At 33.3% G+C, this 72,089-nt stretch overlaps 2 protein-coding genes across 2 annotated transcripts; both read left to right on the forward strand.

Annotated features, from left to right (window-relative positions):
- The first annotated feature begins 7,651 nt into the window (after nucleotides 1-7,651).
- LOC141509327 (olfactory receptor 7D4-like) lies at nucleotides 7,652-8,605 on the forward strand. Its single transcript, XM_074218787.1, has one exon. The coding sequence runs from the start codon at nucleotides 7,652-7,654 to the stop codon at nucleotides 8,603-8,605; it is 954 nt and encodes a 317-aa protein (XP_074074888.1).
- A 13,726-nt stretch (nucleotides 8,606-22,331) lies between these two features.
- LOC141492666 (olfactory receptor 7D4-like) lies at nucleotides 22,332-23,270 on the forward strand. The gene has a single exon (XM_074193233.1). It carries the CDS (start codon nucleotides 22,332-22,334, stop codon nucleotides 23,268-23,270), a length of 939 nt encoding a protein of 312 aa, XP_074049334.1.
- The last annotated feature ends 48,819 nt before the right edge of the window (nucleotides 23,271-72,089 follow it).

Raw genomic sequence — 72,089 nt, forward strand, 5'->3', positions numbered from 1 at the left:
AATTTTAGCAAAGTTGCAGGTTATAAAATAAATCCTCATAAGTCCTCAAATTTTCTATGCATGTCTAGCAAGACACAGGAGGAAGAACTAGAAAGAGAAATTCCAATCAAAGTAACCTCAGACAATATAAAATACTGGGGTGTCTCTTTGCCAAGACAGACTCAGAATCTTTTTGAAAACAATTATGAAACACTTCTTACACAAATTAAATCAGATTTAAATAATTGGGTAAATATCAACTGTCATGATTAGGTAGACCTAATATAAAAATGACAATTCTACCCAAACTAAACTATCTGTTTAGTGCCCTACCAATCAAAATTCCAAAAAAATTACTTTAATTAGTTAGAAAAAATTGTAAGTAAATACATATGGAGAAATAAAAAGCCAAGAATTTCCAGGAGCTTAATGAAAAAAGTGCAAAAGAAGGTGGCTTAGCCCTACCTGATCTAAAATTATATTATAAAGCATCAGTCATCAAAACTGTTTAGTATTGGCTATGAAATAGAGTGGTGGACCAGTGGAATAGACTAGGTATAAAAGCAGGAGATGATTATAGTTATCTGCTGTTTGATAAACCCAAAGAGTCTAGCTATTGGGATCAAAATTCCTTCTTTGATAAAAACCTCTGGGATAATTGGAACTTAATATGGAAGAAACTTAGATTAGACCAACACCTAAAACTCTTTACCAAGATAAGATCCAAATGGTCACAGGACTTAGACACAAAAAACAATACTATAAGCAAATTAGAAGATCAAGGACTAGTTTACCTATCAGGTCTATGGAAAGGGGAGCAGTTTATGCCTAAGGAAGGGTTGGAGAAAACTAATTAGATGATTTTGATTACATTAAATTAAAAAGGTTTTGCAGAGATAAAACCACTGTAACCAAGATCAAAACAAATGTAGTATATTGGGAAACAATCTTTAAAACTAATGATTCTGACAAAGGACTCATTTCTAAAATGTACAGAGAACTGAGTCATATTTTTAAAACAAAAAGCCATTCCCCAATTGACAAATGGTCAAAGGATTTGCAAAGGTAATTTACAGACGAGGAGATCAAAGCCATCCATAGCCATATGAAAAAATGCTGTAAATCGTTAATTATTAGAGAAATGCAAATTAAAGCTTCCCTGAGGTACCACCTCAATACCTCTCAGATTGTCCAATATGACCAGAAAGGATAATGATCATTATTGGAAGGGTTGTGGGAAATCTGGGACACTATTACACTGTTGGTGGAGCTGTGAACTCATCCAACCCTTCTGGAGAGCTATTTGGAACTATGCCCAAAATGCAATAAAAATATGAATACATTTTGACCCAACAATACCACCAATGGGTCTATATCCTGAAGAGATGATGAAAAAGGGTAAAAACATCACTTGTACAAAAATATTTATAGCAGCCCTGTTTGTGGTGGCAAAGAATTGGAAACCAAATAAATGTCCTTCAATTGGGGAATGGCTTAGCAAGCTGTAGTATATGTATGGCATGGAATGCTATCGTTCTATTAGAAACCAGGAGTGACAGGATTTCAAGGAAGCCTGGAAGGATTTGCATGAACTGATGCTGAGTGAGATGAGCAGAACCAGAAAAAACACTGTACACCCTAACACCAACATGGTAGTGATGATCAACCTTAAAGGACTTGCTCATTCCATCTGTGCAACAAGGAGGAACACTTTTGGGCTGTCTGCAAAGGAGAGTGCCATCTGTATCCAGATAAGGACATGTGGAGTTTGAACAAAGTTCAAGGATTATTCCCTTTAATTTAGAAAAAACATATATCTTATTGTCTGCTCTTGTTATCTCTTAGATGTCTTGTCTCTTCTTTAAGGATGTAATTTCTTTATCATCTCACTCAATTTGGATCAAGGTACAACATGGAAACAAAGTAAAGACCCACAGATTGCTTTTCCATTGGGGGATGGGGGGGATGGAAGTAAGATTGTGAGGAAATTGTAAAACTCAAATAATATCTTTAATAAAAATAAATTTAAAAAATAATGACAGGGCACTACATTCTTTTAACTAATTACATTTTGAGTTGATAGATTTTATATTTCTTTTCAGTAATTAAAAATAAAAATTTCTACATAAGCAGCATAAACTTTCAAATTAATAAAGAAAATATTCTATTCAGCAAATTTCCTCAGTAAAGTTGATGTTTAATGTTGAGTCAATAACACAATGTTAATGTAACTTTTTGGTTTTGGCAAGGCACTAGGATTAAGTGACTTGCCTAATATCAAATACCTAGTTCTCAGGATTGATTTGAACTCAAGTCCTCCTCATATGAGGGTCAATGTTTTATTCACCATGCCACTTTCTGCTTCCAATGTTGATATAATTTTAAAGGATTTTTAAAAAGGTACAGCAACAAAACAAATCTAATTCGATGAAATTTAATAAGAATAAATATAAGGTTTTACATTAGCTATCAAAAACTGATTTTATATGAAGTGGGGAAAACAATGTATAATGTGAAAAATTAATAGGGACCAATTAAAGCTTGTGGATATGTAGCTCTGGAGAAGAAATATTGAGATTAGATGAAAATTGAATTTATGATTTTGAAATTATCATGTTGTGGAAGATTAATTAGACTTTTTCTACTTGACCCCCCCTAAAAAATGAGAAAGAATAAAATAAAATTAATCTATGAAGAGAATGACGTTGGCTCAGTAGAAACAAATGTTTCCATGAAATTACAGCTCTAGAAAAGCATAATGTGGCCTGACAGGAGGAAAATTCTTTGCTAAAAATAGATAATTCCTATTGGCCTGACAAAACTCTAAGTTCCTTTCTTGCTCAAGGTCCCCAGAGTTTGGCAATTTCTCAGGAAACTTTGGACAGTTCTCACTGTAAGGAAATTTTCTTATAAAATTTCCTGCCCCAAAGGGGATGGGGGCAAGAATTAGAAACATAATTAATTTTGAATGTCTAATGAAGAGTTTGGGGGAATAGAGCTCTTAGGCAATCGAAATTTTAAATATCCTCCTTTTCTTCCCAAGACCAAATCTCGCTTATCTCAAACCAGGAGGGAGTCAGATTGTGATATTCCTCCAACGACCTGAAAATCTCCATTCTTTCTGGGATCCAGAGTTTCTACCTTCCTGTCAGCCTTTGCAATACTTAGATACAGTGAATCAAATCTATTTCCTTGGTGATGTTCAGTAAGTGATTGTAGGTGGGAAGTGCTGGGAAAGAAGTGAGGAACAAAGAAGGAGGGAAATAAGGGAATAGAGAAGGAGAAGGAGACAGTTGTTGCTCAGAAACACAAAGTCGCTCTCCCAAAATCAACAAAGCTCAAATCACAGCAACATCCAGGTGAAAGATAAAGAAAACTTAATTCACTAAAGAGTTTACTTGAAAATTGAGAGTGAAACTGAAATCCAGGAGGAAAAACAAAGGAGAATAGCTTAAAACTTATACTCTGAGTTACATTTAAGTTTCATTTTTTGCCATTATTTAGAATTGTTTTTAATGATATATATTTTAGGGGGCAATGAAACAAAAAATAGAGATTAAAAATTCCCTATAAGCTCCATCATGTTCTTTTGAAAGTCAAATGAGATCATTTCTGTGGGAATTTTGTTGTTCTTAAAATTATTTAAAAGTAATAAATTTTTATTTTGTCATAATACAAGACCTATAAATCTATTCATATCTTATCTAACTAAATCAGGTATAAACCAAACATCTGTGACAATCTTTAACCAGCAGGAACTCTCAGATGCACCAATGGGAATCCTAGTAATGTTAGAGGAGTTATGACCCTACAGCCAGATTCACTTTACTGAGTTCTTAAAAGACCCTTTTTCCTACAACTTGCAGATATCTTCTATATTACCTGTGTCTACAGATCTCTTAATTTTACTGTAGGCTGAGGTTTTGACTGAAGCATGAGTTATCACTGCAATGTCTATTCACATTCCTCAGATTTTCTTAAAATCCTGATGTGTAATCATTTCTTTGATAGACACCAGTTCTTACTATTCTCTACCTGCTATTCTAATGTAAATTCTACTGCTTTTGTCATCTCTACCTGATGCATTGGGTCTGTTTTCCTTTTCTCTTTATGTTTCTGATAGGACAGCAACTAAATGATATGAAATTATAATCCAATTATTTCTCATTTTATTATACTTATCTTCCCTTTTCTGTTCTTCCCTTCCTATTCATCATTTATTTGTAAACCTTTTGTTAAGGGTGTGCATAGTATAGAAATAAAAATTAACAAAACAAATGGAACCAGAAGTTTTGAGTTGAACAGAGATTCAGATCAACCAGGTGTTTTTATATAAACCTATTTAGTAGATTAAAGTGCTACCACAGGTGACAGAGACTGAACAACTGTCAATTAATGACTGTATTTATCTGCTCCAAGAATGTGGAGACAGTTGTGTTTTGGATTTGGGAAAAAGAGAGGAATATTCAAATAATAGGTAGATGAGTTTCAAGGAAGAGGTAAGGTAATAGCACGCCATGTTTAGGGTGTTATAACTGTATTCAGATAGTTTCAGAGTTGTAATGAAAGAGATTAAATGGTTTTTGCTTCAACTCAGAGATCAAGTGTATAGAAAAATGCATGGAAAATACATGGAAAATGCCAAAAAAAATCCATTTTTTTCCTGAATGAAGATAAATGTTCCTAGTAATTACAGTGTAAGGACTTCATAAGAAGCAAGGCAGAAATGACACTAGGCTTAGGAGGAATTTCATGTGGATTCTATGAAAGTAGAAAAAAAGACATGCAGGAAAAAGACTTTCCCAAGCTGCGCAATCCCTTTGTAACAAGTACAGATTTGTTGTTACTTTCACTTGGATATTCTCTGTAAGCAGCATAAGTCACTGCCTTCTGTATTTTTTAGGAAGCATACATTATTTTTATACCAACTGTTTGTATTATGAAAATCAATTGTCTGAGTGTGTCATTGATATCAACTCGAATCCAAGAGAGGAAGCAAAAGAGCAAATTTGGAGAAGTCTATAAATACTAGAAAAAATATGCATTAGAAAAGAAGATGAATGCTAGAAAACCATTACATAACAAGCCATGGCTACATCCTAGAAGTCTGAAGGGAAAATAGTTGTTGAACCCTATACAGCCAACTTACTAGTGTGAGTTTGGTTTAGCAGAATAGCCCCAAAGTATATTCGACACCTATGGGGAAAAGATGAGAATCTTGCTAGAGGATAAACCGACTATGAATCTATACAGACCTCCTTCTACTTTGACCTAATCATCTTTCTAAGGCATTCTACTCTACCAATGACTGTCAATTCCATCCTATCTACTCTGGCTATTGCTCACACCACCACTGCAAAATAAGAAACAAACTCTTTAACTCTCCAAGTTTGCTATTTTGGGAGCTCTAATGTATCTGTTTATAATAGATATGTCCTTTGCTGCTATTTCTTTTGTTTTGGTAGCTATCTTGAAATATTTGAAGGGCTACCAAGAGAAATACACTATCTTCTGAAGCCTGAGAGGATCTTATAAAAAAGACAATTTTAGATTTGTTCCTAGGACACAAAGAAACCAGTAAACTTCTTACAATTAGAGTTTTCCACATGTGGACTTGGTTTTATCAGGAGGTGTTAAGTCCCTTCTCATAGGAGATCTTGAAGGAACAGTTGGAAAAGGATTTCTCATGTGTTAAAGTGTCTTTCATCACCAACCCACTCTTTCTGAGTTTAGAAATTTCAAAGTCATGCAAAAGGACTTGGTGTCTTATCACCATCAGACATCACTCCCCTCACCATTCTCCTTTTCCCCTTGGTGAGTTTCTTCAAGTAATTCCAGATTGTTCACATGAGCTCCAGTATGTCCTTCTTTAATCTCTTCCTGGCTGTGCATCTGAGGCTCTAGGTTATGTCAACTTTGTATTTACGTGGAAATGTCCCCTCCCTTATTTTTAGAATTTGTATTCCTCACTCTAAGAACAATGTGTAGGACATGGGTAATGTTTAATAAATTCTTCCTGGCTGTCTATCCATGTTGGAAGACTTTAGTACATGCTTCCAGTTCTGAGGTTCTGTGCATATGTAATTCTCAGAGGAATGCATCTTCTCAATGTTCTCTTTCATTCAGATCATTGCAGACCTTTCTGTTAATATAAAGAACCCTCCAGATAGTCTTATAATTATTTAATCTTGCTACCTCCATCTGAAAATTTTAGACCAGACTCCATATTCTCAATAAACACCTTCATAGACTGATTAGTCCCATTTTAACCTGAAAACATAATCCATCTACAATTTTGTTAACCTGAGTCAATAATTCACTTTCAATAACTTCATGCATCATAGGGACAAAACTTAAAATATGCATCAGCTGGAATGATTTTAGAATGTATAACATCTATGCTATATGGGACAAGAGAATAGGATTGAGAACTGGAAGGTGTTATTGCGTTGGGATGATAAAACCCTTTTGAGGATGAGGGGGCAGTCTCACAGAGGTACCCTTTCATGTATGGAGCCTTGGGCTATCACAGAGAAGTAAGTATGCTATAGATGGTTACATTAAAAGGAAAGTGAAAAACACAGAAGCCTCACAGAACACCTTCTTCCAAAAAACTATACAAATATTCTTTTGAAAATGATGAAGAGCTTTCCAGTGGACTGCAAGCTCACAACAAATTAGAAAGGATATGGCACAGAAAATAACTTATACACTTATAGTCAACATCGGAAGAATATGTAGCAATAAGGAAATGATCATCGCATTGTCTTTGATCATTGTATGAAATCATCTGAAACTTAGTGTACTACAATTTTAAACATCCATTGATAATTTCTAAATGATGCAAGGCAGAAGTAGGATGTTAAAGGGATTCCTTAGATTTAGCTGAAGCCATTAGAATTACTTGATCTAAACAACAGAAAACATATGCAATATGAACTTACTCTGTTCACATAAGTAAAGAAAACTTATTGGGTAGACAGAAGGGATTTGTTCTCAATATATCAAAAAATAGAATGAGAACATTGGATAAAATTTCAAAAGTCATATTTTAGCCAAACACAAATAGTGAGAGCAAACTTAGAGTGAAATGGTTTCCTAAGAAAGCTAAGGGTTTTTCCTTTCCATGGAACTAATCAAGAAAATTGAAGATGCACACTGGCAAGGTATGTTTTTCTGCTTAGACTTTGTGTGAGATTTAGATTTGCCCATTATGTCCTATACAATCCCTTCTATTTCTATATTATTTTATGAATTCCTTTGAAGTTCATAAGTCCCAAATTCTTCTAGTCAGACCAGAAAACTCTTGTTTCTCTCTCTGCTATTATCTGCAGGAACACTACTACCATGTTCATAGTATGTCTTTTTTTAATCCTTTTTCTCTGTAGTCTTTGATGTTCAAAGTAAATCTGAGATAGCATGTCATGGACTTTCAGAAAAAGAAACAAGCTGAGAGAATATTAGTCCATATCCTTATTCATGCATTGGTTTGGAATGTAGAAAGTGTGATTTTCCAATTTCACAAAGACAATGCTTGGGAAAGACAGGAACAAGAAGTAGAAATCCGGTCAGTCAAATGAGCATTAGAATTTCTCCATATGATACCCAAAGGTAAAGGTATTTTCACCTCATGTTCTTCTCATTTCCCTTTGCTAGCAGAAAGGTCTGTGTCATGGTACCAGAAAACCAAACACAATTCACTGCATTCATCCTCCTGCTATTTTCTGAGAAACCAAATCAGGAAGCACCCCTCTTTGGGCTGTTCTTAAGCATGTATTTGATCACAATGATTAGAAACCTGCTCATCATGTTGGCAATTAGCTCTGACTCTCATCTCCACACGCCTATGTACTTCTTAATCTCCAACTTGTCCTTTGTTGATACCTGTTTGGTGACCTCCACAGTCCCAAGGATGTTGGTGAGCTTCAGGACACAAAACAAGGCCATCCCCTATGCTGACTGTCTTACCCAAATTTTCTTCTTCACACTTTTTGCTGGTTTGGATCATTTCCTCCTTAGTGGAATGGCCTTTGACCATTTTGTGGCTATATGTCACCCTCTACACTATGCAGTAATGATGAGCTCTTGGTTCTGTGGCTTGCTAGTGATACTGTCGTGGACAATTGCATTTCTAGTTGCCATTCTTTTCAGTCTGCTGGTAACACTTCTCTCCTTTTGTACAAACCAGCAGATTCAGCACTTCTTTTGTGATCTTCCTGAGATTATGAAGATTTCTTGTTCTGACACTCTCATCAATTATATCTTGATGTATTTGGTTTCTGTACTGCTGGGTGTTAACCCTGTCATGGGGATCGTTTACTATTATATTCAGATTTGTTTTTCCATTATAAAAATCCCATCTGCTCAGGGTAAGTATAAAGCCTTTTTTACCTGTGGATCTCGTCTCTGTGTTGTTTCTTTATTTTACCGTACAGTGCTTGGGGTATATTTGACTTCTGCATTTACCAACTCTTCCTTGAAGAGCACAGTTGTTTCAGCTATATATGCTATGATCACTCCCATGTTGATCCCTTTTATCTATACACTAAGAAATAAGGATATAAAAGGTGGCCTTTGGAGAATCATTAGCAGAAAAATTTCTCAGTTATGCGGTGATTCCTTTTGAATACAATAACAAACAGGTACTTCGGGGAGAAATATTAGGAAGCAAAATTGTTGGACCCCTCAATCTACTCTCAACTTAAATCAATCCTCTATTTAGTCATTAAAGGGACTTACCTAACAGGTAGGTCTTTATCCTGTCATCATGCCTAATCAATGAATGACAGTGAATCCCATTGGGATGCCAAAATCAAATACAAAATTCTGTTTAACATTCAAATCCCTAGACATCCTAATCCTTTTCTATCTATCCAATCTTTTATTGCATTTCTTTGGATCACACTCTTATCTCCAGCAATCCTACAATTTTTGGTCTTCCATGAATAAGAACTTCCATTTCTTAGCTAATGTTATTTTCTCAGACTATCCCTCAGATCCAGTATCCTCTCTCTATTTAGCTAAAGCTAATTGTTTTTCTTTTAATTAAAGAAATTTCATGTGTACTGGAAGCATTTTACAAATTCTCTTATTTCTTTACCTTAACATTTTTTTTACTAATGTTGTAAATTCTAAATATATAATTATGTTTTCATGCTTCTAAGTATTGTATATATATATATATATGTATATATATATATATATATATATATATATATATATATATATATAGTTATTCATTTGTTTTTTTTTATCATTTCTCCCAGTAGATTGTAAGCTCCTTGATATCACAGACATTTTTTTACACCCTCAATGGTGATATCCAAAATTTAGCAGCATTTCAGTTTGTAGAATCTGGTTAATCAATGTTGATTATTAAAGCTCATTTTCCTTTATTAATGGTTAACTCTTTTTCACTCTTTGATTGGTGTTTAAATAATTTCGACTGATTCAATACTTCCTAGTCATGCAAAAAAATTGAGATTAAAATAGTAATTGAAATAAAGAGAAAAAAACAGAATTTAGGTCTCAATCTGGCACTTAAAGCTTGTATGCCTTTGACCAAGTGATCTACTATCTTTATTCCTCAATTTTATGGTTGTTGAACGGGTAAAAGAAAGATCTGTCCTTCTAAGTGGCATTTTTTCTCACTCTATATAAAGTCAAATATTTTAAATGAAAATATCTCCACAACTGTGAAATATTTTATGACTGCATTAAGGAAAGATGTATTGGAGAAAAATTACTGTATGCTTTCATCATTGGGTACATTAATTGGGTGTATTAATTCTTCAATGTTTTATAAATCATCATTTTGACTTATGATTAAAGAAAATTCTACATATTTGGGCAAAATCTCTCCTGATGTTCCTCTTTATCTTTTGCTTTTATAAATAAAGTCATTTTAGTTTTGTTGTGCCTGACAGAATGGAAATTCTGATAATATAGCCTTTGAGAAACTATTTGCATTTTATTTTGATGATGAGACATTTAAATAGATACATATGTTTAAAGTCTAATTGTCTTTTCTGATCATATTGTAATCATTACCCTCATACATATGTCTGACCATTTCAGGACTGTTTCTAAGATGCTTCACTGACACCATTTTATACATAGAATGACATTTTATCTTCTCAGCCCTATAAAAATACTTCATAATCTTAGTCAAACTTATATTTCTGGTCTGGTTTCATGAACCTGCCCAACAAACTCTACATTTCAATCAAAACCACCTACTGATACTTTCAGAGTCCTCAGAAGTCTTTTTCCTAAGAGGGAAGCCCAAACTTCTTTTTGTATTGTCAGTTCTAAGACCCTTTTATTACTGAGTTAATTTAATTTCCAGAATTCTTAATTTCTTCAGTTATTGCTCTCATCGCCCATCCCACACAATTAACTGCAGAATAGTTACTTATCTGTGTTCAATACATCTTGAATTTACTCTGGCCCCATGGAATTCAAAGTTGTAGAGCAGAAAAGCCATCTCATACTAGTTTAAGTATTCAGTGCACTTAAATCAGTATCTGGGACAATGTAGGTAGTTATTTAATTAATGTTCCATTTTTGAATATGAGTCAAATAATGACTAATGCTCTTTAGCTATGAAATGCCTGTGAAATTAATTGAGCATTTGTGTTTTGCTTGATATAGATGAATTGCGGCCCCCAAATTGTCCATTTTCACCATTTGAATGACTGCTTTATTTGTGAGAAGTGTCTTCATTAGACTGAGTACAAAAGTATTTGCTTTATTGTCTTTTCAAGTATATTAATATCTCCCTCAGTCTATATATAGTAAAATCTAAAATTACGGGGAGGGTGCGACTATATATCTGTGTTGAAATGTCTATCAGCAAGAAAATTGGCACCACGTTGGAACAATAACAATTAAAACACTTAGAATATCTCAGATTTACTCAAGAAAGAATAACAATAATTTCTTCAGATGTCAGTTCAATACTGAAAAACTATGGGTGACCTGCAAGCTGAATGGGAGATACTAATTCAAAAAGACAGATTTGATCTCCAGTGTTGCCACGATAATTGGTAGGATAAAATCCATTACTAAAATATGCTTCTATAAATGATGACCAGAATAAAAAGAAACAGGAATTGTAAAATAGTGTTGGAATATTTTTGCATGTAAAATTAAATTCTGTTAAAACATCAATGTTCCAGAATCAAGATGCCTGGTAGAGTAAAGGGGGGAGCTATGATAGAGAAAAACCTAAAAATTTCTTTATCAAATATACATAAATTGTGGAATGACAGAACTCACAAAAGAACAGATAGGAACATTTTCCCACCAGGTCTATCTCAAATGGAAAAGGTGTGCGTTCAGCCATGCAACTCTTTAGTGGAAGGACTGGAGGTACTTGATGGGGAGGGGAATGAACCAGAGAGATCTGTAGGAGGCATCTGCATTGTGGGGCCCAGGTGTCCTGCCTCAGCAGGACAATAGCAAAGCAGGCCAGTTGGGAAGGCTCCAACAGAGGGACCTCAGACCCCTGTTCATTTGGCATGATTGAGCTGGATATCCCAACACTATGAGCAAGCCTATATAGTTCTTAATATGGAAAGTCTGGCAGTGAATATTTCCTTCAAAACAAGCAGCTTGGAATAGTGCATAGAAAGGAAAATAATAAGGAATAAGAAAAGTCAGAGAGAACTATAGACATCAACTTGGCAATAAGAACAGGTAGAGCCTCATCTTAGAAAAAGAGGGCAGAAATAAGTATTGTATGTCATTCTTCACTGGAGAGTATTACATGGCCTTCAGGGTAAGAAGATCATCTGGAAAGCTTACACATGATTTTTAATATCTAGCAGACACAATTGAAAAAGAAGTAAAAGAAAAATTCAGCATCAAGCAAAAGGAAATCTAAAAATTGAAAGTAATAAAATAAATACTTTGAAAATGCTATTGGTTAAATATAAAATATAATTTATCTCATAGACAAGGATATCTAAAAGCTAAGGTAAGAAAATAATTCCTTTAATAGACTGGTACAGAGGAGACTAATGAACATGAAAATACCTCCTTGGAGGGAAAATATCTGAGCTGAAAAATAGATCCAGGAGAGAAAATTTAAGAAATATTGAGCTGTCTGAATTCCAGGATCAAAAAAGAACATTTTTCAAGGATTTCTGCTCTGAAATGCTAGAAGCAAAGAGTAAAATAGTCATCGAAAAGATTCCCTAATTAGTTTCTGAAATGGATCCCCAAATCAAAATGCTATGGAATATTATAGCCATATCTCAGAACTATCAGATGAAGGAGAAAATCCTTCAGGCTGTTAGAAAGAAGCATTTCAAAGAACAAATAGGCAAGATTACCCAGGATTTGGAAGCACTATCATTAAAAGAATGAATGACCTGTGCCCATCAATTGGGGAATGACTAAACAAGTTATGTATATAAATATAATTGTTCAATAAGAAACCAGAAATGGTAGCACTCTAGGAAAGCATGAAATGACTTATGGGATCTGATGCTAAGTGATGGGAGCAGAACCAAGAAAACAATGTACAATAACAACAAAACTGAGAGATGAGCAATCTTGATGGATGCACCTCCTCCTCTCCGCAGTTCAGGGAACAAGGACAACCATATTAGGTTGGCTATGGACAATGGTATCCACAAGCAGAAGAACATGAACAAAACACACACACACACACACACACACAAAAAAAAAATCGAAACTATATATTTACAATTTCAAGGTGACTGCTTGTCACTGAGGGGAGGGTAGAACGAAATTTTGTAATTTAATGATGTACATGTCCATAATGAATGAAAATAACTTAATTAAAAATATTTTGAAGGACCTGGAATATGATATTCTGGAGCATAAAAGAACTTATATTACAACCAAGAATCAAATTTCAAGCAATACTATGCATGTTCTTTCAGGTGAAAAGATGGAAATGTAATGAAATAGGTAACTTTCTCTCAGTCATCACAAGGCTATCAGAGGGTAGTCTGAACAACAGAGGTTTGAAAAATACAAGAAGATTTATCCCATTCACTAAGTAATTTTGTGTAATTAAAGAAGGAAATAAAAACAAACACAAGCCCCAATCCAGTATAGCTTCTCCCTTAGACAGTACTACTATTCTTTAGAAATGGAAAATCATTTTTAGTCAGTAGGGTATGAGAGACAAAACAACCTAAAGGAAACTAACTATATTAAGAGATAAAAGTTCCAATAAGAGGAAGCTCATTATCCTAGTGCCATAGATAAATTTGTGAAATTTTATGTTTAGTTCTGTGTACCCCAATGTAGAGAGGACATAATTTAGAGAGGATGCAATGCAGAGTATCCATGATAGTGAAGGAACTAGAATTTCTTAACCAATAGGAGAGAAAATACATATAATATGGTGCTAGCTGTCTTAATATATTTGAAGAAATATGAGGGGCAATCAAGGAGGCATGTTAGATATTTCACAGGCCATGGAGTCAGGAGGAGCTGAGTTCAAGTGCAGGTCCAGACACTTGTTAATTACTTAGACATAAGACTTTGGAAAAGTCACTTAACCACTCCCCACATTGCCTGACAAAAAAGAAAACAAAACGTTAGAGAAGATTTTTTTCCTAAATTGAAGGTAAAGTCTTTTGTCTTTGTTCAAACTGCACAATTTTTTTCCTGTGGATATAGATGGTATTCACCTTTGTAGAAGGCCCAAAATTTTCCCTGAATTTTGTACTGATGAAATGAGCAAGTCCATCAAGTTTGATCATCACCCCCATGTTGATGTCAGGTTGTACAATGTTTGTCTTTTTCTGCTCATTTCCCTCAGCATCAGTTCATGCAAATCCTCCCATGCTTCTCTGAATTCCAACCTCTATTGGGTTCTAATCATGTTCCATGATATATACATATAAATATACATATATATGTATATATATATATATATATATATATATATATATATATATATATTTCACATTTTGTTAAGCCATTCCCAAAATGAAGGACATTCAGTTAATTTCCATTTCTTTGCCACCACAAATAGAGTTGATATGAATATTTTTGTACAAGTAATGTTTTTAAACTTTTTCATAATCTCTTCAGGGTATATAACCAGTAGGGGTATGGTATTGCTGGATCAAAGGGTATGTACATTTTTGTTGCACATTGAGTATAATTCTAAAGTACTCTCCAGAAATTTTGGAAAAGTTCACAACTCCCCCAACAATGCATTAGTTTCCCAGAATTCTCACATCCCTTACAATATTGATCATTCTCCTTTCTGATCATATTGGACAGTCTGAGAGGTGTGAGGTGGTACCGCAGAAATGCTTTAATTTGCATTTCTCCAATAAGTAATGATTTGAAGCAATTTTTCATATGAATATGAATTGCATTGATTTCCTCAGATGTAATTTGCCTTTGCATATCCTTTGACCATTTCTCAGTTGGGGAATGATTTGATTTTCTTAAAATTTGACTCAGTTCTCTGAATATTTTAGAAATGAGTTCTTTGTCAGAAATACTAGTTGTGGGGTGGCTAGGTGGAGTAGTGGATAAAGCACCGGCCTTGGAGTCAGGAGTACCTGGGTTCAAATCCAGTCTCAGACACTTAATTACCTAGCTGTGTGGCCTTGGGCAAGCCATTCAACCCCATTTGCGTTGCAAAAAAAACATAAAAAAAAAATACTAGTTGTAAAAATTGTTTCCTAATTTACTACATTTCTTTTCATCTTGGTTACAGTGGTTTTGAATGTGCATAAGCTTTTTAATTTAATGTAATCAAAATTATCTTCTTTGTTTTTAATGATGTTCTCCATCTTTTCCTTAGTCATAACTGCTGCCCTTTCCATAGACCTGTTGCTTGTTCTTCTAGTTTGCTTATAATATTGTTTTTATGTCCAAATATTGTATCCATTTTGATCTTATCTTGATATAGGGTGGAAGGTGTTGCCCCAGTCCAAGTTTCTTCAATACTAACTTCCAATTTTGTCAAAGGGAGAGTTTTTATCCAAATAACTGAACTCTTTGGGTTTATCAAACAGCTGATTACTATAATCATTTCCTGCTTTTGACCTAGTCTATCTCACTGATCCACCCCGCTATTTCTTATCCAATACCATACAGTTTTGAAGACTGATGCTTTATAACATAATTTTAGATCTGGCAAGGCTGAGTCACTTTCTTTTGTTTTTTTTTTCCATTGAATCCTGAGAAATTCTTGACTTTTTATTTCTCTATATAAAGTTACTTACAATTTTTTTCTAATTCATTAAAGTAATTATTTGGAATTTTGATTTGTAGGGCACTATACAGGTAGTTTAGTTTTGGTAGACTTGTCATTTTTATTATATTGGCTCTACCTATCCATGAGCCATTGATGTTTACCCAGTTATTTAAATCTGATTGTACTTGAGTGTGAAGTATTTTGTAATTGTTTTCAAAAAGTTTCTGAGTCTGCCTAGGGAGGTAGACTCACAGGTATTTCATATTGTCTGCAAATCACTTTGAATGGGATTTCTCTTTCTAGCTCTTTCTGCTTTCTGCTGCACCATATATGTATATTTGTGTCTGTTTGTGTGTTGAGTATTTATGAGTGTTGATTTTAAATCCTGTGACTTTACTAAAGTTGTTAATTATTTTTAGTTTTTTTAGATTATTTTGAGGGAGGATTATCTAAGTATCCCATCATGTCATCTACAAAGAATGAGAATTTTGCCTCTTCCTTCCAAATTCTAATTCCTTTAGGTATTTTTTTCTTCTCATTGCTGAAGTTAACATTTCTAATATAATATTGAATAGTAGTGGTGATAATGGGCATCTTTGTTTCACTCCTGATCTCATTTCCAATGCATCTAGCCTAGCATCATTGTATATAATGCTTGTGGATTGTTTTAAGTAGATATTGCTTATTGTTATAATGAAAAATCCATTTATTCTTAGGCTTTTTACTGTTTTCAGTAAGAATGGTTATTATATTTTGTCAAAAGTTTTTTTTCTGCATCTATTGATATAATACTATGACTTCTAATGGATTTCTTGTAGATATTATTAGTTAAATTAACATTTTTCCCAATATTAAACCAACCCTGCATGTCTGGGATAAATCCTACTTGGTCATAATGTATCATCCTACTGATAACTTGTAATCATTTTGCTAAGATTTTATTTAAGATTTTTTTAATTTTTTTATTTATTTTAGGAAATGGCTCAAGGTCACACAGCTACACAATTATTAAGTTTCTGAGACAGGTTTTGAACTAAATTCCTGACCCCAGGGTTGTTTCTCTATCCACTGTGCCATCTATCCACCCCTATGTAATATTTTTGCATCTATATTCATCAGGGAGATAGGTCTGTAATTTTCTTTCTTTGTTTTAACTCTTCCTGATTTAGGTATCAGCACCATATTGTCGTCATAGAAAGAGTTAGGCAGATTTCCATCATCACCTATTTTTCCAAAGAGTTTATTTAGAGTTAGAAACAAATGTTCCTTAAATGTTTGATAAAATTCGTTTCTGAATCCATCTGACCCTGGAGATTTTTTCTTAGGGAGTTCACTAATGATTTGTTCAATTTATTTTTCTGCAATAAAGTTATTTATGTATTTGATTCCCTCTCCAGTTAAACTGGGTAACTTATATTTTAGTAAATATTCATCCATTTCACTTATTGTCATAGGATTGTGCAAAATTTTTCAGAACTGTTACTTTTATTTCCTCCTCATTGCTGGTGAGTTCACTTTTTTCATTTATGATACTAGGAATTTGGTTTACTTGTTTTCATTTTTAAATGAAATTAACCAGAGGTTAATAAATTTTATTGTTTTTTCATAAAACCAACTCCTGGTTTTAATTATTATATCTATAGTTTTCTTGGTTTTGAATTTATTAATTTCTCTTATCCACTATGCCAACTAAGCGCTCCACCACAAAACTTTCAAATAAATAAATAAGAGAATCAATTCAGCAAATTTCATTAGTTGATTTTAGGATTAATGCTGTCATTAACAAAATATTGATGCAATTTTTGGGGGGTTGCAAGGCAGTGAATTAAATGACTTGCCCTAGGTCATATAGCTAGGTCTGAGTATATATATTGGAACTCAGGTCCTCCTGATTCCAGGGCTGTTGCTCTATTCACTGCACCACCTGCAGGCTACAATATTAATATAATTTTAAAGGACCTTTAAAAGCTATATTAATGAAACAAATCTAATTGAATGAAATTTAATAACAATAAATGCCAGGTTTTAGATTAGGTTCAAAAATTAATTTTACATGTACAATATTGACAAGACAATACATAATATGCTAACAAATGAGGACCAACTAAAGGATGTGGAGATAATGCACTAGAGAAGATATGCCTTAATGAAAACTGACTTCATGAGCTTGAAATTATTTCCTGTGGAAGACTGATTAGACTCATTCTACTGAACCTAAAAAGAGAGTAAGAATAAAATAAAGCTAATCTATGAAAAGAATGACTGTGGTTCCATAGAAGCAAACTTTTCCTTGCAATTTCAACACTAGAAGAGCACAATGTGATGACCTGAGAGGAAGTGAATTCTTTGTGGTAAAGAAAATAGATGATTCATATTGGCCTTAAAAACATCTTTCTTGCTCAAGTTCCCCAGAGTTCGGTAACTTCTCAGGAATGTTGTATAACTCTCACTGTTAGGAAATGTTCTGCCAAAGTTTCCTGCCCCATAGGGGACAGATGCCATTTATTGGAAATTAATGTTGAATGGCTAATGAAGAGTTTGGGGATAGAGCTGTTAGGCAATAGAAATTTTAAATATTTTCCTTTCCTCCCAAAGTCCATATCTCAGTTTTCTCAGACCAGCAAGGTGTCAGATTGTGCCTCCCACAGATATAGTCCAACAACCTGAAAATCTCCACTCTTTCTGGGATCCTAAATTTCTGCCTTCCTGTACTCCTTTCCAATACTCAGATAGAGTGAACTAAGCCTGCGTACGTCCCTGGTGATGTTCAGTAAGTGATTGAAGGTGGGAAATGCTGGGAAAGTAGTCAGGAAAAGACAAGAAGGGACATAAAGAAAAAGAGGAGTCAGTTACTGCCAGAAATTTAAGGAAACTCTTCGAAATGCAACAAAGGTTTATTCACAGCAACATCTAGGGGCAAGATCAAGAGCATTTAAATCACTAAACGATTTACTTGAAAATGCAGAGTTCATCTGAGGTCCAAGTGTGAAGGGAAAAAAAAAGGAAAATAGAATAAGCCTTATATTCTGAGTCAGGTTCAAGTTTCCTTTTTGCAATCAGTAAGAATTTTTTAAATGTTATATATTTTGGAGGTCAATGAATTACAAAGTAGACAATAAAAATTCCCTATTGAAATCCTGACACTCTTTTGAAAATCAAATGAGGTCATTTTAATTAGATAAATATTTAGTTTTGTCATAATAGAAGAGCTATGAATGTACTCATGTCCAATCTAGTTACACCAAGTATAAACCAAACAATTGGCTTGATATTTAAACAGATGTAACTCTCAGATACACCAATGGGAATCCTAGTACTGTTAGAGGGGTTATATCCCTACTTCCAGATTCATATTATTGGGTTCTAATAAGACTCGTTTCATACAAATTTTATATGTTTTATATACTACCTGTATCTACAGATCTCTGATTATCACTGTAGACTGAATTTTGGCTGAAGTATGAGCTATTACTGCAATCTTTAAGCATATTCTTCAGATTTACTTAATATCTCATGGGCAGGTATTTCATTAATTGTCATCACTTCTTACTATTCTCTACCTACCTACTATCCTTAGGCAAGTAATATTATTTTTATCATCTCTTTCTCACCTGATGCATTTGGTCTGTTTTCCTTTCCTCTTTCTGTTTCTGATAGGGGATAGACTAGATGATATGAAATTGTAATCCCATTTTTCCCATTCTATTATATTTATATTCACTTTTTTGATCTTTCTTTCCTTTTCATCATTTATTCCTTTCCGAGCTCCTCTTCATTCTTAGACTTTTGCTGATGGTGCTTATGAAAGATATAAAAATTAACGAAGCAAAAGTACTCAGCATTTTTTGAATTGTACAGTGTTTCAGATGAAGCAGGTGTTTTGTATCAGGTTACTTAGTGGTTTAATGTGCAACCATACTGTGAGCTAGAGAGTCATCAATTGTCTATTAATGATTTTATTTCTCTCCTCCAAGAAGGTGGAGACAGTTGAACTTTGTTGAGGGCGGAAAAGAGACGATTGTGTAAAAACAATGACAGTTTTAAGGAACAGCTAAGATGGGATTTGCAATATCATGGTGTGTGAAGGGTGTTCCAACTCCCTTCAGGTAGTTGAAGGGTTGTAATGAAAAAGATTAAATGGTTTTTGCTTGAACTCAGAAAGCAAGTGTAAAGAAAACACAAGGAAATTGTAAAAAACATAGGTATAAATGAAAGAAGGAAACGTTTCCTAATAATGACAGTGTAATGATTTTATAAGAAGCAGGGCAGAAATGGCACTATGTTTAGGAAGAATTTAATGAGGGTTCTATGAAAGGAGGAAAAAAAAAACTTGTAAGAAAAGGACTTTGACAAGCTGTGATACTCTTTTGTAACAAGTACAAATTGGATGCTACTTTCACCTGCATGTTCTCTGTAGGGATCATATGTCACTACCTATTTTTATTTTTAGGAGGTATGCATTATATTTTCCAAACTATTAGTGTTATGGAAATCAATTGTCTGTCTGATTGAAATTAACTCAAAATAAAAAAAAAAGAATCACAAAGATCAGGTCCTGGAATTAGGAGGACTTGAGTTCAAATTCATTCGGAATTAGGAGGACTTGAGTTCAAATTCATTCTCAGACATATAATAATTACCAACTCTGTGACCTTGGGCAAATCACTTAATGCCACTGGCTTGTAAAACCTTAAAAAAGGTATATGAATTACAAAAGAATATGAATATTTGAAAACCATTCCCTAACATGTCATGGCTACATCCTAGAAGGTTGAAGGGAAAATAGTTGTCAAACTATATACATAATTTTCTGGTGTACATGTAGGTTAGCAGAATAGCCCCAGAGTATATACACATGGGGAAAACAGATTAGGATCTTACTAGAGGGTAAGCTAAGTATGAATCAGTATATGCTTGCTTCTGTTTGGACTTGATAATATTTCTAGTGCATTCTTCTCTCCTACTGGCCTTCAATTCTATCATGTCTACTCTGGCTACTATGAACATCACCACCCCAAAGTGAGGATGAAGTCTTTTTCTTTAACTGTCCAAGTATGCTCTCTTTTGGGTTTTAATGTATCTGCTTATAATAGATATGTCTTATGCCCCTACGTATTCTTTTTTTGGTAGCTATCTTCAAATGTTTGAAGGGTTAGCTAGAGAAATGACACCATTTTTTTAGCCTAGAGAGGACAAATTTAGATTTGTTTCTAGGGCACAAAGAAACCTGTAAACTTCTTAGAATTAGAGTTTTCAAAATGTGGAATGAGTATTATTAAGGGATGGTGAGTTCCTTTCATCACCTATCTTCTCTTTCTGACTATGAATTTCAGCCTTGACAAAGGGCCTGAGGCTTAATCACCATCTGACATCATTCCCCACACCATTCTCATTTTCCCTTTGGTCAGGTACTTCACAGAATTCCAAGTTTTAGACAAGAGCTCCAGTGTGTCACTCTTTATTTTCTTCCTGGCTGGAAATCTGAGCTTCTAGGCTATGTCACCATTGCCTTAAATTGGAACCTTCCCCTCCTAATCTTTAGAATTTGTATGGCGCATGGCAAATGTTTAATAAATACTTACAGGCTATGTAGCCATGTTGGAAAAGGTCAGCATTTGCTTTTATTTCAGAGGCTCAGTGCTTATGGAATTCTCAGAGGAATGCATCTTCCAGAAATTCTGTCTCTTTCACTCAGATCATTTCTATCTTGTCTTTTAATATAAAGAACCATCCAGAGAGCCCTGAAATTATGTGAAGTTGCTACCTCCACCTGAAAATTTTACACCAGACTCCATTCTCTCTCTATAAACACCTTCATACACTGAATAGTCCCATTTCATCCTGAACACATATCCCATCTTCATTTTCGTTTACTAGGGTCAATAATTCCCATTGAATAACTTCATGCATCACAGGGATGGAACTTAAAACATACTGTCAGTTGGAATGGGTGTAGAATGTTAAAACTCTTTGAAATGTGTGGCAAGAAATTAGGATTGAGAACTGGAAGATATTATTACTTTAAGTTCCTAAAACCCTTTTGAGGATTTTGGAGCATCAAACCATGATTTAAAACCATTTATTAAAAATATAGCCTTAAACTATCACAGAGTAGCCTTAGGAAGTTAGGATTACCAAATTATGGAATGTTAATCCTTACTACTAGATATGTAGAGTTTATTTATATGAGAAAGTGAAAAGGACAGAAGCCTCACAGGATGCCTTTTCCCAAACAACAATCCCAATACCTTTTGAAAATGATGAAGAGATTTCTAGTGGATTGCCAGCTCTGTACAAGGCAGGAGGCATATGGCAGACAAAATAGCTTTAAAGAATGTGTAACCTACAATGAAAGAACTTTAGCTATGAATAAGGAGATGATCATTACATTGTCTTTGATCATAATCTGACCTCATCTGAAATTCTGTTGATGACAATATAGAAAAAACTATTGAACATTTATAAAGAATGCAAGACAGAAGAAGTAGTATGGTAAAGGGCCTAATTAGGATCAGCTGAAGCAATTCGAATTACTTGAACTAAATGAGGAAGAATATATGCAATATACACTTACTCTCTTCACATTTTAAAAAAAATCTTATGGGGGAGAGAAAAGGAATTTGTTCTTAATATCTCAAAAAGTAGAATGAAAGTATAAGACAGAACTTAAAAAGTCATATTTTAGACCAACATGAAAGGTGAGTCCAATCGAAGAAATAAATGGGTTACCTAAGAAAGATAAATTCCTTTCCATGGAACTATTCAAAAAAAGGTAAGATGTTCACTAGCTAGCTATATTTTTCTGCCTAGACTTCTTGTGCAATTCAATTTTTCTCTATGTGACCTAAAAAATCCCTGCTCCTTCTACATGATGTTATGATTTCAGTTGAATGGGATGTGCCCCAAATACTCCATTCAAACTGGATGACTGTCCTCCCTCTCTGCTATCATCTGTGGGAATATTCCTGCCATGTCCATGATATCTCTTTTTTTAATCCCTCTGCTTTATAGTCATTCAGAGACAGGGACAAGAAGTAGAAATACTTCCTGTCAATCGAGAGTTAGAGTTTCTCTATTGGATGTACACAGATAAGTGTATTTTCATCTCACGTTCCTCTCATTTCTCATTCCCAGCAGAAAGGTCAGCCCCATGGTACAGGAAAACCAAACACAATTCACTGACTTCATCCTCCTGTTATTTTCAGAGAAACCAAATCAGGAAGGACTGCTCTTTGGACTGTTCTTGAGCATGTACTTGGTCACAATGTTTGGAAATCTGCTCATCATGTTTGTGGTTGGCTCTGACTCTCATCTCCACACCCCCATGTATTTCTTACTTTCCAATTTGTCCTTTGTGGATACCTGTGTGGTGACCACCACAGTGCCGAAAATATTGGCGAGCTTCAGGACACAAAACAAGTACATCTCCTATGCGGAATGTGTAACCCAGATGTTCTTCTTCTTATTTTTTGCCAGTATAGATAATTTCCTCCTCGCTTCAATGGCCTATGACCGTTTTGTGGCCATATGTCACCCTCTACGTTATGCAGAAATGATGAGCTCTTGGTTTTGTGGCTTGCTAGTGATACTGTCCTGGTCATTGGCATTTCTAAACTCCTTTCTTCTCAGTGTAATGGTAACACATCTCTCCTTTTGTACAAACCAGCAGATTCAGCACTTCTTTTGTGATCTTCCTGAGATTTTGAAGCTTTCTTGTTCTGACACTCTCATCAATTATATCCTGCTGTATTTTCTTGCTGGATTACTGGGTGTTACCTCTGCCATGGGTATCCTTTACTCTTATATTCAGATTGCTTCTTCAATTATAAAAATCCCATCTACACAGGGTAAGTATAAAGCCTTTTCTACCTGTGGATCTCACCTCTGTGTTGTTTCCTTATTTTATTGCACAATATTTGGAGTATATTTGACCTCCTCATTTACCAACACTTCATGGAAGAGCACAGTTGTTTCAGCAATATATGCTGTGGTCACCCCCATGTTGAACCCCTTTATCTATGCACTAAGAAATAAGGACATAAAAGCTGCCATTAGGAGACTCATGAGCAGAAAAACCTCTTCTCAGTGATGGGGATGACTACTGGTATTACAATAAGAAACAGGTACTTCTGGCAGAAATAATAGGAGGCAAAAGTTTTGGACCACTCAATCTGCTCCTCTTTAATTCTATCCTTGATTTAGTCATTAAAATGAATTAACTAAAGTCCTCTTCTTATTCCTGTAATCATGCCTAATCAATGAATGAGAGAGATTTCTTTTTGACTGCAAAATAAAATATGAAATTCCATTGGACATTCAAATCCCTTCTAACCCTAATCCTTTTCTCCTTATCCAATGTTCTAAAACATTTCTCTACATTACATACTTTTAGCTCCAGTCGCATTATATTCTTGGGTCTTCCGTTAATGAGAATGAGAACCTCAATTTCTTGGCTATTGTCATTTTCTCAAATTGTCACTCTGAGATCTAGAATCCTCTCTTTATTTAGCTACAACCAATGACTTCTTTGTTTTTTTTTAAGATTAAAAGAAAACAAAATGTCATTTATGCTTGAAGCCTTTTACAAATTCTCTTATTTCTAGTTCCCTTGTTCTCTTAATTTTTCTATTTGTTTGATATTCTACATATGTGTATATATGTATTATACATATATGTATACATATATGTATATGTGCCTATATATGTGTGTGTGTGTATATATATATATATATATATATATATATATATATATATATATATATATATATATATATATATATCTTTTCATTGTCTCTTCCAGTAGATTGTAAGCTCCTTGATATCAGGGACCAGTTTGTTGGTTTAATTTTGGATACATAAACATTAAGCAACATCCCTGGCACATAGTGAGTACTTAATAAATGTTGGGTGATGATCATGTTCCCTTAATTTCTAGTTTACTCTTTTCTTATTGACCATAAAATCTTCACTCTATTATTAGTGTTTGAACCTTCATTATATCTATTTTAATACCTCCTACTTACACAAAAATTTTTCAGGTGAACAAAGTCAGAGAAATCAAGAGACAAAATTTTGTTCTCAATCTGACATTTAAAAGCTGTGCCTTTGAAAAAGTGATCTAATATCTTTATTACTCAATTTTATAATTTCTGTGCTTGGAAATGGAACATCTGTCCTTATTGCCTGAATTTTTTTCTCTGACTGTAAAAAATATTTTAAATGAAAATATCTCCTAAACTGTAAAATATTTCATGACTGCAGTAAGGAAAGAAAAGTTAGAGAAAATTTGTTATGGGATTTCATCATTGGGTGTCCTGATTCTTCCAACTTTTATAAATCTTAGTTTTTTATTAATATGTTTCAAGAAAATTTGATACAATAGGGCAAAGTCTCTCCTAATGGGCTTCTTTATTTTTACCTTTATAAATACAGTCTTTTTAGTTTTGGGGGGGCTGTTAGAGCTGACGTTCTGAGACCATAGCCTTTGAGAAACTATGTGCATCTTCTTTTGATGATAAGACATATAGATAGGTATATATCTTCAAATCCAATTGTTTTTTGTGATCATATTGTAATCATTAACCTCATACATGGGTCTGACCATTTAACTACTTTTTCTAATTAAGATGTTTAATTGACTCCATATTATATGTAGAATGATATTTTATCTTATGAGCCCTCTAAAACACTTCATAATCTTAGTAGGACATATATTTCTGGTCCTATTTCATGAAACTGCCCAACAATTGTAACATTCCAGTCAAAACCACCTACATACATTGATACTCTCTGAGACCTTAAAAGTCTTCCTCCTTAGCATGGAAGTGAGGGGAGTCTTTTCTTCTCTCTATATCATCAATTCCAAGACCAATTTCTTACTGAGTTAATGTATTAACTTAAAAATTTCATAATTTCCTCGATTATTATTGTCATTGCCCATTCCCACAAAATTAACTGCATAATATTTACTTCTCTGTGCACAATACATCTTGTGTTTTCACTGGCCTCATATAATTAAAGTCTTAGAGCAGAAAGACTGTCTCATACTAGCTTATGTATTCGATGCATTTAACTCAATACTTGGGACAATGTAGGTATTTAATGAATGATTGATTGTTTAATATGAATTGACTAATTATTAGTAATTTTCATTAGATCTAAAATGTCTTTGAAATTTATTGATCTTTTATCTTTTGCTTCATACAGAGAAATTGTGGCCCCCAAATTGGCCATTATTGCTATTTCACTGAGTGCTTTAGTTGTGAGAAGTATCTTCATTAGACTCAATGGAAAAACTACTTGATGTAATGTCTATTCATTATACTAATATTGCCTTAAGATGATCTGTAGGTCAAGCCAAATGTAAGGGGAGGGTTTAGCTATAAATCTTTCCAGAAGAAAAAAATCAGCAAGGAAATTGTCACAAAAATGGGAACAATTACAATTAAAACACTCGGAATTTCACAGGCTTTCAAAAGAATGAGAATAATTTTTTCAGATGTCAGTTCAAAAATGTAAAACTTGGTGACATGAAAGACAAATGAGATATATTATTTCAAATAGATAAATTTGATCTCTAGTGTTTTCATGATAGTGGTAGGATAAAATCCATGCTAAAAATATGCTTCTAAAGATGATGACCAGTTTTTTTTCAGAAAAGCGGCATTTGAAAAATATAGTGTTGGAATATTGTTGCATATAACAATATCCTGTGGTAAAAAAAAAAAAAATCAAGGTGCCAGAATTAAGAAGCATGGTAGATAAAACAGTGGAGCCAGAATAAAGGAGAGGAACCAGAAACTTTCTTTATCAAAACTCTAACTGAATTCTGGAGTGACATAACTCACAAAAGACCAGATTGGAGCATTTTCATCCAGGTCTGTCTCCATTGGAGAGGGAGTGTGCCCACGCCAGGCAACTGTAGTCAGTGCATGGGCAGAATTTGAAGGGAAACAAACCAGAGATCTGTAGGAGATATCTGCAGTGCAGTTCCCTGGAGTGATGAGTCAGCAGCACAATAGCAAAGCAGGTCATTTAGGAGGGCTCCAACATAGGTACCTCAGACCCCTGTTCATTTGCTGTGATTGAGTTGGATGGCCCAACCCAAGGAAAAAGCCTATAATGTTTTCAGTGTGGAAGGTCTGTGAATGAATCATTCCTTCAAAATAAGCAGCTTGGAAAAGTTCTCAGAACCAAAAATAATAATGAATAAGCAAAGTCAGGACTATAGACATTAACTTGGAGATAATAACAGGCAAAACCTCTCTTTAGAAGAGGAAGGCAGAAAGAAGTTTTGCATGCGATTTTGTAGAGGAGAGTATGAATTGGTCTTCTAGACAAAAAGACCTCCTGGTAGAGCTTATAAATGATTTTTTTAAACCTTGTTTAAAAATGAGAAAAGAAAAATACAAGAGGATTTCATCGTCATGCAAAAGGAAGCATAAAAATTGACTATGAGAAAATAAATTTTTTTAAAAATGCTATGGGGCAAATGTAAAAAAGATAAAGGCTCGTTTAAAATAGAATTGATAGGGGTAGCTATGTGGCGTAGTGGATAAAGCACCATCCCTGGAGTCAGGAGTACCTGGGTTCAAATCTGGTCTCAGATACTTAATAATTACCTAGCTGTGTGGCCTTGGGCAAGCCACTTAACCCCATTTGCCTTGCAAAAACCTGAAAAAAAAACAAAACCAAAAAATATAGAATTGATGTAATAGAAAAGAAGATCTAAAAAGCTAACAGAAGAAAATAAATAATTCCTTGAAGAATAGACTAGAACAGTGGAGACTAATGATTATATATGATATCAAACATCAATCAATTTATCTTTTTTTAGAAAGATTTTATTGATTTTGAGTTTTATAATTTTACCCCTATTCTTGCTTCCCTCCCCCACCCTCCACAGTCTGTTAGTCTTTACATTGTTTCCATGTTATGCAATGATCTCAGTTGAATGTGATGAGAAAGAAATCATATCCTTAAGTAAGAAAAATAAATTATAAGAAAGAGAAAAAATATACAATAAGATAATGTTTGTTTTTTTTTCTAAATTAAATGTAATGGTCTTTGGACTTTGTTCAAACTAAACAATTGTTTCTCTGGATAGAGATGGTATTTTCCATTGCAGACAACCCATAATTGTCCCTGTTTGTTGTACTGATGGAATGAGTAAATCTATCAAGTTTGATCATCACCCCCATTTTGCTGTTTGAGTGTACAATGTTTTTCTGGTTCTGCTCATCATATCTACCATCAGTTCATGCAAATCCTTCCAAAAGATCAGTCAATTTAAATTAAAAAAGTGAATAAAATGAGAAACACCTCATTGAAAATTAAACAACATCAGATCTGAACAATAGAACAAGGAGAGAAAATTTAAGAATTATTGACCTACCTGAATGCTTGAATCAAGAAATAAAAACGTACCTTGATAACATCTTTAAAGACATTGTCAAGGAAACTGCCCTGAAATTCTAGAAGCAGAGATAAAATTGTCATTGCAATGATTCACTGATTACTTCCTGAAAGGGATCCTAAAATGAAAATGCAAAGAAATATTATAGCCGAATTCTAGAATTATCACATCAAGGAGAAGAATCTTCAGCTAGTCACAAAGAAGCAACTCAAGCATCAATTAGCCATAGACTGATTACACAGAATTGGAAGATTCAACTTTAAAAGATCAAAGGACCTGTGCCCATCAATTGGGGAATGGCTAAACAAGTTATGGTACATGAATACTATGGAATATTATTGTTGTATAAGAAATCATAAATTGTTGAACTCTAGAGCAGCATAAAATTACTTACTAGGATCTGATGCTGAGTGAAACAAATAGAACCAAGAGAACAATGTACATATTAACAGCAACACTGAGAGAGGATCAACCTTGATGGAAGCAGCTTCTCTCAGCAGTTCAAAGAGGTAGGACAACCATATTAGACTTGCTATGGATAATGCTATTCCCATCAAGAAGAAGAAAAACAAAACAAAACATCTACATAGATAAAGAGTAAGCAACCATTCACAATCTGATGAATGCTACAAAAATTATCTCTTACGTATCTCTTTCCCTTAATCCTTATTCCCCATACCAAAAATGACTAATACGTAAACATATTTATTCAAAATATGAATGTAAAATGCTATTTGTCACTGAGGGGAAGGGAATGGGATGAAAATTTGTATCTTAAAACTATACATGTGCATTTGGATGAAAATGAATAAATTAACTAAAAAAATAGATTGAAGGTGCTGGAATTTGATATTCTGGAGGACAAGCTTAGATTATAACCTAGAATCAACTAGCCATCAAAACTGAGCATGCTGTTTCAGCTTAAAAGATGAACTTTTAATTGAAATAGGTGATTTTCATACAATCAACCCAATAATCACTAGGGAGTCTGAATAACATAGACTTATCAAATACAAGAATATTGATCATATTCATTAAGTAGTTTTGTGTAATTAAAAAAGGAACTAAAAAGACACACCATATCCCCCCCCCCCAGATCATCTCCCAAAAGAGAGGACTGTTATTTTTGAGAAAATGAACTGGATGTTTCCAGTGCACTGTAAAATCATTTTGAGTCAGGAGGGTATGACAGACAAAATAACCTAAAGGAAACTTTAACTTCACTGAAAGAGATGAACAAGTCCATAAAGGTTGATCATCACCCCCATGTTGCTGTTAGGGTGTACAATAAGGGGAAGATGATCATCCTAATGCCATAGACAAATTTCTAACATTTAGTGTTCAGTTTTGTGTAGCACAATATGGATAGAATATGGGTAATCTGGAAAGAATGAAATGGAGAGCATGCAGGTTAGTGAAGGGCCTAATTAAATCAGGTGAAGGAACTGGAGTTTCCTGACCTAGAAGATAGAAAATACATACTATATCATCTAGCTGTCTCCACATATGTGAAGAAATGTGAGAGGTCAGCTAGGAGGCACAGTGGTTAGGGCACCAGCCATGGAATTAGTAGGACCTGAGTTCAAGTACAGACTTAGACACTTAATAATTACTTATAAATAAGACTTTGAAAGTCATTTAACACCCCCCACCCAATTGCCTGACAAAAAAACAAAACAAAATGTGAGAGAAAAGGAATATTTTCTGCAAAGATGCAAATAATAGAATTAGAATACTGAAGGACTTGACAATGCCCAGATTTTTTATTCATATTTTATTTTCCAAAATACATTAAATGATAGTAGTTTCAACATTCTTCAATATGTATATGTATATTTTAAGTTACAAAATTGTCTTCCACTCACCCTTACTACTTCCCTCAGAGGTGAAGTCAGATTAACTTTGTATATAAATATTTTTGATAAAAAATGTTTACAGATTAGTGATTTTAGGTATGAGGAATTAGAATTAAGTGAAAAAGATATATGAGAAAATTTTCATAAAATGATCAGCAGATTCTGAAAGGTTTTTTTTTTCTTCTGGATGGGAATAACTGTGTCCATAGCTGATCTGATACAATTGTCCTTGCTCTCTGAACTGCTGAGAGGATCTGCATCAATCAAGGTAGATCATCACTTAATATTGTTGCTAATATGTACATTGTTCTCTTGGTTCTGCTCCACTCACTCAGCAGCATATCCCGTAAGTCAGTCCATGCTTCTCCAAAGTCCAACCATTTATGGTTTCCTATAGAAGAACAATATTCCACAGCATTCATGTAACATAACTTGTTTACCCATTCTACAACTGAAGGGCAAATTTCAATTCCCAATTCTTTGCCACTCCATAAAAAGTTGCTATGAATATTTTGGAACATGTAAGACTTTTCCTATTTTTCATCATTTCTTCTTAATGTAGGCCTAGATTTAGAATTTCTTGGTCAAAGAGAATGAGAATGTATTCATGATAGGCCTTTGGATAAAGTTCAATGGGGAATAGAAAGGAATATAGATTTTTTCCTACAGTACATGCCACTTACACAAAAATTGACCTTGTACTCTGCCATAAAACCCTAAAATCAAATGAAGAAAGGCAGAAATAGTTAACACATCCTTCTCAATTTATAATGCAATTAAAATATATGTCATAATGGGTCAGGGATAAATAGATCTAAAACTAATTGGAAACTAAATTCATTTTAAAGAATGAGTGATCAAACAACAAATTATAGAAAGAATCAATGATTTCATCCTAGACAAGTATAATAATGAGACAACATATCAGAACTAATGGGATACAGTCAAGGCAATTGACAGAGGATGTATTATAATTTTAAATCCTGACATCAATAAATTGTAGAAAGGGGAAATCAATGAACTAAGCATGCAACTAAAAAGGGAAAAAATTAACCCCCAAATAAATACCAAATTATAAATTCTAAATATTAAAGGAGAAATTAATCAAATGAAAAGCAAGAATACTATATAATTAATAAATAAAAACAGGAGTTGGTTTTATGGAAAAAGCAACAAAATTAATAAACATCTGTTTAATTTTATTAAAAATAAGAAAGTAGAAAGCCAAATTACCATATCAGAATTGAAAAAGCTGTACTCATCATCAATGAGGAGGAAATTAAAGTAATAATGCATAATAATTTTGCTGAAGTGCTTGCTAATAAATTTTATACTCTAAGTGAAATAGTTGAATATTTACAAAAATATAAGTTGCCCAGATTAAATGAAGAGGAAATTAAATATTTAAAGAAACCAATCTAAGAAAAAAAGAAATTCAAGAAACCATTACTGAACTCCCTATGGGCCATTAGGGCCAGATGGATTCACAAATGAATCTATCAAACATTTAAGGAACAATTGATTTCAATTCTAAATAAACTCTTTGAAAAAATAGGGGAAGCTGGAACTCTGCCTAACTCTTTCCAATATTGTTCTGATACCCAATCCAGAGAGGGTCAAAACAGAGAAAGAAAATTATAGACCTATCTCTCTAACTAATATAGATGCAAAAATCTTAAATAAAATCTTAGCAAAGAAAATAAAGCCAATTATTACCAAGATAACAAACTATGACCATGCAGAATTTATCCCAGCAATGCAAGGTTGGTTCAATATTATGAAAACTGTTAGTTTAATTAACTATATCAATAACAAACCTATCAGAAATCATATGATTATTTTAGTAGAAGCTGAATAAGCCTATAACAAAATACAACACCTGTTCACATTAAAAACACTAGAGAGCATAGGAAAAAATGGATTGTTCCTTAGAATGAAAAGCATTATATATCTGAAACCATCACCTAGCATTGTATGCATTGGGTATAAGTTAGAAGCATCCCAGATAAGATCAGGGATGAAAAAAGGATGCCCACTATCACTACTCCTATTCAATGTTGTTTTAGAAATATTAGCTTCAGCAATGAGAAGAAAAAGAAACTGAAGGAATTAGAATTGGGAAGGAAGAAACAAAACTCTCGCTCTTTGCAGATGACCTGATAGTATACCTAGAGTCCTAAAAGATCATCTAAAAATCTACTGGAAACAATTAGTAACTTTAGCAAAGTCACAGGATATAAAATAAACCCTCATAAATCCTCAGCATTTCTAAATATTAATAACAAGATAGAGCAGAAATAGCTAGAAAGAGAAATTACTTTCAAAATAACTGGACAATATAAATTACTTGGGGGTCTACCTGACAAGTCAGACTCAGAAACTCTATAAAAAGAAATACAAAACACTTCTCTCACAAATAAAATACGATTTAAGAAACTGGAAAAATATCAACTGCTCATGGATAGGTCAAGCTAATATACTAAAAAGTCCATTCTACTTAAATTAAACTACTTATTTAGGGTCCTACCAATATCCCCCCAAAACTCCTGTATTGAGTTAGAAAAAATTATAAGTATATTCTTATGGAAAATAAGAAGTCAAAAATGTCTAGGGATTTAATGAAAAAAGTCCAAAAGAGCGTAGATTAACCCTACCACATATAAAATTAGATTAAAAGCAACAGTCTTCAAAACTGTCTGGTATTGGCTAAGAAATAGAATGGTGGATAAGTGGAATAGACTAATTGCAATAGCATGAAATGATTATAATAATCTGTTGTCTGATAAACTCAAAGATTCCAGCTTTTGGGATGAAATCTTTCTATTTGAAAAAACCTGTAGGGAAAATTGGAAGTTAGTATAGCAGAAACCTGGATTAAACCAACACCTCACATCTTATAACAGATAAGGTAAAAATGGATCCAAGATTTAGACATAAAAGGCAATATTATATGAAAACTAGGAGATCAAGGATCTGTCAGATCTGTGGAAAGGAAATCAGTTTATATCCAAGGAAGAGATGGAGAAACACTAAAAACAATCTAGATAATTTTGATTACATTAAATTAAAAATTAAATTTTTGCACAGACAAACCCCTGTAACCAAGATCAAAAGAAATGTAGTAAATTGGGAAACAATTTTTACAACTAGACTTTCTGACAAATAATTCATTTATAAAATATTTAGAGAACTGAATCAAATTTATAAAAAAAATCTCATTTTTCATAAATGGTCAAAGGATATACAGAGGCAATTACAAAAGAAATTAAAGCTATCCATAGTCTTATGAAAAATTGATCTACATCATTAGTTATTAGAGAAACAAAATTAAAACTTCTCTGAGGTACACCTCACACCTCTGAGACTAGACAATGAGTCTAGAAAAGGCAATGATCAGTGTTGGAAGGGATGTGGAAAATCTGGGACACTAATACATTGCTGGTGGACCTGTGAACTCATCCAAACTTTCTGAAGAGCAATTTGGAATTATGCCCAAAGGCAGTAAAAATGTTTATAGCCTCTGATCCAACAAGACCACTCCTGGGTCTATAACCTAAAGACATTAAGAAAGTGTAAAAACATCAATTGTACAAAAATATTCATAGCAGCCCTGTATGAGGTGGCAAAGAATTGAAAATTGAATGAAGGTCCATCAATTGGAGAATAGTTTAACAAATTGTGGTATATACATGCTATGGGACACTATTGTTCTATTAGAAACCAGGAGGGATGGGAATTCAGGGAAGCCTGGAAGGATTTACATGATTTGATGCTTAGAGAGTTTAGCAGAACCAGAAGAACATTGTATCCCAAAACAGCAACATGGGTTTGATGATCAAACTTAATGGACTTGCTCAGTTCATAATTAAAACAATGGACAGTTCTGGCATATCTGCAATGGGGAATACCACCTGCTTCCAAGAAAAAGAATTGTGGAGTTTGAGCAAAGATCAGTGATTGTTACATTTAATTAAAAAAATTATTTTAATATGTATTCTTGCTATCTCTTTTTTTTTTTCTTAAGGACATGATTTCTCTCCCAATGCATTCAATTTAAATCAATGTATGGCACAGAAACAATGGAAAGCCTAACTTCTCTGGGGTGGGGGGAGGGAAGTGAGACTTGGAATAAATTATAAAATTCAAAAATAAATACATAAATTTATTTTTAAATAAATTGACTGAAATTTTCAAAGCAATAAAGCATGAAGATGTTATCATTCAAGACGTCAAAGATGCTTCCAGTGTTCATCTTTCTAAAGAAAAAGGGAATATAATGTCCTGTTACAATCACCGGGATATTTCTCTTGTAGTCATTGCTTGTAAAATTTTTGCCAGAATCCTTCTCATTAGACTGATCCTGCACCTGGAAAATAGTCACCTACCTGACAGCCAGTGTGGCTTTCTGTTGACAGTAATGTAGATCTAACCAAATCCTGTGATACTTTCAGTCATGCGTGTTTATGAAAAATTATGTCAAAATTTGATTCTCCTTTAAAATTCATCAGTATTATACCTCATCTCCATAATGGAATGCCTTCCTAGGTTCTGGAAAGTGGGTAATTCTCTTGAGGTTTCCTGATCAACAATCTAGTGAAATAAGGATGTATTCTCACTTCCATGCTTTTTAGCATTATGCTTTCAACCATATTAGCAAATACCTTCCTGGACAGTGAACACCACCGAGGTTAACAACCAACTAGTGGTAAATTCTTGAGCTTGAAAAGGCTGCAAGTTAATATGAAAGTGGAGGAAGTGTTGATGCATGATTGGTTTATAGATGATTGTGCTCTAAATAATGTGTCTGAAACCCTTCGACATTTACTACTAGGGGCTGAAAAGTCTGTATTCCCTTCTAGCCTATCGTATTTTCTTTCTACATTTATTTCTACTTTCCCTTTATTCCTCCCCTTCAGCGTTGTCCTTTTGTCTGCTATCTCCCTTGATTCTCGGCAACTTGTGTTCATTTTGGCCTAACAGTTAACACCGAGAAAGCACATGTGTTCCGTTAGCCAGCATGGTACTGCAAATGGAAAGTTTTGAGTACTGTGGATAACTTCACTTAACTTGTCAGTGTTCTTTCCAGGAAGGTACACACTGACAATAAATTTGACACACAGCTTGACAGTTAGCTCAGTATTTGGGATCCTCTGAAAAAAAGTATAGGAGAGAAGAGGCATTAGACTATTAGACTGACTATGGAGCCATTGTACAGACTTCACTGCTATATGCCTGGGAGATCTGAAGTTTACCAAGGTCATGTCGGGAAACCTAATTACTTCCATTTAAATTGGCTTATGAAGATTCTGAGGATCAGCTGGCAGGAAAAGTTAGCAGACACTGAGGTTCTTTCTTTAGCTAAACTGCCTAGCATTCCAACATGACTACACAGAGGAAAAATGTGTACATCTAGGAAAATGAAGTATTCTGAAAATGTAGAGAGGTGAGAATACTGAAGAACAATGTGGGAAGAGATCTTAAGAGGAGTATGTAAATTGGGATTTAGGAGAGTGGGGGACAGCATGGTGGAAGGAATTTTGTATGGGATGTGGATTGAGACCTTAAGGTCTAATTCAAGTGGGTTGAGTTAGAAACTTGGAGGGGTGGATGGGATGAGAAATTAGAGAGTGAGGGAAAAGATAAGGTAACAGGGTGGGATAAATATATTGAGAAGGAAAAGTAAGAGAAAATAAAATGAAAGGAAATTCAAAAATAGTAATTAAGGCTCTGAAAGTGTATGAAGTCACTTTTCCACATGGCTGAACGCATCTATAATTTCTTCACTTGAAAATTGCCTTTTCAGATCCTTTGACCATTTATCATTTGAAGAATGAATTGAGTTCTTGTAAACTTGTGTCGTAGGAAAGGCAGAAAGCTGGTGAACCATTTTCACAGATAGTGTTTTGTGGTAAAGCATTCATTTCTAAAATATATAGAGAAAATATATATGGAGAAATGAGTGAAGTTTATAGGAACAGAAGTCATTCTCCAATTTATAAATGGTCAAAGAATTTGGACAGGTTTTTTCTGTAACTATTTATTCATTTCCCTTAGATTTTCAAATTTATTGGCATACAGTTGGATAAAATAGCTCTGAATTATTACTTGGTTTTTTAGATTTTGCAAGGCAAATGTGGTTAAGTGGCTTGCCCAAGGCCACACAGCTAGGTGATTATTAAGTGTCTGAGATCAGATTGAATTATTAAACTGTCTTCTTATTGATGATAAATTTATCTATTTCATCTCTTAAAACTAGTAATTTAGTTTTATGCTTTCTTTTCTCTTTTTATATTAATCAAATGTGTGTCTATATTGTTTTTCTTTCATAAAATCAATTTAGTTTTATTTGTTAGTACAATAGTTTCTTTCTATTTTAATAATTTTACCTTTGATTTTCACAACTTCTGATTTGTATTTAATTGGGGATTTGTCTTTTTTTAGCTTTATTAATAGCATACCCAATTCATTGATCTCCTCTTCTTCTATTTTATTCATCTCAAATTTCCTGGAATGACTGTTTTTGGAAGTATTTCACAAGTTTTGGTATTTTGTCTCATTATTGTCATTGTCTTTCATGTATAACTTTGAGTTATTTCTATGATTTGTTGTTTTTGTTATTGTTAGAATACGGTTATTTAATTTACAATTAATTTTAGGTCTATCTTTCCCTTAGCCTTTGTTTCATGTGATTTTTAAAAATTTCACCATGATCAGAAAAGAATTTAAAACTCCTGTCTTTCTGCATTAGATTATGAAAGTTATTAATGTTTTTATGCCCTAATACATGATCAACTTTTATATTGTTGTCATGTATCACCAAGAAGAATTTAATTTTCTCTACAACTCTTTCATGTTTAAATTTTCTAACATTTTGCTCACCTCTTTAATTTCCTTCCTGTTGATTTGTGGTTAAAATTATCCAATTCTGAGAGAAAGAGGTTAAGGTCCCCCTTCAGCATAGTTTTGCTGTTTCTTCCTGTAACTCATTTAGTTTCCCTTCTAAGTAACTGGGTGTTATACCATGTAATGCATCCATATTAATGATTGAAATTATTTCACTGTCCATTGTAACTTTTAGGAGGCTAAATATTGCTTCCTTATTCCTTTTAGTGACATTTCTTTTTGTGATTGGTTTGTTTGAGATATGAACTGCTACCCTGCTGTTTTCACTTCAGTTTTACTCTGTGTGTATCTCTCTGTTTCCAATGTATTTCTTGTATACAACTTGCTAAAAGATTCAGGTTTTTAATCCATTTAACTATTCATTTCCATTTTATGGAGGAGATGTTTCCCTCCACTTTCACATTAAAATGACTATTATCCTCCATCTGATCTCTCATCTGCCCTTTGTTCCTCCTCCTTTCATCCTATCCCTTCTCACTAGAATTTTGATTCTGAATATAACTCCCTCAACCTGTGCCCAATTCAATAGCCATCCTCTCTTTTCTTATCCTTTGTCCCTTTCCCCTTCTTCCTTTCCTCCCTTTTATCAATAACTCCTTCCCTTCCTCTTCCTTTTCCCTTCTATTATGTGAAGAGTAAGATAAATTTATAAACACAATTAAGTGTGCTTGTTAATCCCTCTTTGAGCCAAATCTGATGAGAGGAAGATTCAAGCAGTTTTCACCCTTTTCTTCTTTGCTTCCACTGTAATAGATACTTTGTGCCTCTTCATGTGATGCAATTTACCTCATTCTGGCTCTTCCTTGCACCCATCTCAGGATAATCCTCACCTTTAGAAAAGGTTCCAATTTTTAAAAAATTATACAGTCAGGTCAAATCAAGTCCATACCTGCGGTCAAAGTATACTCCCTGTAATGGATTTATGCTTCTCAAGAGTTATGAGTATCTTCCGATTTAGGCAAAATCCTATTGACTTGCAGTCCAGTTTATTTTTTCATGTATCCCTTGAATCTCTAGGTTGAAGATCCCATTGTCTGTTCAGTTCTGGCCTTTCCATCAAGAAAGTTAGAAAGTCACCTTTTAAAAAAAAATGCCCATCTTTTCTTTTGAATGAGTATATTCCATTTCACTATTTGGTTCTTAGCAGTGAAACAACCTCTCTTGTCCCCTGGACTATCATAAGCCAAACCTTTCAATGTTTTAAAGTTGATGTAGTCAGATCTTGTAACTCTTAAATATATGGACTGCTTCTTTCTAGTGGCTTACAGGGTTTTCTCCCTTGATTTGATCATTTGGAAGTTGGCTACATTTTCCCTTTGTGTTTTACATTTGGGATCACTTTCAGAAATGAATTTTTTCAATAACTGTTTTGCCTTTCTTGAGAGGAAAATAAATATTTTATTAAGTCTTGGGAGGTATGTCTTTTTCATTCTTTGGTTGTCTTTGTTTGAAGAAAGAATTATTATGAAGAAGCATCATTCCTTACAGTGGGCCATGAAAAAGAATCTTAATGGTGTACTTTACTTTTAGAAATAGACTTGCCTTTGTCACCTATGAAAAGCAAGGAGTTCCTAGACTATGTGGAGACAGAATGTAGCTAAAGAAATCTTCTAATGAAGAAACTAATCTTCAGGTTATTCCTAATGAAAAAAGTCTGTGAAATATAATGAATGGGGAAAAGACTTACTGTATGCCAGTGAATTCACACTGGAGTTAAACAATTTAGTCAGGGAGTGTGGGAAATCTTTCAATCACAAATCAAACCTCGCAATACATCTGAGAATTTGTACTGGAGAAAAACCTTTCGAATGTAAGGAATATGGAAAATCACTCAACCAAAACTCATATTTGACCTTTCATTGAATGTCTCAGGCATTTGATATTTACTAGCTATGTGACCCTGGACAAGTCACTTAACCTTGAGTGTTTTCATATACTGGGTCAACACCAGTCATCTTTACCCATACCTGGGCACTAGACTCAGATGACACTGGAAGAGAAATTGAGACTGATGACTTTGCATAGCCTCTCCTCACTCAAGTCCAGTTCACATGCTTGTCATCCTATGTCATGGACTTTATCAAGAGCAAAGAAAAGAACAACAGCAACTGAAGAAAAGCTTTTCAAATGTAATGAATGTTAGAAATCATACACTTATAGTTCTGAACTTTTCTGATGACAGAGGATTCACACTCCTGAGATGCCTTATACATATACTATATATGAAAGAATCTTAATCAAATCTTAAGCCTTATTTAATACCAGAGGATACAAATTGGAGAATGTAATGCATGCATATGTGAATTGAATTTGGAGGAACCCTTCATCCAAAACTCAAATATATATGTATCACAGAATTCATAAAGACAAGATATCTTCTGATTTAAATGTAATATAATGAATATGGAAAAAATTAATCAAATCTGAAAACCTATAAAATGCCACAGGATTCACATTAGGGGGAAGACTTATAAATATAAGGAATATAGAAAAGCCTTCATTCAAACCTCAATGATGCATGCACTTCAGCTGTCTTATATGTCTTATATTTATATTTTCCCTTTTATAAACTCTTCACTGTTATGTGGGAAGGCTCTTTGAGGTAGAAGAAATACAAGGGAAATTCCTAATTAAATTCCCTAGCAATGGCAATACAATGAATGAAAATATAAATTAAGAAAACCAAATTTTACATGAAAAGAATTTGAATATATAAGTAACATTCCAGGATTTCTGTCTTCTCCAAAGATTAAAAATTTCTTCATCTCCCCTTATTTGCTAAATAATTACAGCAATTGATCAGTGGGTTAGGATAAGTTCAAAACAAAAGTAAATTAACAGTAATGTAAGGAAATCTTCTATAAGAAACCACAAATAAACAGTAAAGTAACCTATTATTTGACATAACCAAAGGTAAGTGTTTTTAGGATAACTGGAAAATAGTAAAGCAATACATAGACACAGAACTATATCTCACACCCCAAAGTAAAATAAGGTCAAAATGGCCAAAGGTTTAGACATAAAATACAACACCATTCGTAAATTAATAGATCAACAAATATTCTGTTTATCAGATCTATGGAAAGGGAAGATATTTATGACCAAGGAAGAAATAGAACATACTATAAATTGTAAAATGAATGATTTTGGTTATGTTAAATTAAAAATGTTTTCACACTAAAAATCAAAATGAGAAGGAAAACAGAGTTCATAAATAATCTTTAAAGTTACAGGTTCTGTTAAAGGTCTCATTTCTAAAATATAAAGAGAATTGCATCAAATTTATAAGGTTACTAGTTATACACTAATTGCTAAATGAGAAAAGATCATGAATAGACAGTTTTCCAATGATGAAATTAAAGCAATATATAATCATATGAAAAAATTCTCCATATCATTATTGATTAGAGAAATGCAAATTAAAACATCTTTGAGGTATCACCTCACACTTATCACATTGGCTAAGGTGACAAAAAGGAATAAATGATTAATGCTGGAGAAACTGTGGGAGGCTTGGAACTTTACCACCTTGCTGGAGTTGTGAAATGGTCCAACCATTTAAGAGAGCAATATGGAATTATTCACAAAGAGCATTAAAACTGATCATACCTTGTGAGTCAGCATTTCCAATAGTAAGTCTATACCCAGAAGAAGTGATAAAAAATAGGAAAAGTCCCACATATTTTAAAATATTCATCACAGTTCTTCTTGTAGGGGCAAAGAATTGGAAAGTGAGTGGATGCCCATCAAATGGAGAATGACTGAACATCATGTTATTTGAATATTATTTAATACTATAGTTCTATAAGAAACCATTGGACTCTAGAGAGGTATGGAGTGAATTACAATATCTGATGCTGAACTAATGGAGTAGATTCAAGAGAATATTCTGCATATTAACAATAACACTGTGAGTTGCTCAAGCTTAATTGGTGCAACTCCTCCCAGCAGTCCAAAGAGCCAGGGCAAGCCTATTAGACTGGCTATCAACAATGTATCACAAGTCAGAAAAAGAAAACCAAAAGAAACAAACAAATAAAATGCTTCAGAATCCGAACACAACATTCACTTGTGACAAAAGATTTCTTATGTATTACTTTTCATTAATTTTAATTCCTTATACCAAAAATGACAAATGTCAATGTACAAGAATCACCTGATATTTTTTACCACTAAGAATATGGGTTGGGAATGGAGAGGAAATTATGTAACTTAATAATATACATACACATATACATATGGATGAATGTTGAAAATCTTTCATAACATATTTTTGAAAAATAAAATATCAATTTAAACAAAAAATGAAGAGAACATATGAGATTAATAAACCCAACTGGCAAAAATGGAATTATTAAAAAATATGTTCTAAGTAGATATGCAATTGAATGTAATTAAAAACCAAAAGAATAATTAATAGTTGTGATACATTCATTTAATAAAGAGAAAGACAAGCATAAAATAATCATTTAACTTCTTTTATATTTACAAGGTAAAAAATGTAGATATATGTTTATTTTAGATATTGCTTTATGGTCCAGGATATCTTTTATTAAATGAAGTTTCCCTCCTCCTCTCTTTAAACTAGCACTATTTTAATTTTTACATTTATGCAGAATCAGAATAGCTACCCCACTTTTTCTTCTTCTGCTGAAGCATAATAGATTTTGCTTCATGTCCTAACACTGTATCTGTGTATTTTTATCCAAATCAAGTATGTCTCTCATAAGCAATACAATAAGAATAAGACAAAAGATAACAATAAAGCCCAAGATGTATATATAGATATGATCCTTATAAAATCTACTTAATGTATGATTTTCTATAAATATTTTTAAAACTCAGACATTGAGAACCTCATAGACTGATGTGCACAGCAATACAAAATTAGTATTTAAAGAAAAGAAAATTCAAACCAAAATTCTTATTAAAAACCAAATACCCTTTCCTGTACACAATACTCTTTCCAGAGAGAACATCAAATTACTAAAATATTAACAATTCTTGATCTATTGAAATAAATTTATTTTTAGGGAGTTAAAATTGGCACATAAACAATCTTTGTTAAGAATAATATGGCATTGGGTGGCTAGGTGGCACAGTGGATAAAGCACCAGCCCTGGAGTCAGGAGTACCTGGGTTCAAATCAGCTCTCATACACTTAATAATTACATAGATGTGTGGCCTTGGGCAAGCCACATAACCCCATCTGCCTTGCAAAAATGTAAAAAAATGATATGGCACTATGTTCTTTTAACTAATTATATATACCCTTTGAGTTTGAATGAATTTATTTTTCTTTTCAGTTATTAAAAATACAAATTTCTAAATAAGCAGCACAAAACTTTCAAATAGATAATCTATTCAGCAAATTTCCTTAGTACAGTGGAAGCTTAATTTTGAGTCATCAACAAAATATTAATGCAAATTTTTGGTTTTTGCAAGCACTGGGATTAAGTGACTTGCCCAATATTAAATACCTAGTTCTGAGGATGGATTTGAACTCAGTTCCTCCTGAAACCAGGGTCAGTGCTTTATTCATTATGCCACCTTCAACCTCCAATGTTGATATAATTTTAAAGGTCTTTTTGGAGGCCTAGCAGTAAAACAAATATAATTTGATGAAATTTAATAACAATAAATATCAGGTTTTTCTTTAGTTTTTGCAAATTAAGTTTATATGTATGAAATGGAGAAAGGAATGAATATTATGGCAAAATAAATGAGGACTAATTAAAGCTTGTGGAGATATAGCTCTGGATAAGAAATATTGAGATGAGATGAAAACTGAATTCATGAGTTGGAAATGATCATGTTGGGGAAGAGTAATTAGACGTTTTCTACTTGACCCCCCACCAAAAAAAACAAAGAGAGAGTAAGAATAAAATAAAGGTAATCTATGAAAAGAATGGCTTTGGCTCAGGAGAACCAAACTTCTCCGTGAAAGTAAAACACTAGAAGAGTATAATGTGCTGTGATAGGAGATAAATTCCTTGTTGAAAATAAATAATTGATGTTGGTTTGATGAATGTCTAATTTCCTTTCTTGCTTGAGGTCCCCAGCGTTTGGTAACTGCTCAGGAAATGTTGGAAAAGTGAGGAAATATTCTGCCAAAATTTCCTGCCCCAAAGGGAATGGGGACAAGAATTAGAAATACAATTAATATTGAATGTTTAATGAAGAGTTTGGGGTATAGAGCTCTTAGGCCATAGAAATTTTAAATATCTTCCTTTCCTTCCCAAGAATAAATCTCAGTTATCTCAGACCAGAATGGAGTCAGATTGTGACTCCCAGAGATATTAGTCCAACCACCTGAAAATCTCTATTCTTTCTGGGATCCAGAGTTTGTACCTTCCTGTCACCCTTTCCAATACTTAGATACAGTGAACCAAGCCTATTTCCTGGATGATGTTCAATAAGTGATTGGAGGTGGGAAGTGCTGGGAAAGCAGTGAGGAACAAAGAAGGAGGGAAATAAGGGAAAAGAGGAGAGAGTTGTTGCTCAGAAACACAGTCAATCTCCCAAAACCAACAAAGCTCAAATCACAGCAACATCCAGGTGAAAGATCAAGAAAACAATTCACTAAAGGGTTTACTTGAAAATCCAGAGTGCACCTGAGATCAATGAGGAAAGACAAAGGATAATAGAAAAGAACTTATACACTGAGGTTTAAGTTTCATTTATGCCATATTTACAATTGTTTTTAATGATATATATTGTGGGGGGCAATGAGCCACAAAATTGAGATTAAAAATTCCTTATTAACTTCATTATGTTCTTTTGCAAGTCAAATGACATAATTTTTGTGGAAATTTTGTTGACCTTAAAATTATTTTAAAGAGATAAATTTTTATTTTTGTAATAATAGAAGAGCTATGAATCGATTCTTGTCTAATCTAGCTAAATCAAGTATCAAACAAACTCCTGTGACAATCTTTAACCAGCAGTAACTCTCAGATGCACCAATGGGAATCCTAGTAAAGTTAGAGGAGTTATGTCCCTACAGCCCAATACAGAATACTGGGTTCTAAAAAGACCCTTTTCCTACAACTTGCAGATATCTTCTATATTACCTGTATCTACAGATCTCTTAATATTACTGTAGGTTGAGGTTTTGACTGAAGTATGAGTTATCACTGCAATGTCTATGCATATTCCTCAGATTTTCTTAAAATCCTTATGTGTAATCATTTCTTTGATAGATATCAATTCTTACTAATTCTCTACCTGCTATCCTAATTTAAGTTCTACTGCTTTTGTCATCTCTTATCCACCTGATGTATTGGGTCTATTTTACTTTTCTTTTTCTGTTTCTGATAGGGCAGCAACTAAATTATATGAAATTCTAATCCCATCATTTCTTATTCTATTATATTTATCTTTCCTTCCTTTTTATCATTTATTCATAAACCTATTCCTCTACATTCTTAGACTTTTGTTAAAAGTACTTATAACACAAAGAAAAGTTAACTAAACAAAAGTAACCAGTACTTTTAACTTGTACAGAGATTCAGGTATTTTGTATCAAATTATTTAGTTGTTTAGAGTGCAACCACAGGTGACATAGAGATTGAGTAATTGTTAATTAAGGACTGTAATTTTCTGCTCCAAGAAGGTGGAGACAGTTGAGTTATGGAGAGAAGGAAAAGAGAGAGAGAGATTCTCAAACAAAAGCTAGACTGCTTTTAAGGAAGAGGTAAGATTGGATATGTAATAGCATGCTGTGTTTTGGGTGTTGTAACTGCATTCAGGTATTTTCAGAGTTGTAATGAAAGAGATTAGATGGTTATGGCTTGAATTCAGAGATGAAATGTAGAGAAAATGTATGGAAAATGGAAAAAAAATCCTTTTATTCCTGAATGAAAATAAAGCTTCTTGGTAATTACAGTGTAAGGACTTCATAAGAAGCCAGGCAGAAATGACACTAGGCTTAGGAGGAATTTCATGTGGGTTCTATGAAAAGAGAGGGAAAAAAGTCATATTGGAAAAGGACTTTCCCAAGATGTGTAACCCTTTTGTAACAAGTACAGATTTGTTGCTTCTTTCACCTGGATATTCTCTGTAAGCAGCATAAATCACTGCTTTTTTTGCTTTTTTTTATTTTAGGGGGCATGCATTATATTATACCAACTGATTGTACTATGGGAATCAATTGTCTGACTCCCTAATTGATATCAACTCAAATCCAAGAGAGAAAACATAAGAGTACATTCTGAAAAGTCTATAAATACTAGAAAGAAGATGAATGCTAGAAAACCATCACCTCCCAAGTCATGGCTACATCCTACAAGTTTGAAGGGAAAATAGTTGTTGAATGCTATACACCCAACTTACTAGTGTGACTTTGTTTTAGCACAATAGTACCAAAGTATAGCCTACACCTGTGGTGAAAAGATTAGGCTCTTAGGGGATAAACCAAATCAGTACAGACCTCCTACTTTGACTTGATAATCCTTCTAAGGCATTTTACTCTACTATTAACTAGCAATTTCATCATGTCTACTCTGGATACTACTACCAAAACCACCACAAAGTAAAGAACAAACATTGTCTTTAACTCCCCAAGTCTGCACTTGTTTGGGCTTTAATGTATCTGCTTATAATAAGAAAAACCCTTCGAATCTGAAGAACACTTTATAAAAGACTATCTCTTATATATCTCTTTCCCTTAATCCTAATTCCTCATATGGAAAGTGTTTAATATTCAAACATCATTATCTAAAATTGTTATGAAGCAAAGCTGACTATTGCTAAAGGGAAGGCGGAAGGAAATTTTTGTACCTTATTTGCTTGAAAATAAATTAATTTTAAAGATAGAAAATGTCAATTCATATTTATTGATCATTTGTCTATTGATGAATGACTTATAACTTTATAAATTTGATGCAATTCTCTATAAAATTTAGAAATGAAACCTTTATCAGAACTAGTTGTGAAGATTATTTCCCCTCCTTGTGTTTTCCTTCTAATTTTGGCAGTATTGATTTTATTAGTGCAAAGCTTTTTATTTTATTTTTTTAGGTTTTTTTTTTTTTGCAAGGCAAATGGGGTTAAGTGGCTTGCCCAAGGCCACACAGCTAGGTAATTATTAAGTGTCTGAGACCGGATTTGAACCCGGGTACTTCTGACTCCAAGGCCAGTGCTTTATCCACTACACCACCTAGCCGCCCCTTTTTATTTTAATATAGTCAAACTCATTCATTTTGTTGTTTATAATGTACTCTAATCCTTGCTTGGTCATAAATTAGTCCCATTTTCATAGAACAGATAGAATATTTCTTATTCTATTAATTTAGCTATGTCCTAAATCCTGTATCTATTTTGATGTTATTTTGCCATAGAATGAGAGAGGTGGGACTTATGCCTAATTTTTGCCATACTATTTTCCAGTTTACCCTACACTTTTTTTTTCAAATAGTGAGTTCTTATCCCAGAAGCTGATGTCTTTTTGTTTTTCAAATAATAGTTTACTGTAGTCATTTAATGTGGTTTCCTTTGAGTCTTTTATAATACACTCATTTATTATTCTATTTTTAACCAGTACAAAACCAGGCAGTTTTGATGACTGTGATTTTTTTAATATAGTTTTAGATTTAGTCGAGCTAGGCCACCTTCATTCACTTTTTTTTCTTCAATTCCTTTGCAATTTTTGACATTTTGTTGCTCTAGTTGAATTTTGATACTATTTTTTCTAGCTCAGTAAAATAGTTAATTGGTTCTTTGGTATGACAGTGAATAAGCAATTTAATTTCAGGAGAATTGTTATTTTTTAATTATATTAGCTCAACCTAACCATGAGCTTTTGACATTTTTCCACTTATTTAGCTCTGACTTTATAATTGTGTTCATACAGTTTCTGGTTTTGTCTTGGGAGGGAGATTCCCAAGTATTCAATGTTGTCTAGAGTTAATTGAAATGAAATTTCTATATCTCTTGCTCTTGGGTTTTGTTGTTCATATATATATATATATATATATATATATATATATATATATGTATATGCTGAGGATTTATCTAAGTTTATTTTATATCCTTATATTTTGCTGAATTTATAAATTGTTACAAGGAATTTTTAGGTGATTTTATCAGATTCCTTAAATATAATCATATCATATGCAAAGAGTGCAAGGTTTGCTTCTTTCTTGCCCATTCAGATTCCTTCAGTTTTCTTCTTTTCTTGTTGCTACAGCTAACATTCTAATAATATTTTGAACTCTAATTGTAATAATGGCCATCCTTGTTTCACTTCTGTTTTTTTGAAAATATTCTGAATTTATTTTCAATACATATAATATTTGTTGATGGTTTTGGATAGATACTATTTATTATTTTAAGGAAAACTTCATTTATTTCAGAATTTCTAGTGTTTTTATTAGAAATGGTTGCTATATTTTATCAAAGGCTTTTTCATTATCTAGTGAGATAATCATCTGAGTTCTATTGGATTTGCAACTATCATATTTTAGCATAATTGAAGTGAAATTGAGAACAAACCCAGAGAAGAATAACCTTCCTCAGAAAACTGGGATTGTTCCTTTCCTTAGAAGTCTTCAAGCCAAGGCAAAATGTGCACTTGCCAGGTATATTTCTTTGCCAGATTTTTTTATGTGCTAAAGTTTTTTTTTCCCCCTCTGGGACCTAAGAGTTCCCTTCCATTTCTGTATGATTTTATAATTTCATTTGAAGGAGAGCCCCAACCCTTCAGTTATACCAGATATATAAATACACACACATTCTTCCCTCTCTATTTTTGTCTTCAGGAATTGTACTGTTTTTCAATGTTATCTCTGTCTTTATCCCACTGCTCTATTATCTTTGAACCTCAGTAAAAAAATTGAGAAGTTATTCATAAAATTTTCAATACTAAATATAATTTTCAGTGTTTCAAATTCTATTTGATCTTAAAAGAATCTTAGAGGTCATACATCAAATTCCTTAGTCTTGCATTGAATTATGAAATAGAAAAAAGTGACAACTTTAAGAGCATAAAGAAATTAATTGATAAAGATAGAGACAGAATATAGAAATTCTAAGTGGGAATCTGGTCAGAGTCACAGATCTTTCCATTTCATCTACAAACATAACTGAATTTATCCTGTCATAATCTTCAAAGTTTTCATTCCCAGCAGCAAAATCAGTAACATGGTTGATTCGTTCTTATACTTCATTATCAAAGAAGACCAAAATGACCTCACTATGTTTGAGACAAATTAGAGTGTGTCCTATTATGGCTGATTAGATCAATACAATCTTGGAATGCTCTAGCACCAGTTGGGCACAAGCAATCCATGTGAACTCCTGGGGTGGGTGCTCTAAACTTAATGGATGCCATGTTTCCTTTGAGCTGCTTCAATTCTGCCTTCCACATAGAGTGCACCACCTTAACTGATAAGGGCACATCATGCTCGTTGTTCCTGTGACAGTGTCTCCCATGCTGTACAATCAATTTTAAACTTCTTCAAAGAGAATTTCAGGGTGCCTCACTATTGCTTCTTCTTATCCCCATATAAGTACATTCTCTGTGTGAGTTCTCCACAAAATAGTTGTGTGTGTGTGTGTCTGTGTGTGTGTGTGTGTGTGTGTGTGAGTGTTTTTGGTTAGCGGGAATTGTCATTCTAACATGGTGTCCAGCCCATCATACTTGCACTCACTGTGGTAATGTTGAAATACTAGGCAGTTTTTTAGCTGAGAAAGGATCCCAGTGTCTGCTATCTTCTCCTGCCAGGTGATCTTTAGAATCTTTCTAAGCAATTTAAATGGAAGCGATTCAGTTTTCTGACATGGCGCCTGGTAGAGTGTCCAGGTTTCACAGACATAGCAAGGAGATTAGTACAATGGCTCTGTAGACCTTCAGTTTAGAATCAATCTAATACTTCTCTTTCCCATACATTTTTTGGAGCCTCTGCAGAAATGAGAGCCAACCTCATTGTCAATGTGAACTTCCCTGGAAAGAACACTACAAAGGTAAGTGAACTTGTTCATAATTGTCAAATTATTTTCCATTTGCTGTAATTGATGGTTCCACATATGAATTGTGTGCTGCTGGTTGACAGAGCAACTGTGTTTTTTTGGTGCTACTTGTTAGATCAAATTTAGCACAAGCAACAGAGAATCAACCAATACTTTGTGGCATCTCAGCTTCAGTGACTGCATTAAAGTCACAATCATCTGCAAAGAGAAGATCATCCACCAACACTGCCTCTAATTTGGTCTTGGCTTGTAGCCTTTTCAAGAATTTACTATCAGTTTGGTTGCTGACATGACTAAGGAAATGTTCAGCCCACCTCTACTACAGGAAAATCCTTAATAAATGTGGTTCTATCAGTACTGAGTAGTTGAGTGACTCAATATGTCTTTGTCCCATAAATAGCCTTCAGTGCATCATAAAAGAATAAAGTACATATTCAGAAGGATGCTATCTATATCTAAAGACAAAACCTAATAGATATATATATATATTAATGATTTTTCATATATACATACTATTCTTTCTATGTAAGGCAGATTGGATAGGAGAAAAGAAAATGGAAAAAAAAGAAATTTACATGATAACTTTATTTTAAGTTTAAAGGGAATAGCAAATTGTACCTAGTTGATTTTCAGTTTCATGTATAATTTTCTTTAAAAAATTATCTGTTATGAAAATGATGGTTTTGTTCTATAAATTGAAAATGAAATATTTTTCAAAATTAGTAATTATGGGTATTATAGTGATGTTGATAAAGCAATTAGTGGTTGACTCGGGGAAAATTTTGCAACTGAATCTGATTTATTTGAATATTTTACAAATGAATTTTTGCCCATAATTTCTATTACTTTTGATTCTATCATTTCATTGGATAATGTTTCTTGCTATTCAACTGTGAGCAAAGATTAGGTACTGATAGTCTAGCAACCTAAGAAAACAACTAGGTAAGGAACGTATGAATGTAGAATTGCCCAGAAGAGTCACTTTGATATTTATCACCCCTTGATCATTATAAGGACTCAATTAATTGAAGTAATTGTTTATTTTATTTCTGTAAAATTGAATTACTTTGTAATAATGATTATTTTGTAGTAACAGCCTCAAACTGGGTTTTGTCTTAATTCAATATTCTTTGTTTTCTGATATTGTCTTTTTGACTTTAAGGGGAACAATTGAGATAAGCTCGATAGGGAAAGAACAGAATCGGTCTTTTTATTAAAGATTTCATCCTGTTAGGATTATTGAATTCAAACCAGTATGGATTGCTATTCTTAATACTTATCCTCATTGTTTTTATGGTGACAATCATGGGAAACACAGTCTTGATTCTTCTTATCAAACTTGACATCAACCTCCGCACTCCAACATACTTCCTTCTCAGTCATTTCTCCTTAATGGATATCGTGCACATCACTAACATCATTCCCAAGATGGCCAATAATTTCAAATCTGGCAGAAAATCAATCACATTCACAGATTATTGGATTCAAATCTTCATCTGTATCAGCTTTGCAGGGGCTGAGTGACTTATTCTCACAGCCATGTCCTACGATCGCTATGTAACCATCTGCCACCCACTGCATTATCCCATCCTGATGCACCATGGAATCAGTGTCCTCATGGTTACTGGATGTTGGCCTTTGAAAGCCATTAACTCTACAATTCACACAACTTATGCACTACACCTCCTTTTTTGTGGCACCAGAGCCATTGACCACTTTTTCTGTGAAATCCCCACAATGTTGAAACTCTCCTGTGTTGACACATCACACTATGAAGGAGCAGTCAGTGTGAGTTCTGTATTCTACCTCTTAATTATTTTTTTCCCTCATCCTTGCCCCTTATGGTCAGATTCTCCACACTGTGGTACATATTAGATCTATGATGGCCCAGAAGAAAGCTTTCTCCATTTGTTACTTTTACCTGGTTTTGGTTGTCATATACTATGGGTCATTTATCTTTACATACATGGGACCAAGGTCATATCATATTCCTGGTCAGGACGAAATCTACACTATCACATATGTTATCTTTTAATCCTGTGTTCAATCCTATTACCTACAGTCTCAGAAATAAAAATGTGTTATGTGTCCTGAAGATGATATTAAGAAAGGTGCTTAATGGGGCACGTAGGTGGTGCAGTGGATAGAGCACTGACCTTGGAGTCAGGAGTACCTGAGTTCAAATCTGGACTCAGTCACTTAATAATTACCTGACTGTCTGGCCTTGGACAAGCCACTTAACCCCATTTGCCTTGAAAAAACCTAAAAAAACCCACCAAAAAAAGAAAGGTACTTAAGTATTTTAAATTAGATTCAATGCCTCTGTGTGACCTATTAGAAATGTGAAAAAATTATTCCCAAAAAACAATCAAGCATTTTGCAGAATGACAAAATTGATACTTCGGACTGCCATTAAATACAGAAGAAAGTAAAGACAACCAACCCACATATTTTTTTCCTCTTAGGAAATTCAATTGGGATTGCTTTTTTATTTTATTAAGTTTATGTCATGAATTCTGGTTTAATTTATACCAAAGATTGGCATTTCAGTTCCTTCATTAAACAACAGTATAATATAGATTGGACATCTCCATTCAGAGGTCATAAGATGATCATAAAGTAGATACGTTATTTCTTAGAATAGGCAGGATGATATGGTATAACCTCTACATCATGTCTAGGTGTTCATAAGATGATCACTTGATAGAACTGGGGGTATAAAATTAAATTAGAATTTTTAATGTATTATAATCATCTTTTCTACAAGGGGCATGATCACCAAGACAAGGAAAAGCAAGAGTAGAGGACCTCTAGCTAGCTTTCTGTGATTGCATAAGTAATCTTGTCAGAACTCTAGCATTACTGATTGATTGTGATTAGAATTTGAATAGGGGTCCTCATTCATTACATCAACTTTCTTAGATTTGTTATTTTTGGTGGATACAAGAGTTCAAAGCTCTACTGATATAGTATATAACCATCCTATAACTTTTTTCCTATGATTTTTTTTCCTGTATGCTATCTCATAAATGTTTAAAAATCTATCCAGTACTCTAAAACCCTCTAAAGTATATACACATACATGTTTATCTGTATTCTTCCCTTCATTTCTTCTCTCCTTATCATTTAATTGTTTGTAATCAACTTTGAATGATTTTCATACTTTACTACCTTCATTACTGTACACATTCTCCAAAACAAAAATTGTAATAAATCATATAACCATTCTGAATGTGGCAACTACACATTGATGATTCATAACCTCTACTGGGACATCACTTATACTTTTCCATGCACACTTAAGTCTCACAATCCTCCTCCCATTCTTTCAGCTGCAAATTTTGATCATACTTTGAAGGAAAAAATGAGGCAAGAAGTTCCTTTTCTCTTCATCATTTTTACTCTGTAATATGCCTTTTCTAATGGTCTCTTCCTTTACTCCATCTTCCAGGATGAAGTAGCTTCAATCTTTACTGCTCACTCCACCTCCTCACATAATCCAATCTTTCTTTTGTCCTCCAGTATACTATTCCCCTCTGTTATCAGTAATATTTCCCTTATTTTCAATATCTGTCTACTTGATTATTTTCCACTGTTTATTATTATGTACATATCTCATCCATCATGGGGAAAAAAAGCTCAAAATGTCTCTTGATCCTTCCATCTGTGCTCTCTTATTCGAAATATCTTCCTATCTATTTGCTTATTTCCTACTGTTTATAAACCTGTGCCTATCTGCATCATTATGCAACAAACCCTAAAATTCTTGCCTAATCTTTCCTTCATTTGAAAAGAATCATATTGTATCTCCTCTCCCTTTACTGATTAAATGTCTTGGAAAGCCTAGCTACAGTACATGGATCTAATTCTCTTCTCTCACTATTCTTAATACTTTACAACTCAGCATCCAATACTATAATTCCACCATAACTGTTCTTTCCAAAGTTAATAATGATATTGGTTGACAATACTACCTTTTACCCAGTCCTCATTCTCTTTGCCCTCTCTACAGGTTGTCAATGTTGATTACTCTTTCCTCTTTGTCATTCTATTCCATTGAAGTTTACATGATATTTCTTTCTCCTGGTTCTCCTTATAGTCATCTGTTCATTCTTTCTCCATCTCCTTTGCTGGATCATTCTGCAGATCATCTGCTCAAGTTATAGGTGCCCTGATCCTCTTCTCTTTTCCCTTTATGCTACTTTCCAAATTGGTAATATCAGATTCAATTATTTTTCTCTATGCAAATGACTTTTAAATTTAAATTTTCTTATTCTATCCAACCTCCCTTGTGACTATTCTCTCATATATCTAATTGGAACTTTCACAAATCTCAAAGTGGATATAAAATAGACATCTTAAAATCAAAATGTCTAAGACCAAACTTAATATCTGTCCCTTTTTTCCTTGACCAGAGCACCCAAAAGGTCTGTAATTGAATTCATCAAAATTATCCTGTCTGTCTTTTATAATGTCCCCTATCTCTTCTTTGATCACAAACTTCACCCCTTTCCATTAATTTGACAGATAAGCTATTCTTTGTTCTCCAAATTGCTTATTTTATATATTATTGCTTATATTTATTGTATCCATTTTGACCTTATCATAATATAGGGTATGAGATGTTGATCTATGCCCTGTTTATGCCATTCTATTGTCCACCACTCTGTTTATTAGCCAGCAACAAATAGTTTTGATAATTTGTGGGAACAGGTTATTCTAATGGCCCCACCACCTAGACAGTCTCAGGAGCTGGCATGCAGCCCTGAGAGATAAGGTGCGCTGGAATCCTTGGGAGTTGGTCATTCTGCCCCACAGACCAGACAAAGGGCACATGACACAGCTATGTTTTACCACCTCCCTCCTAACGTTCCCCTTTATCCTCTAATGCTAGATGCTGCATGTACACCATTTGTATATCCCCCATGGCCTCATTTTCTTTGTTCTACCCCGGAAAATCTAACAGTATATATGAAGAAGCTAAGCAGTAATAAAATTGAGCTGGAGGCATAAGGCAATGTGGCTTGACTCCTTATTTTTAGCTCCCATCCGGGAGGGAGGTCTTTGCTGTTAGGGCCCCAAGGTGAAGCAAGCAGCAATAATAACTGATGCTGTATAATATGATTTCAGATCTTGTATGGAGAGATCACTTTCCTTTGAATTTTTAATTAATTCCTTCCATAATCTTCACTTTTTGTGCCTCCATATGAGTTTAGTTACAATTTTTCTAACTCAATAATGTAATTTTTAGTAATTTTATTGTAACAGCATTGCAAAAGTAATATAATTTATTTAGATATTTTTTTGTATTGCATTAACTTTACCTACCCATGAGCAATTGCTATTTTTTCCAAATATTTAGATCTGATTTTATTTGTGTGAAAAAATTTCATGATTGTTTTTATCTTGTCTCTGGATTTGCTTTAGCATGTAGACTCTCAAGAATTTTATGCTGTCTATAGTTACATTAACTGGAATTTCCCTTTCTATCTCTTGGTGTTGTGTCTTGTTGGTAATATATAGAAATGCTGATAAATTAATGTGGGTTTAATTTATATCCTGAAACTTTGCTAAAGTTGTTAAATGTTTCATGTAGTTTTTTAGATGATCTGCTAGGATACTCTAAGTATACCCTCTATTCATCTACAAAGAATGAGAGTTTTTTTTTTCTTATTTCTCTATTAAAATTCTTCAATTTCTTTTTCTTGTCATTTCCAATATAATATTCATGTATTAATATAATATTTTTATATAATATAACATTTCTAATACAATATTGAACCATATGATTTATAATGTGTATACTTGTTTCACACCAATCTCATTGTGAATGCTCCTATCATAGACCTGTTAGATATAATAATTGTTGATGATTTTAGATAGATATGATTTTTGTTTTGAGGATAATGCTCTATATATTATAATATTCTATAGCATTTTATTAAAGGCAATGGGGTTAAGTGACTTGCCCAGGGTCATGCACCAAGCAATTATTAAATGTGTCTGAGCCCATATTTGAACTCAGGTACTCCTGACTCCAGGACCAGAGTTTTATCCACTGCACCACCTAACTGCCCTCTGTACTGATTGTAAAAGGAATGAATGATATATTTTAACGAAAGCTTTTTCAGCATCTGTTGAAAAAAATCATGTGATTTCTTGTTGATATAGAATTGATATGGTCGATTATGCTAATACTTTTCCCAATGTTGAACTGACCCTGCATTCCTGGTATAAATCCTTCTTGGTCATAATATATTTTTCTAGTGATCACTTACTGTAATATTTTATTAATTTTTTTCAATTTTCATTAAGGAAATTGATTTGCAATTTTCATTCACTGCTTTTACTCTTCCTAGTTTAGTTATCATAACCTTTTTTTCAGATAGTTTATTCCAAAATGAAATGAATTATTCATTGACTATTTAATAAAGTTCATTTGTGAATACATCTGACTCTGGGGTTTTTTCTTAGACTTCTTTCTCACCTTGTTTAATTCATTTTTTCTCAGATGGGGTTATTTGAGTATTCAATTTCCTCTTCTTTTAACCTTCAAAATTGTTTATTTTTTTGTTCCTATTCATCCATTTCTCTTAAGTTTTCAAATTTATTGGCAAACAGTTCGACAAAATAGCTCTGAATTGCTTTAATTTTCTTCTCATTGATGAAAAATTTACTTTTTTTTCATTTTTTTCATCTAGTAATGCAGTTTTATGCATTCTTTCATCTAATTATCCTATACTCTAATCAAAGTTTTATCTATTTTATTTTCTTTCACGAAATCTACTTAGTTTTATTTATTTGTTCAATAGTTTTCGTACTTTCTATTTTATTAATTTTCCCTTTAATTTTCATGATTTCTGATTTGTATGTGATTGAAGATTTGCTCTTTTTTTAGCTTTATTAATACCATACAGAATTAACTTATCTCCTCTTCTTCTATTTTTTAATGTAGCATTTATAGACATAAAGTTACCTGAAAAAACTATTGGCTATATTTCAAAAGTTTTGGTATGTTGTCTTGATTGAAGAAATTTTAGTTATTTCTATGATGTGTTGTCTGTTGTTTTTAAAATAATTTATTTAATTTCCAATTAATTTTAGATCTATCTCTACATGACCCTTTGCAGGTGATTTTTTTTATTGTCCCATGACCTGAAAAGGAATTAATACTTCTGCCTTTCTTCATTATATTATGAGGATTTTCTGCCCTAATACATTTTTAATGTTTGTATAGATATTATGTACCACTAAGAAGGACTTAATTTTCAGTAAAACTCTATCATGTCTAAATTTTCAAACATTCTGTTCACCTCCTTAACTTCCTTTGTGTTTATTTTATGGTTAACATTATCTAATTCTGAGAGAAAGAGTTTAATCTAATTCTGAGAGAAAGAGTTTAAGTTCCCCTATCAGAATAGGTTTTATCTCTGTAACTTCCAGTAACTCATTTATTTTCCCCTGTAAATATTTGGAATTTATTATTGAAATTATTTCACTGTCTATGGGATCTTTTCAGGAGGCTTGAAGATTCCTTCCTTATCCCCTTTAATGACATCTATTTTTCTGATTGCTTTTTCTGAAATTGATTGCTACCCTTCTGTTTTCACTAAAGCTGAAGCATAATATATTCTGCTCTACCCTTTTATCTTTACTCTCTGTGGATCTCTCTGCTTCCAATGTGTTTCTTGTATACAGCTTGCTAAAGAATTCATGTTTATAATCCATTTCACTCTTCATTTCCATTTTATGGAAGAGTTCTTTCCATTCACATTCACGTTATAATAAGTCTTTATTACCATCCATATAATCTTTTATTAGTCCTTTTTTCTCTTCCTTTTACCCTGTCCCTTCTCAGCAGTGTTCTGCTTCTGAATATTACTCCTTCAACCTGTCCCTACTTCTGGGGCCACCCTTCCTTTTTTATTCCTTTTCCTTTTTCCCCTTCTTCCTTTAATCATTTATCATTATCTCCTTCCCTTCACTTCTCTTTCCTCTTCTATTATGTGAAGTGTAATTTAAATTTACAAGTCCATCTTAGTGGGTGTATTATTCCCTCTTTGAGCCAAACCTGATGAGAGTAAGATTCAAAGTTCCCCCCTTTCTATTCTTCTACTCTAAAAGATACGTTGTGTCTCTTCATATGATGTAATTTACCTCATTCTGACTCTTCCTCCCATCTCATTACAATCCTCCCTTTTTAAAAAAAGACTCAATTTTTAAAAAAAAAATCTGTTCACAACAACTTATAATCATATCTGAAGCTTAAGTATTCTTCATCAAATGGAGAAATATGTCTCAAGAGTAAATAAGAATATTATTCCCATGTAGCTGAAATTGTATTCTATAGCAATCTTTTTCTTTTTCTCCTCTTTACTTTTTTTCACGTATCCTTTGGATCTGCACTTTGAAAATCAAATGCTCTTTATGTCTGGGCTTTTCATCAAGAAAGTTTGAATGTCACCTATTTTTTAAATGTCCATCTTTTCTCTTAAAGGGTAAAGTGGATTTTGTTAGGTAGATGATTATTAGCTTTAATTCAAGCTTTTATGCCCCAGAATGTTCTAAGCCAAGCCCTTTGATCATTTAAAATTGATGCAGTCAGATCATGTGTAAAGCTGACTGTGACTCTGATATTTGTACTGCTTGTTTCTGGCTACTTGCAGGATTTTCTCCTGGATCTGATAACCTTAGAATTTAGCTATATTCTCCCTTGGGGTTTTACATTTGGAATGCCTTTTAGAAGTGAATTTTTCAATGACTAATTTGCTATTCTTGAGAGGACAATAACACTTTATTAAGTCTTAGTAGCTATGCCTTTTTCAAAGTTTGGTTACCTTTGACACTTCACATTGGCCCTCAAAAGAATTTTAACTGAGTACTTTGCAGATTTAGAAATAGAAATGCCATTGGGACCTCAGGGGAATGTTTCTGAACCCAGGTTGCCTAGTAAGGTGAGGGGATTCCTAGGCTATAGGACCCAGAATGTAGCTAAAGAGATCTAGTGAAGTGACTTATCTTCAGGTTATTCCTAATGAAAAAAGTGCCTGAAATAGGGGGAATGTGAAAAGAATTACTTCAGGTCAGTGAATTCATACTTGAGAAAAACCTTTTAGATTCAAAGATTGTGGGAAATCTTTCAAACAGAAATCACACCTCAGAACACATCTGAGAATTTGTACTGGAGAAAATCCTTTTGAATGCAAGGAATATGGAAAATCACTCTGAGTTCATATGTGACCTTTCATTTATCAGGTATCTGATATTTACTAGTTATGTGACCCCAGGCAAGTTACTAAACCCTGATTATTTTCATATACAGTCATCTTTATCCATATCTGGAAACTGGACCCAAATGGCTCTGAAGGTGAAATTGAAACTTGGGACTTTGCATAGCCTCCCTCAATCAATTCCAATTCACATGCGTGTCATCTCCCTGACATCATGGACTTTGTCATTAACAAAGAAAAATCAACAAATGAAGCAAAGCATCACAAATTCATGGAATGGGGAAACTAAACATTTATAGTTCAGATTTTCTCCTATAACAGAAAATTCTCACTATAGAAACATTGTATACATACACAAATGTGAAAGAACCCTTAATCAAATCTCAAAATTTAAAAAATTCCAGAGGATTCACATTGGATAAAAGTTTTATATATACAATGAACAAGGAAAAACAGTCAGCAAAAACAGAAATATGCATGCATCAAAGAGTTCATAAAGAGAAAATATATATTGAATATATACATAGCAATGAATATGGAAAAAAGTAATCACAGCTGTAAACCAATTTTCAAAAACAGGATTCACACTAGACAAGACGTATAAATATAAAAAGATAGGAAAACGTTCATAAAAACTCGAAGATGCATATACATCAGACTGTTCAAATTGACAAAAAATCTTCTGAATGTATGAGGGAAATTCTTCAATCTCAACTCGTCCCTCATTACCAAGAAGAGATATGAAATTGGGAAGAGCAGAATTAATAAAATGAATATGGCAAACACTTCTCCCAGAACTGAATGCTGAATTTTCACCAGGCAAGAGAAAGAATAATAACAAAGCAATTCGGAGACTATAATGCAAATTTATAATGAACTAATTCATTTGAACCCCAAAGGAGAGATGAAGAATTCTGTCAATCTTTGGAGGAGACAGACATCCAAGTTATTGCAATGTTTATATATTCAAATTATTTTCTACTTAATATTTGGTTTTTATAATTTATATTTTCCCCTTTAAAAGTTCTTCGGTGTTGTGGGAAGGTTCTCTGAGGTAAAAGGTAGACGAGGGAAATATGAGCAATGTCAGTACAACATATACCTCAATGGTTTCCATTCCTAGAAATATTTATAATATGTTTTTCCCTTGCCTTCTCAATGGGATTGGGAGTGAAGAAGAGAGTGAAATGGAGAAGTTGGAAATGAATATAAAAAGTTATTTACTTGAGTCAAATTTGAATCAAAAAGATTAAAATGAACTAAACATTAGAAAACATTTTCAACAACTCAAACATTAAAAAATAAGGAGTATATTGGAGGAAACATAGAAATGTAGCAAGTATCAGAAATCCACTTTACTAACTGTAATAAACATCCAAGAAATTGTACAGAGTGCAAAAATAACCCCTAGTGGCATCAATGCAACCTATCTACATTGTTTGCCATTAAAAATTGTTTTCTGGAAAGAATATAGGGATGGATGAAGTTTTCTTGTTTTTGGACCTTGGCTATAATTATTAAATTTTAATTAAAAGGTACAAATAACTTACTCAGAATCCATTTATTTGTTAAGCAATAAATTTTGTCTTCTCACATTTAAAATAAAGGATTACAGGTCCCCCAGAAAAACACATCAAGAAAAATCTGAATACAATTATAAAAAAAGTCCATGGGAGAATATATGGTCCTTCCCTATCCTGAAAATAAAGTATAAATGAAAATGAGGCATAAACGACATGTTTGGGATAAATATGCTAAAAAAATCCGTGGTGATTATTTTAACAATTCCATGAAAAGTTAAATATTCTTCAAGAGAAAAACAGTTCAAATATAGAGGAAAGAATGTTTGAATAATACTTTAATTTTGCAAAATATTTTCTAAGTATGATAATATTTTAAATTGTCATTATGCTCATTTTATAACTGAGAACCTGAAGACTGGAGAGTTTAAGCTACACAGTATGTGTTATAACAATGAAGAGAACCATTGCTATTTAATATCATTTTAGAAATGTTAGTTTTAGCAATAAGTTAAGAAAAAGAAATAAAAGAATCAGAATCTTCAATGAGGAAGCAAAGTAGGAAAGTGACCTAATTCTACCACATCTAAAACTATGCCACAAAACAGCAATCATCAAAACTGCCTGGTATTGGCTAAGAAATAGAGCAGTTGATCACTGGATCCGGATAGGTTCGAAAGAAACAGCAGTAAGTGAGTAAAGTAATATAGTGTTTGACAAAACCAAATACAATGATTTCTAGAACAAAAACTCACTATTTGAAAAATAATGTTAGGAAAACTGGAAAATAGCATAGACAAATCTAGGCATAGAAACACATCTAACACCCCATGCTAAAATAACATCAAAATGGTCAAAGGCTTTGGGCATAAAATATGACACCATATATACATTAATAAACCAAGATATGTTCTATCTATCAGAAAGTGTAGAAAGTGAGAAATATGGAAAGTGAGAAATTTCAGCCTAAGCAAGAAATAGACTATAGTATAAATTGTAACATGAGTGATTTTGACTATATTAAAGGCTTTACACTAATAAAAATCAGTGGTACCAAAATTAGAATAAAAGCCAAAGCTGGCAAATAATCTTTAAAGCTAGAGGTTCTGATAAGTCTCATTCCTAAAATATATGGAGGATTGCATGAAATTTATAAGATTACAAGTCATCTCACAATTAATAAATGGTCAAAGACAGATTTCAAAAGAAGAAAATAACGCTATATGTAATCATATGAAAAAATGTTCCGAATCATTATTGATAAGAGAAATGCAAATTAAGGTATAATCTCACACTTATCAGATTGGCTAAGGTGACAAAAAAGGAAAATGATCAATGTTGGAAAAATTGTGCGAGGATTGGAACTTAAATACCTTGTTGGTGGAGTTGAGAATTGACCCAGCCATTAAAGAGAGCAATATGGAATTATTCGCAAAAAGCATTAAAATTGATTATATTTTTGAATCAGCAATTCTAATACTAAATCTATACCCAAAAGAAATCATAAAAAATGGGGAAAGTCCCACATATTCTCAAATATTCATAGTAGTTCTTCTTGTAGTGGGAAAGAATTAGAAATTGAGGGAATGCCCATCAATTGGAAAATGATTGAAAATTATGGTATTTTAAGATTAATGAATAATAGTTTCATAAGAAACCATCAATGATTGGACTCTAGAGAAGTATGGAATGACTGACAAAATGTGATGCTGAGTAAATGGAGCAGAATCAAGCGAACGTTCTACATAACAACAGCAATGTGAGTTGATCAACCTTCATGGATGCAACTCCTTTAAGCAAGGCAGAGAGCTAAGGCAAGACTATTAGACTGCCTTGGACAATGTATCCACATTCAAAGAAAGAAAACCAAAAGAAAATAAAACAAAAACCTTCAGAATCTGATGAACACAATATTCACTTTTTACAAAATATCTCTTATGTATTCTTTCCCTTAATTTTAATTCCTTATACAGAAAATGATTAATCGGTAAATATGTTTAACACATATGTCTGTTTACAAGATTCACCTGACATTTTTGCCACTAAGATGACAGGGTAGGAAGGGAGGGCAAAAGAAAATCATGAAACATATTAAGTCATATATATGGATGTCTGTTGAAATTTGTTCATAACATGTTTGAAAACAGTGAAATATCAATTGAAAATCAAAATGAAGAGAACATTACAGATAAATAAACCAATTTCCAAAAATGATTTTTTTTAAATCTGTTCTAGGTAGATATACAAGTGAATATAATCAAAAATCAAGAGGAATTAATAATTATGCTCCATGTATTGTCCTTTCAAAAAGAGACAAATTTCATAGAAAACCATTTAAATTCTTTAAAATTTTCATGCTAAAAAACTATATATGTATGTTTACTTTTGATATTGCTTCATAGTCTCTGATATTTTTTACTATGATGTAATGTTCTTCATTCCTTTAAATTAGGGCTATTTTGGCTTTTACATTGTCTGGAATCAGAAGAACCAAATATGCTTTTTTTTTTCCAACGTATTGTGAAGAATAGATTTACCTCCATGTTCTACTGCTCTGTGTGTTTTTATCCAATTCAAGTATATCTCTACTACACAATATAATAATAATCAGGCAAAAGATAACAGTAAAACTTGTTTTATATATTTATATATGTATATTTGATCCTGATTAAATATGCATTATGTATGATTTGTTATCAGTGTTTTTATAATTCACTGAGAACATGATAGATTCATGGGCACAGAAATACAAAGCTGTATTTATAGAAGGCAACATTCAAAATCCAAACTTCCTAATAAATACAAAACACCCTTTTCTCTACAGAATACTTTCCAAAAAGAACTTGAAATTAATAAAATAATAAAGATGTTTTATCTATTTAAATTTATTTATTTATAGGGTGTTTCCAATGGCACATCATCACTTTTTGTTAAGAATGATATGCCGCTGCATTTATTTAACCAATTATATGCTCTTTGACTTCAACTAAATTTATGGGTCTTTTCTGGTATTAAAATTACCAGTTTCTAAGTAGGCAGTACAAAACTTTCAAATATATCAATACATGAGTAACAGAATCTATTCATTAAATCTCATTAATTAAGTTGAAGCTTAATTCTATAATTAACAAAATATGGATTCAATTTATTTTTTTTTAGTTTTTCCAAGGCAGTGAGATTAAATGACTTGCCCAAGATCACAAAGTTAGGTCTGAATACAGATTTGAACTCAGGTCCACATCACTCCAGGGCCAGTGCTCTATTTACTGTATCACCTGAAGCCTGAAATATTGATATAATTTTAAAGGATGTTTAAAAATTATATTAATGAAACATATCTAATTGGATGAAATGTAATAAGATTAAATGCCAGGTTTTAGATTAGGTTTCAAAAATTAATTTTTATGTACAATGTTGGAAAGGCAATATGCCAACAAATGAGGACAAACTAAAGGGTGTGGAGATATTGCTGTGGAGAAGAAATACCTAAATGAAAACTGACTTTAGGATTTTAAAATTACCTCATGTGGAAGAGTAATTAGATTTATTTTACTTGAACCCAAAAGAGAGTAAGAATAAAATAAAGTTATTCTATGAAAGGAATGATATTGGTTCAGCAGATGCAAACTTTGCCTTGCAATCTCAGCACTAGAAGAGCACAATGTGATGCCCTTAGTGGAGGTGAATTCTTTGTGGAAAACAAAATAGATGATTCATATTGATCTGAATAACCTCTGAGGTCCTTCCTTGCTCAAGGTCCCCAGAGTTTGGTAACTTCTCAGGATATGTTGGCCAGCTCTGACTGTTAGGAATTTTTCTGCCAAAATTTCCTGCCCCATAGGGGACTGGGGGAAGAATTGGAAATACAATTAATATTGAATGGCTAATGATGAGTTTGGGGGATAGATCTCTTAGACAATAGAAATTTTAAATATCTTACTTTCCTCCCCAAGACCATAACTCTGTTATATCAGACCAGGAGGGAGTCAGATTGTGTTCCCAGAGATATAGTCCAAGCACCTGAAAATCTCCAACCATTTGGGGATCCACAGTTTCTGCCTTCCTGTCCTCCTTTCCAATACTCAGATACAGTAAACTAAGCCTATGACCTTGGTGATGTTCAGTAAGTAATTGGAGGTGGGAAGTTCTGGGAAAGCAGTGAGCAAAAGTGAAGTAGGGACATAAGGGAAGACAGGAGTCAGTTGTTTTTTCTGAAACTCAAGGAGACTCTCCCAAAGCCAACAAAGATTCAATCACAACCAATATCCAGGCGAAATATGAAGAAGATTTAATTCGCTAAAGAGTTCACTTGAAAATGTAGAGTTTATCTGAGGTCCAAGTAGGGAGGGAAAACAAAGGAGAGTAGAATAAACCTTATACCCTGAGTCAGGCTCAAGATTCATTTTTTACAATCATTTAGAATTGTTTTAATCTTATAGGTTTTGGGGGCTATGGATCACAAAATAGAGATGAAAAATAAACTATTGATTTCCTGATGCTCTTTTGAAAGCCAAATGAAATCCTCTTTGTGGGAACTTTGGTGATCTAAAAATCATTGTAATTAGATAAATTTTTATTTTTCTCACAGTAGAAGAGCTATGAATCTATTCATTTCCAATCTAGTTACACCAAGTATAAACCTAACACCTGGCTTGATCTTTAACCAGAAGTAACTCTCAGATGTACCAATGGGAATCTTAGTAAAGGTAGAGGGGCTATGTCCATGCTTCCAGAGAGAGATTACTGGGTTCAAAAAAGGCCCTTTTTGTACAAATTGTAGATTTCTGTATTACATGTGTCTAAAGATCGCTGAATATCACTGTAGGCTGAGTTTTTGATTGAAGTATGAGCTATTACTGCAATGTTTAAGCGTATTCCTCAGATTTACTTAATATCTCATGGGCAGTTATTTCTTTGATAGACATCACTTCTATTTTCTACCTGCTATCCTAATGCAAGTCCAATTGTTTTTATCATCTTTTATCCACCTGATGCATTTGATCTGTTTTCCTTTTCACTTTCTCCTTCTGATAGGGGATGGACTAGATGATACTAAATTCTAATCCCATTATTTCCCACTCTATTATATTTGATATTCCCTTGTTCATCTTACTTTTCCCTTTTCATCATTTATTCCGATTCCTCTTCATTCTTAGACTTTTGATGAGGGTGCAAGCAGAAACAAAAATTAACAAAGGAAGAGTCACCAGTTTTTTTTTTTTTGAGTTGTACAAAGATTCAGATGAACCAGGTGTTCTTTATCAGGTTATTTAGTGGTTTAAAATACAACCATACAGAGACTTAGACATTCATCAATCACCTCTTAATGACTGTATTTATCTGCTCCAAGAATCTGGAGACAGTTGAATTTTGGAGAGGGATTGGAAGAGACATTCCAATAAAATCTAGAAGGGTTTTAAGGAATAGGTAAGATTGGATATGTAATATCATGGTGTGTGAAGGATGTTATAACTGTGCTCAGGTACTTGAAGGGTTGTAATGAAATATATTAAATGGTTATTGATTGAACCCAAGAAATGTGTAAAGAAAACATAAGGGAATTGCAAAAAATAGTATTTATGAATGAATGAAGGAAAACCTTCCTACTAATTACCATGTAAGGGCTTCATAAGAAGCAAGGCAGAAATGACATTAGGTATACACGGAATTTCATGAGACTTCTATGAAAGGAGAAAAAAAGATGTCAGAATATAACTTTTACAAGCTGTGTTACCCTTTTGTAACAAGTACAGATTTGATGCTACTTTCACCTGGATATTCTCTGTAGGGAGTGTATATCACTGCCTTTTTTATTTTATTTTTAGGAGGCATGTGTTATATTATACAAATAGTACTATGGAAATCAATTTTCTATCTAATTGAAATCAACTCAAAATCAAGAGAGGAAGCACAAATATCAAGTCCTGGAGTTTGAAGGACTTGAGTTCAAATCTGGTCTCAGATACATAATAATAATTATTAAGTTGTGTGAGCTTGGGGAAATCACTTAATGCCACTGCCTTGTAAAAACTTAAAATGAATATGAATTACAAAAGAATGTGAGTATTAGAAAACTCATCCCCTAAGATATCATTGCTGCATCCTAGAAGGTTGAAGGGAAAATAGTTGTTGAACTCTATACACCAAACTTGCTGGTGTTACTTTGGGATAATAGAATAGCCCCAGAGTCTATCCTATACATACATATATATATATATATATATATATATATATATATATATATATATGGAAAAAAGATGAGGATCTTACTAGAGGATAAGATAATTATGAATCAGTACATAACTCCTTTGTCTAGGACTTGATAATATATAATATTTCTGGGGAAGTCTTCTCTCCAATAGGCCTTCAATTCCATCATGTCTTCTCTGGCTATTACTAATACCCCCACCTCGAAGTAAGGAAGAAATTATTTTTCTTTACCTCTCCAAGTGTGTTCTCTTTTGGGCTTTAATAACTCTGCTTATAATAAATATGTCCTGTACTCCAACTTATTCTGGTTTGTTAACCATCTTGAAATATTTGAAGGGTAAGCAAGAGGTTACAGCAAAAAAGATAAATTTAGATTTTCTCCTAGGACAAAAAGAAACCAATAAACTTCTTACTATTAGAGCTTTCTAAATATGAACTGGGTTCTATCAGGAGGTGATGAGTCCATTTTTCATGGGAGATCTTCAAGGAACAGCTGGAAAAGGACTTCTCATTTTTTTTTTAAATCTTTCATCACCTTCCTACTCTTTCTGATTCTATTAATTTTAAAATATTTTAAAAGGGCCTGGGGCCTTATCACCATCAGTCATCATTTTGCGCACCATTCTTCTTTTCCCTTGGTCAGTTATATCAAGAAATTCCACATTATGTTTAAGAGGTCCAGTATATCATTCTTTAATCTCTTCCTGGATGTGCATCTGATTCTCTAGGTTATGTCACCATGGGATTGAACTGGAACCTTCCCCTCCTTCATCTTTAGAATTTGCATTCCTAGCTATTAGAACAAAGTGTGGCACATGGTAAATGTTTAATAAATCTTTATTGACTGTATAGCTAAACTTGAAGACCTCAGTATGCACTTTTAATTCTGAAGTTTGGTGCTTTTGGAATTCTCAAAGGAATGCATCTTCTAGAAATTCTATCTCTTTTAGTCAGATTATTGCTGCCTCTTTTAATTATAAAGACACCTCCAGATAGCCATATATCTATTTGAAGTTGCTCTTTCCACCAGAAAATTTTAGACCAGACTCCTTTCTCTCTATAAACACCTTCATAGACTGACTAATGCCATTTAAACATCATTATATCGTCGATTTACAAATTTGTTAGCCAGGGCCAATAATTCCCTTTGAATCATAGGGAAGAAATTAAAACATACTGTAAGTTGGAATGGGTGGAGAATGTATAATTTCTGTGCTGTATCAGAGAGGATATTAGGATCAAGAACTGGAAAGTGTTACTGCTTTGAGATCCTAAAACCCTTTTGAGGATGATGGCGCAGTCTCAAAGAAATATCCTTTCACATATAGAGCCTTAGACTGTCACAGAATAACTTTAGCAAGATATGATTGCCAAAAAATGGAATGATAATCCTATCTACTACCAGCTATGTAGAGTTACCTTATACAAGAAATTGATAAAGCACAGAAGCCTCATAGAACACCTTCTCCCAAAACACAAGACCAATATTCTTTTCAAAATGATGAAGAGGTTTCCACTGGATTATAAACGCCCTCCAGGTCAGCAGGAATATGGCAGAGAAAATAACTTAAAAAATGTGTAACATACAATGAACTAAATTTAGAAGAAATAAAAAAATGATCAACCCCTTTTCTTTGATCATAGAATGACCTCATCTGAAATTTCGTGTACTACAATTTAGGAAAAACCATAGATAATTTATAAAGGATGCAAGACAGAGAAGTTTGTTGCTAAAGGGCCTAATTAGAATCAGCTTAAGCAATTAGAATTACTTGATTTAAAGGAGAGAAGACATACAATTTGATTTACTCTCTTCACATATTTAAGGAAATCTTATGGGGGAAAGAAAAGGGATTTGTTCTCAATATCCCAAAAAGTAGAATGAGAGCACTGGACAGAACTTGAAAAGACATATTTTAGCCCAACATGAATGATGAGAGCTAACACCGAATGAAATGAATTACCTAAGAATGGTAAGAAGTTTCCTTTCCAGGGAACTATTCAAAAAAAAGGAAAAAAATGCTCACTGGCAAGAGATATTTTTTCTGCCTAGATATTTTGTGAAATTCAGTTTTTCCTCTATGTGTCCTATAAAATCCCTTCTATGTCTATAGGATTTTATGATGTCAGTCGAGGAGTACAAGGCCCAAATACTTCCAGTCATCCTAGATGACTATCCTCTCTTTCTCTTTCTGCTATTATCTTAAGGAATACTATTACCATGCCCATGTTATATCATTTTTTATCCCTCTGCTCTATACTCTGAGGCTTAAAATAAATTGGAGATGACATTTCATGAACTTTCAGAGACAGGGACAAGAAGTAGAAATCCCACCAATCAATGGAGAGTTAGTTTCTCCCTTTGATGTACAAAGATAAAAGTATGTTTTTCTCATTTCTCATTCTTGGCAGAAAAGTCAGGCCCATGTTAGCAGAAAACCAAACACAATTCACTGAGTTCATCCTCCTGTTTTCTTCTGAGAATCCAGATAATGAAGGACCCCTCTTTTTTCTTGAACATTTATTTGGTCACAATGGTTGGAAATCTGCTCATCATGTTGGCAGTTGGCTGTGACTCTCATCTCCACACCCCCATGTACTTCCTACTTTCCAATTTGTCCTTTGGGGATACCTGTTTGGTGAGCACCATAGTCCCGAAGATGTTGGTGAGCTTCAGGACACAAAACAAGGCCATCCCCTATGCTGACTGTGTTACCCAGATGTTCTTCATACTTTTTACTGGTTTAGATAATTTCTTCCTAACTTCAATGGCCTATGACTGTTTTGTGGCTATATATCACCCGCTACGCTATACAGTAATGATGAGCTCTTCGTTCTGTTTTTTTGCTAGTGATACTGTCATAGTCTAATGGTAACATGTCTCTCCTTTTGTGCAAACCATCAGATTCAGCACTTCTTTTGTGATCTTCCTGAGATTGTGAAGCTTTCTTGTTCTGACACTCTCATCAACTATATCGTATTGTATTTTGCTTCTGGACTGCTCGGTTTTATACCACTCATGGCGATCCTTTACTCTTATATTCAGATTGGTTCTTCAGTTATAAAAATCCCATCTGCTCAGGGTAAGTTCAAAGCCTTTTCTACCTGTGGATCTCACCTCTGTGTTGTTTCCTTTTATTATGGCACAGTGCTTGGAGTATATTTGACCTCCTCATTTACCAACACTTCCTGGAAAAGCACAGTTGTTTCATCAATATATGCTGTGGTCACCCCCATGTTGAACCCCTTTATACACTAAGAAATAAGGACATAAAAACTGCCCTTTGGAGACTCATGAGCAGAAAATCCTCTTATTGATAGGAATGAGTCATGAAAATTTCAATAAGAAACAGGTACTGGGGCAGCTAGGTGGCATAGTGGATAAAGCACTGGCCCTGAGTCAGGAGTACCTGGGTTCAAATCCAGTCTCAGACACTAAATAATTACCTAGCTGTGTGGCCTTGGACAAACCACTTAACCCCATTTGCCTTGCATAAACCTAAAAAAAAGAAAAAAGAAACAGGTACTTCTGGGAGAAATATTATGAGGCAAAAATTTTGGAGCTCTCAATCTGCTCTTCATTTAAATCTATCTTCCCTTCAGTCTTTAAAGTGATTTACCTGGAGTACAGGTCTTGATCCTATCATCCTGCCTATTGAGTGAATGAAAGCGATTTCTTTTTGATTCCAAAATCAAACACAAAATTGTTTGACATTCAAATCCTTTCATATCCTAATCCTTTTCTACTCCTCCAGTCTCCTAATACCTTTCTCTACACCACATACTCTTAGGTCCAGTGACACTACATTCTTTGCTCTTCCAGGAATGAGAAACTTCATTTCTTAGCTATTGTCATTTTCTCAGACTGTCCTGCAAATCTAGAATCTTTTCTCTATTTAGCAACAACTAATGGCTTAATTTCTATCCTTTAAGTCTCAAATATAAACACATGTCATTTAAAATGGAAGGCTTTTACAAATCCTCTTGTATCTAGTCCCTTTTTATGTTATGATTTTTACTAATGTGGTATAATCTATCTATTTATATATATATGTATATATGTATATATGTATATATATATATATATGTATATGTTTGTACATTAGTAGGTATATAGGTACATATGTATGTATTACTCTCTACATTTTCTATCTCAGTAGATTGTAAGATCCTTGATATCAGGGAGTTACTCTTTTTTTGCTTCAGTTTGTATACCCAAAATTTAGCAAAGTCCATGGTATGTAGTAGGTGCCTGATAAATATTGTTTGAAGCATCTCAAGTTTTTCAATTACTGGCTCACTCTATTCTTATTCACTATAAAATCTTCACTCTATTATTGGTGTTTGAGTCATAATTACATCTTTCTTCTTTAATACCTCCTACTTCCACCGAAAATATTTCCAGGTGCAAAAAGTGATAGAAATCAAGAAATAAAAAGAGAATTTGCTTCTCAATCTGGCACTTATAAGGTGTGTGCCTTTGACGAAGTGAACTATATATTTATTACTAAATTTTTATCATTTCTCAACTGGGAAATGGAAGCTCTGTCCTCATTACTTGCATTTTTTCCACTGTATATGAAATCAAATATTTTAGATGAAATATCTCCTAAACTATGGAAATATTTTATGACTGCATTAAGGAAAGAAAAATTAAAGAAAAATTATTGTGGAATTTCATCATTGGGTGTCTAGATACTAATTCAATGTTTATTAAATCATCATTTTGAATGAATATTGTTAAAGAAAATTCAACACCATATGGCAAAGTCTCTCCTGATGGATATCTTTATATTTTTAGTTATAAATATTCTTTTTAGTTTTTCTGGGCCTGGAAGAACTAATGTTCTGATAACATAGCCTTTGAGAAACTATGTACATCTTCTTTAGATAATGAGACATATAAATAGGCACATATATTCATTATCCAATTGTTTTAGTGATCACAAAGCAATGGGTCTGACCATTTCATGATTTTTTTTATAAGATGCTTCACTGACTTCATACCATTCCTAGTATGATATTTTGTCTTCTGGGTCCTTTAAAACAATTCATAATCTTAGTAAAACACATATGTCTGTGCTTATTTCACTAAACTCTGCATTCAAATCAAAACTACTTAATTTTATTGATAATCTCAGAGAGCTTAAAAGTCTTTCTCTAGCTAAGCATGGAACAGAGGGGAGTCCATTCTTCTCTGTATATCATCAATTCCAAGACCCTTTTCTTACCAAGGTAATGTACAAACTTCAAGAATTCCTAATTTCCTTTTTTTACTGGCATCCACCATCAAGCAAAATTAACTGCATAATATTTACTTTCCTATGTGGAATACATATTAAAAAATCACTGGCCTCTTGGAATTTAATGTCTAAGAGCAGAAAGACTGTCTCATACTTACTTATGTATTCAAAGCACTTAACTCAAAATCTGGGACATTGTCAGTATTTAATGAATGATTCATTGATATGAATAGACTAATTATTACTAATGCACTTTATATCTAAAATGTCCTTGAATGTAATTGAACATTTGTCTTTGACTTATACAGAGAAATTGTTACCCCAAAATTGGCCATTTTCACTATTTGACTAATTTAGTTCTGAGAAGAGTCTGTTTGTTCAGTGGATAAAGCACCGGCCCTGGAGTCAGGAGTACCTGGGTTCAAATCCTGTCTCAGACACTTAATAATTACCTAGTTGTGAGGCCTTGGGCAAGTCACTTAACCCCATTTGCCTTGCAAAAAAACCTGCTTGCTTTATTACCTATTCATTGATATTAATATTTCTCTCAGATTATATATAGGAAAAGCAAAAAGTAGGGGGAAGTTATGACCATATTTTTTTTTTTATAAAAAAGTATAGCAGTAAACCTCACACACTATGCCAAAATAAGATCAAAATTGATACAGGATTTCAATATAAAAAACAATATTATAAGCAAACTAGATGATCAAGGAGTAATATACCTGTGGATCTATGGAAAGGGAAGCAATTGGATAGTATCATTAAAAACAAACTAGATAATTGATCACATTAAATTGAAAAACTTTTGCAATGTAGCAAATTGGGAAACAACTTTTGCAACTAGTACTTCTGACAAAGGATTCTTTTCTCAGATATACAGAGAACTGAGTTAATTTTTTTTTAAAAAGGCATTCCCCAATTGACAAATGGTCAAAGCATAGGGAAAGGTAATTTACAACTGAGGAAATCAAAGTGATCCAGAGTCATATGAAAAATTACTCTAAATCACTCCTAATTAGAGAAATGAAAATTAAAACATCTCTGAGGTACAATCTCACACCTCTCAGATTGGCAAATTTGAGCAGAAAGGACAATGACCAATGTTGGAAGGGAAGTGGGAAATTTGGGACACTAATACATTGTTGGTGGAGCTCTAAACTCATCCAACCTTTCTGAAGAGCAATTTGGAACTATACCCAAAAGGCAACAAAAATGTGCATACCCTTTCATCCAACAATACCACTGTGGGTCTATACCACAAAGAGATTATGAAAAATGATTAAAAAAACAGCTCTTGTGCAAAAATACTCATAGCAGCCCTGTATGTGGAGACAAAGAATTAGAAATTAAGTGAATGTCCTTCAATTGGGTAATGACTTAACAAATTGTGCTATTTATGTGTGTATGTGTGTGTGTACATATATATATATATATATATATATATATATATATATATATATATATATATATGTATAATGTGTGTGTCGTGGACTTAATATTGTTCTCTTAGAAACCAGGAATGATGGGAATTCAGGGAAGCATGGAAGGATTTGCATGA

Source organism: Macrotis lagotis, chromosome 1, assembly GCF_037893015.1.
Source record: "Macrotis lagotis isolate mMagLag1 chromosome 1, bilby.v1.9.chrom.fasta, whole genome shotgun sequence".
In the NCBI taxonomy this organism is placed as follows: Eukaryota; Metazoa; Chordata; class Mammalia; order Peramelemorphia; family Peramelidae; genus Macrotis; species Macrotis lagotis.

Excerpts from the sequence above, each read along its gene's own strand:
- LOC141509327 (XM_074218787.1), top strand. The coding sequence starts at position 7,652 with ATGGTACCAGAAAACCAAACACAATTCACTGCATTCATCCTCCTGCTA.
- LOC141492666 (XM_074193233.1), top strand. The coding sequence starts at position 22,332 with ATGGTACAGGAAAACCAAACACAATTCACTGACTTCATCCTCCTGTTA.